The sequence below is a fragment of the Miscanthus floridulus genome, chromosome 2 (assembly GCF_019320115.1).
Source record: "Miscanthus floridulus cultivar M001 chromosome 2, ASM1932011v1, whole genome shotgun sequence".
Classification (NCBI taxonomy): Eukaryota; Viridiplantae; Streptophyta; class Magnoliopsida; order Poales; family Poaceae; genus Miscanthus; species Miscanthus floridulus.
In genome coordinates this window covers 5,851,880-5,908,084 of record NC_089581.1, presented here as the reverse complement: position 1 = coordinate 5,908,084, position 56,205 = coordinate 5,851,880, and the positions used below count along the sequence as shown (strand labels likewise).

The window sequence follows — 56,205 nt, the reverse complement described above, 5'->3', positions numbered from 1 at the left end:
TTGCATATGAAGCTTTCACTGTTATTTTAAGTATGCCTTTACTATTCTAAGTTCATGGTACTGTTCCTAGGTGTTAGGCCCTTAACTGAAGATGAGCATCTTTATCTTAGGTTATGCAAGTTAGGTAAGTTAATCTTGTTCTTTCAGTTAAGTTAGAAATATGCTTAAAGTGATTTGAATAGGGCTAGTCTTACTCGGTAAACGAGTGTCCAGTAATGCGTTCGTAAACACTTACTACGATCCATTCATCATGAGCATCATGTCATACCTTATGCATCCATGGTATTTATCTTTTGCATCGGCATGCAATAGGTGTACCGGAAGGAGTGACCCTGCTGGAATTCGAGGAACTGAACGAGCAGCAGCAGCCGACACCGGAGGTTCAAGAGGAGCAGCCTTCAGGAGAAGTGCCAGACGAGGTCGCCGTTGAGTGCCCTGACCACCGTCCTTGCAACTTTGTGAAAGGCAAGCCCCGGAGCATATTAAGCCTCCTATTTTTCCGAACTGCAGTTACAGTATTATTTATTACATATATTGTTGCATTAAGTTTAGGTGTTGGATGCAAACACTTGCTGCATTTGTTACCCATTCCTTGTCCAGATATTGTTACCCTGAATCCTATGTAGCTCAGGTTCGAGTAGTGCTTAGCCCTGCTTTAACGCGGTAGAAGTCGGGTGATTTCCTGTCACCTGCGAGATATAGGAAGATACATGTGGCACGGTTGGCTATATTTGCTATCGTGGAAAAGAACCAGTCTTAATTTGAAATGAAGACCGGACGGAGGCTTGCCGGTTTGCAGTGACTCCGTCTGTGTCGATTAAGGACTGGATCTTGGAGCCTTTCCTGTTCATGTTGAACGCATGCCTCTCTCTTAGTTGGCCGGGTCTGGAGACCGACCACGAAGCCGAGTAGCTCACCTCAGGCCGGGAGTCGATAAGTATAAAGTGCGCCTCGGAAGGGAGCCGTAGGCGTGAGTCCAAGGGCAGGTGATTTAAAAGTCCTGATCGTCCTGGCAGAAGGGTAATCCCTGAGAGTGCTGGCGCTGATCGAACCCGCGAATTTGGTTCCTGAGATGTTCCAAAGGTGACCCACGGCTACCCTTGCAAAGTATGCCAGGGTGAGAGTTAGGAATATCCCCTCAGCTGAGTTGTAATTCGATTCGAATCGCCGTCTCTTCCGGTTAGTGAGAACTTGACGGGCTTATCTCCAATGTAGATATACTAAATAACTTAATGGTTCAGAAATGATGATATGATGATGACAGCCTTATTATACCTGCTATGGTTAATATTGTTTGCTCCTAATAAGTGAGTGCTCTAGTACAGGTGCTAATCTAGTGGACAGGTAATTAATGATAAGCTTGATAATCAGTTTAAATTGGTTACTAAAGTCATAAGCTCTTTTATGCAATTGTGTCAAGCTAGCCCACCTGAAAAGCCTTGCATGATCCTTGGTGTCTTTTATTTCTGGTTTTAGACGGGTAAGTCTAGCTGAGTACCTTCTCGTACTCAGGGTTTATTTCCCACCTGTTGCAGATGACCAGTTCTTCTTTGGTTGCTGCAAGTACTGCCTTCTCCTTGCTGGGGATGAAGACTAGACCGTTGGGCACGGTCTCTACTAGTTCTCGTACCTGTTAATGCTTTTGTGGGACATGACTCTGATCTTGGCAATGTATTTGAAAACTATGATGTTTTGTACTAAACTATGTTGCTTCCGCACACTCAAACTTGGTTTGTAATATTTATTTGAACTCTGATGGATGTAATCCGAATGCTACTTATGAAATGTTGTAACGGATGATGTGTTGTGTTGAATCACTACGATCTTGGTTTGTATGTCGAGAGTTGGTTGAAATCCTTCGTGATTTCCGGACTACCGGGATTATGGGAGCTTAAGTACAGGAATTGATCGCTTCGGTGATTGTTTTTGTACTTACGTTCTTATGATTTGGTCGGTTCTGTTACAGCTGGTATCAGAGCAAGATTTGACACTAAACACGTCATTTGTGTATTTAAAACAAAAGTATTTGTAAAAATCCTAAATTAAATACTAAGTATTGCCAGTGGTCATATCCCTTATGCCCAAATAAGGACTCTTAGGTGGCTTATTAAAGTACTAACTTGGGGGTTCCTGCTTGTTTCTGTTTCGTCGTCCATACGGCGTGCTATTGTATGGATGCCATCCGCTTGGGTGGTAATGTATGGATCAAAATACCTCTACGCTTGGGTAAGTGTGAGTTGTGAGGGCATGACCGTCCAACCGTCGGTCTAGGGGAGAGTAGTTGTGGTTACTCGCATACTTACATGTTTGATCATGTATCTATGAGAGTACTTAATTGTGGGTATCTCTGACGGGTAGCTGTGATACTAGAGTATATGCATCAGGGGATGTATGTATGAGAGTATTTAATGTACTGCTTGCTTTTATACTTTTTGGGAAATTATTGGGCTGAAATGAAATCTTCTGCAGGTACACTAACAACGTATCGTTGTAGATCGACTAGCTATCGTATATGAGAGAACGTATGTATGCCACCGTATATTCGCTAGCCTTTAAATTTTTCTAGGATGGTGAGGACGTACGGATCGTGCATGCATCATGTTCAAGCATACATGGCATTTCTTGCATTACTCCCTCCTTTAAAATATGATTGTCCCGGCTAATTAAATTTTCGTATCCCATAAATGATGCTCCCCTTACGTTGTAACTTTTTGCTACAGATGGCGCGCACGAAACGCACTGCTCGCAAGTCCGCTGGAGGTAGGGCGCCTCGTCACCGTTTAGCTCCTCGTGAGCCCCGTCCTGAGCCTACTGAGGCGGAAAGGCTGAGGGCAGAGCTGGCTCAGGTGACTGCTGAAAGGACTGCAGTTCAGCAGCGTTTGGAGCAAGTCACGCAAGAAAGGGACCAAGAGACCCTTGAGGTTCAAAGGTTGACAGTTGCTCACCGCAACTGTGAGCGTATGTTGGTTCACATGCTGAACCAACGGAATGAAGCCTGGCACGAGGAGAATGTGTTGAGAGCGAGACAGGTTGTGCTAGAGCAGCAGTTGGCGGCTGCAGAAGAGTACAATGACAATCTCCATGAGGAGGTTCACCTACTGCACAACCAACTTCACCCTATCCTGCCACCTGATGATGAGAATGAGATGGGTTCTGGTGTCATCATGGCTGAAGGTGATGATGACATGGAAGTCAATGGACCTGAGGACGCTCCACCTGATGAGGAGGAAGATGAGGAGTTAGAGCCTCCTAGTGATGAAGATGGAGGAGAAATCTTCGACACCGACTCCGAGGACGATGCGTAGTTTAGCTTACTACTTAGCTAATGCGCTAGATCTAGTCTTTTGTTGATCCCATGCATGGACGAGTAGCAAGTTAATCGTGGGATGTAATATCGAACCCTATGTTACTTTTAATGTAAGTTGAAACCACTATGGCTTGGTTGTAACCTATCGAACGTATTATGCTCCACGTATGTGAGCTTTTGATGAATTTCACCTTTGCGGTCTATGGATCTCGTTGTTGGTTAAGTTCATCGAATTAATGTGTCAATTGATGCACTTGATGAGTTGTGTGATTGTGATGGATGATTGTGCCTCTGTTGATAGTACGAATTCATTTTCTCCATTGGAGTCAGTTTGGCATAATTATACATTTCATCTACAAAATTTCCACATCGTCAGTGCTCATTGGCTATGCATTTTGCAGATGGCTTACAATCTTCATCGCGGTCGTAACCTTGGAGATGAGGAGCAAACACCTCCTCCACCACCGCCTACACCAGCTGAGCTAATGCAGACTGTGGTGGAAAGTCAGCGCATGCTAGCTGAGGCTATGCGCCAGATGGCTAACCGTGAGGATCGGCATGTCCGCCAGGGACCCGAGCCGAATCAGTATAGCACTTTTAAGGACTTCATGGACACAAAGCCTCCTGTCTTTCGTGAGGCAGAAGAACCCTTACAAGCAGATGAATGGTTGAGCACGATAGAGCAAAGATTTGGATTGCTCCGTTTGACTGAAGGCATGAAGGCTACGTATGCAGGACATCAGCTCCAAGGCCCTGCAGGTATTTGGTGGACCCATCATAGGACCACCTTCCCTGCTAATGTTGAGATCGTTTGGAACCAGTTCCAGGCAGCCTTCAGGGGACACTTTATCCCTCCCGGTCTCATGGCCATCAAGCATACTGAGTTTATGAAGCTCACCCAAGGCAATAAGAGTCTCAATGAGTACCTCCAGGCATTCAACAACCTGGCAAGATATGCCCCTGAGTTTGTCGATACTGACGCCAAAAGAATAGCTAGCTTCAAGAGGGGACTTTCCCCAAAACTGATGAAGTCAATGGGCAACTGCAAGTGTGTCACCTTCAATGAATTTATCAGTGACACTCTGACCCAGGAGAACAATGACAAGATTTATGCTGCTTCCAAGAACCGGAAAAGGAACTTTGAGGCTGGTGCTTCCCAGTCCAAGGCTCCAATGGTATCTAAGGCCCCGTACCGTCCACCCAATGCTAATATCCGGTACCGCCCACCGCAGAAGAAGAACCAAGCTAAAACCGGTTTCCGCAAGGGGTATACCATTTCCTTGCCGAAGAATACATCTGGGCAAAGTAGCTCCAATGTTCCACCATCAAACAGGCCGTGCTGGAACTGTAACCAACCTGGTCATTGGGCAAACAGATGTCCCCATCCTCCCAAGAATGCTCAAGGAAACGTCCGTCAGGGGCGTGTTCACTATACTACAGTGGAGGAAATTCCTGCTGGTGAAGTGGTCACCGCTGGTAAGTTTCTTGTTAATGATCACCCTGCAGTTGTACTCTTTGATTCGGGTGCTTCGCACTCCTTTGTGAGTTCTACTTTTGCATCTGAACATAATATGAATGTGATTACAATTGTCAAGGGTGGGTATTGTATTAGTGCTGCTGGAAATAATATCCTGACTAACCAAGTAGTTAAAGATGTAAAGCTTGAGATTGGGGATCGAGAGTTCCGTACGGATCTTGTGGTTCTACCAGGGGTAGGAATTGATATAATCCTAGGAATGAAGTGGATGAGCGGGAATGGAGTGTTGATCGACACGTCAACCCGTGTAGTAATGTTGAGGGATCCTGTGGATAAGAAAGGTTTTCTCGTGCAGTTACCTCGTGATATCTCTATACACAATACAGCCAATGCTACCTTAGCCAAAGCCATTAAGGATCTACCGGTTGTCTGTGAGTTTCCAGATGTCTTTCCTGATGACTTGCCTGGATTACCTCCGGACCGTGATGTAGAATTCAAGATAGAACTCATTCCGGGTACGGCTCCTATTTCTCGAAGGCCCTATCGAATGCCGCCCAATGAGTTGGCTGAGCTGAAGAGTCAGTTGAATGAGCTATTGAAGAAAGGATTGATTCGGCCTAGTTCTTCTCCTTGGGGTTGTCCAGCTATATTTGTGAAGAAGAAGGACGAGTCTCTACGCATGTGCGTGGATTATCGTCCCCTAAACGCTGTTACTATCAAGAACAAGTACCCTCTTCCTCGTATCGATATTCTGTTTGATCAGCTCTCTAAAGCTAAGGTATTCTCCAAGATCGATTTGAGGTCTGGCTACCATCAAATCAAAATTCGTCCTGAAGATATACCTAAGACAGCTTTCTCTACTCGTTATGGCCTGTTCGAATACCTCGTCATGTCATTTGGGTTGACGAATGCTCCGGCACACTTTATGTACCTCATGAATTCTGTATTCATGCCGGAATTGGACAAATTTGTCGTCGTGTTCATTGATGATATCCTAGTATATTCTCAGAATGAAGAAGAGCATGCGGAACATCTCAGAATTGTTTTAACTCGGTTACGTGACAACCAGCTTTATGCTAAGTTCAGCAAGTGTGAATTCTGGTTGAACAAGATACCTTTTCTGGGTCATGTGTTATCTGGTGATGGAATTTCAGTTGACCCTACGAAGGTGCAAGAAGTCCTTGAGTGGAAGGCACCTACTACGGTCACAGAAGTCCGAAGCTTTCTGGGTCTGGCTGGCTATTATCGTCGCTTTATCCCGGATTTCTCAAAAATCGCCAAGCCCATGACTCGACTACTGCAAAAGGATGAGAAGTTTGTGTGGACTCTGAAGTGTGAAGAGGCTTTCCACACTTTGCGGACCCTACTAACCTCTGCTCCTGTATTGGCACAACCTGATATCGAGAAGCCTTTTGATGTCTACTGTGACGCATGTGGCACCGGTTTGGGGAGTGTTCTTATGCAGGAAGGCCGAGTAATTGCTTATGCTTCGCGCCAGCTTCGAAAACATGAAGTCAACTATCCTACCCATGACTTAGAACTAGCCGCAGTTGTTCATGCCCTGAAGATTTGGAGACATTACTTGCTGGGTAATGTGTGCAACATCTATACTGACCATAAAAGCCTCAAGTACATCTTTACTCAACCTGAGTTGAACATGCGTCAACGGCGATGGTTAGAATTGATCAAGGACTACAACCTTCAAGTGCACTACCATCCTGGTAAGGCAAATGTTGTTGCTGATGCCTTAAGCAGAAAGGCCCATTGCAATTCCTTAGTTAGTGAAGACTTTCATCTGTCACACCTCCTTCATCCTGTAGTACTCCACAATATCACTGTGGATTGCTCTCTTAGAAGTCGAATTATCGAACTCCAGAAGACGGATGTGGGTGTATTTCACATCAAGCGGAAGATGAAAGAGAAAGAGACCAAGCACTTTAGAGTCGATGACAAGGGGATTCTCTGGTTTAATGATAGGCTGGTGGTACCCAAAGATAAAGAACTTAGAAATCAAATTATGGAGGAAGCCCATTCTTCAAAATTGTCCATCCATCCTGGTAGCAGTAAAATGTATCAAGATCTCAAGCTGTGTTATTGGTGGACCAAGATGAAGAAAGAAATCGCAGCTTATGTGGCAAGGTGTGATAACTGTTGCAGAGTCAAGGCTATTCACATAAGGCCCGGACTATTGCAGCCACTATCTATTCCTGGCTGGAAGTGGGAAGAAATTAGTATGGATTTTATTGTTGGATTACCCACTACCAAAAAGGGTTGTGACTCCATCTGGGTTATCGTAGATCGTCTAACTAAATCTGCTCACTTTATTCCGGTCAAGTCTACCTATCATCCTCACAATTATGCTGAGATTTATTTTCAATAAGTAGTACGTCTCCATGGTGTACCCAAATCCATTGTTTCTGATAGAGGACCTCAGTTCACGGCTCGTTTTTGGGAGTGCTTACATCAGAATCTTGGCACTCATCTAATCCGCAGTTCTGCCTATCATCCGCAAACATCAGGACAGACTGAGCGTGTTAATCAAATTCTTGAAGACATGCTTAGAGCTTGTCTTATCTCTTGCAAAGGCTCTTGGGAAGACTGGTTACCTCTCGCTGAATTCTCTTATAACAACAGTTATCAAGAGAGTATCAAAATGGCTCCTTTTGAAGCTCTTTATGGCCGAAAGTGTAGAACTCCTTTGAACTGGGTGGAGCCCGGGGAAAGAAGATTCTATGGTATTGACTTTGTAAAAGAAGCCGAAGAGCAAGTCCGGACTATACAAAAGAATATGACTGCCGCTCAGGCTAGACAAAAGAGCTATGCTGATAAGAGAAGGAAACCTATTGAGTTTGAAGTAGGTGATCATGTTTATTTGAAGGTATCCCCTATGAAAGGAGTCAAGCGTTTTGGAATTAAAAGGAAGCTTGAGCCTCGGTATGTTGGACCTTACCGCATTATCGAGAAAAGTGGAAGAGTAGCATATAAGCTCGATCTACCCCGTGAGATGGGAGCTATATTCCCGGTATTCCATGTGTCCCAGCTAAAGAAGTGTCTCCGTATTCCTGAGGAAAGAATAGCAACCAGAAAAGTCAACTTGAAGTCTGATCTTTCTTATGAGGAAAAGCCCGTGCAAGTTCTGGATACACAAGAAAGAGTGACTCGTACACGAGTGGTTAAGTTATACAAGGTAGTTTGGAGTAATCATAGTGAACGGGATGCAACTTGGGAGCGGGAAGATTATTTAAAGGAAAATTATCCAACTTTCTATACTAAATGGTACGCTTTCCAAATCTCGGGACGAGATTTTTCTAAGGGGGGAAGGCTGTAACACCCTCGGTGTTTGGCTTCTACTAATTGCATTTCGTCTCATAAACATGTGCATCATCTATCTCATCATGTCATTTTCCCTGAAACATACATATGAAACATTGTATTGAAACATATGTATGAATTGCTTGTTTTTATTTTCTATATCACATGTGATCCTTAGAAGTGGTATAACAATTTTGTAAAGTGGTTGATTATGGTCTAATACGCCTTAACTATATTTAGTTTACTTGTTGGAACATTGTTCATGTAGACCAAAATGCCCAAAATGCCCTCAAGTGCAAGTTTGACTTAATTTGAACCATGGAGTGTCATCGTTTGACTGATTCAAAAGTCCAACTTAGAAGCTTTGCATGGCTGTGCACTCTTTACCAAAGTTGTAGCTAATTTATCAAGGAACAAAAGTTGTTTTATGACCAACTCTTGAAAATGGCTAGAACATGCTCAAACATGGCCCACAAGTCAGATGTACATGCTGATTTCATACTTAGCAAATTTTTCTAAGTCCCAAGCAGATTTCAGTTTCATGAGCTGATGTTTGGAGCACTGTATCTCACTGACCAAGCTGAACTAGCTCGAGCTCCAATTAGCAAACTTGTAGTACTCATGTAGGTCTTCAACTTTGTTAACTACGGCTTAACCTGGATCGCCACGGATTAGGAGTTGATGATCGTCAAACATGCTCTGTCAGTCGGGACAAGGGTCGACTGAATCACGGTTTTCAGAAAACCTTCAGTAACGTTGTGGCCGACCGACGCAGAGACTCGACGCCGCGTGTCCGCCACTCGTCGCCGGACTCCTGCTCGCGCTGGCCACGCGCCGTGCGCGTTCTGCCGTCGCAGCCGCGCCTTGAAGCCGCCCCGCGCCTGCCCGAACACACTCGCCGTCCCATTTCGCATTTCTCCTCCTTCCTCCGTGCGCACGGCGACCAGAGCACCGAGCACCGCCGAGCAAATTCCACCCAAACCCGAGCGCCATTGCTCGATTCCTCTGAACCACAGCTCCTTCGTGAGTCTCTCCACGTCCCCGACCCCACCGCCACTCCGTTTTTCGCCTCAGGTAGCTCTCACCGAGCGCGGCTCCACCGGGTCGCCATGACCGCCGCCGGCCGAGCTCGCTCGTGGCCGTGCCGCTCAAGCCCCTTATCGCTCCTTCTCTTTCTTGCGCTAGCTTCGGTTTAGGGCGCTGAAGCTCAGTGAGTGAGTCACTAGGGCCGTGACGTCGTAGCTTCGCCGGAGCCGGCCGTGCCGTGGCCGAGCGCCGCCGTGGCCTTCGCCACCACCGCTAGTGGCGTCAATAGCTGCGTCTAAGGGCTTCCTTAGGTCCGCTAGGTTGAGGCGAACCCGGAGGCACCATTGGTCTCGCCGGAGAAGTCACCGACGGCGAGATACGCCGTCGCCTTCCTCCGCTCCCCTGCTTGTCTCGCTGCCACGCGGGACCCGGCGGTCAGCCGCCGAGACTCAGGCGGGAGTCCAGCCTGGGCCGCTGGCGCGCGTCTTGGGCCGCGCCTGTGTGCTCGCGGGCCGCCGTTACGTGGGCTGGCCCAGCTGTGGCTGAGTGTTTTTCCGATTTTGTTTTATTTATTTATTTCACAGATTGATGTACATCTTGAAAAATATGTAGCTCCTAGTATATAGATCCAAATGCTATGGTTCTAATTTTGTTAAGTTCCTGGTCATGTCTAGTATTTAACAAAAATATTATATGAGCACATGTTTTAGAAAAATTTGATGAATTAAATAGGAGTTTGAAATGTGTTTTTAGAAGCATGCAAACTTGTTTGAATTTTATCTTGAGTTTCTGTGGTCCAAAAATTATGAAATTTTGTGGGTCCTCTATTTTGGTTTATTTGAAGCTCTGGTAAAAATTTCAGAGCTAGTGCATGTGTAGTTTTTAAGTTATAGAATTTCCTTTTATTAATAGGTGGATCTTGTGTGAATTTTTATAATTTTTCTATAGATCTAGTGAAGGTAAAATTTTATGGGTACTATTATTATGCTATAATGATGCTAGGAAAAATGTGAAATCTGTTGCTTGACACTTTTCATTAGAATTTCTTAATTATGCCATTTTAAGCTAGTATGCCTTATCATTTTTGTGTAGACTGTTATACTTACTCAATGGCTTTGAAATTTTTATGGTAGTCTATGTGAAGCATGAGATAGCTACTGTAATTTTTGTAGATTTTTATGAATAGTTTTAATATATATTGCTTAAATCACCTAATTAACTAAATAAATTGGAAAAGGATATTAAATAATTTATTTAGAAGTTAGCACTATACTTTCTGATGTTTCTTAGGTATGAAAAACAAGTTGGTAAACTTTGTTTGGTCAAATTGGGCTTTTGCATCATCATTAAATAATTAAGTTAGTAAACCTGTCAATTCTGGACAGATTCTAGATTTTCTGGAATTGGAGTTGGTCAACTTCAGAATCATGCTTTGATGTTTACAAATAAATTGTAGAGAATTTCATAAGCTTTCCAGAATGTCCTCTTGCAAGTCATTTGGAGTTATAGAACTCTGGTTATGATAGAATTAAGTTACTACTTGTTGCATATGAAGCTTTCACTGTTATTTTAAGTATGCCTTTACTATTCTAAGTTCATGGTACTGTTCCTAGGTGTTAGGCCCTTAACTGAAGATGAGCATCTTTATCTTAGGTTATGCAAGTTAGGTAAGTTAATCTTGTTCTTTCAGTTAAGTTAGAAATATGCTTAAAGTGATTTGAATAGGGCTAGTCTTACTCGGTAAACGAGTGTCCAGTAATGCGTTCGTAAACACTTACTACGATCCATTCATCATGAGCATCATGTCATACCTTATGCATCCATGGTATTTATCTTTTGCATCGGCATGCAATAGGTGTACCGGAAGGAGTGACCCTGCTGGAATTCGAGGAACTGAACGAGCAGCAGCAGCCGACACCGGAGGTTCAGGAGGAGCAGCCTTCAGGAGAAGTGCCAGACGAGGTCGCCGTTGAGTGCCCTGACCACCGTCCTTGCAACTTTGTGAAAGGCAAGCCCCGGAGCATATTAAGCCTCCTATTTTTCCGAACTGCAGTTACAGTATTATTTATTACATATATTGTTGCATTAAGTTTAGGTGTTGGATGCAAACACTTGCTGCATTTGTTACCCATTCCTTGTCCAGATATTGTTACCCTGAATCCTATGTAGCTCAGGTTCGAGTAGTGCTTAGCCCTGCTTTAACGCGGTAGAAGTCGGGTGATTTCCTGTCACCTGCGAGATATAGGAAGATACATGTGGCACGGTTGGCTATATTTGCTATCGTGGAAAAGAACCAGTCTTAATTTGAAATGAAGACCGGACGGAGGCTTGCCGGTTTGCAGTGACTCCGTCTGTGTCGATTAAGGACTGGATCTTGGAGCCTTTCCTGTTCATGTTGAACGCATGCCTCTCTCTTAGTTGGCCGGGTCTGGAGACCGACCACGAAGCCGAGTAGCTCACCTCAGGCCGGGAGTCGATAAGTATAAAGTGCGCCTCGGAAGGGAGCCGTAGGCGTGAGTCCAAGGGCAGGTGATTTAAAAGTCCTGATCGTCCTGGCAGAAGGGTAATCCCTGAGAGTGCTGGCGCTGATCGAACCCGCGAATTTGGTTCCTGAGATGTTCCAAAGGTGACCCACGGCTACCCTTGCAAAGTATGCCAGGGTGAGAGTTAGGAATATCCCCTCAGCTGAGTTGTAATTCGATTCGAATCGCCGTCTCTCCCGGTTAGTGAGAACTTGACGGGCTTATCTCCAATGTAGATATACTAAATAACTTAATGGTTCGGAAATGATGATATGATGATGACAGCCTTATTATACCTGCTATGGTTAATATTGTTTGCTCCTAATAAGTGAGTGCTCTAGTACAGGTGCTAATCTAGTGGACAGGTAATTAATGATAAGCTTGATAATCAGTTTAAATTGGTTACTAAAGTCATAAGCTCTTTTATGCAATTGTGTCAAGCTAGCCCACCTGAAAAGCCTTGCATGATCCTTGGTGTCTTTTATTTCTGGTTTTAGACGGGTAAGTCTAGCTGAGTACCTTCTCGTACTCAGGGTTTATTTCCCACCTGTTGCAGATGACCAGTTCTTCTTTGGTTGCTGCAAGTACTGCCTTCTCCCTGCTGGGGATGAAGACTAGACCGTTGGGCACGGTCTCTACTAGTTCTCGTACCTGTTAATGCTTTTGTGGGACATGACTCTGATCTTGGCAATGTATTTGAAAACTATGATGTTTTGTACTAAACTATGTTGCTTCCGCACACTCAAACTTGGTTTGTAATATTTATTTGAACTCTGATGGATGTAATCCGAATGCTACTTATGAAATGTTGTAACGGATGATGTGTTGTGTTGAATCACTACGATCTTGGTTTGTATGTCGAGAGTTGGTTGAAATCCTTCGTGATTTCCGGACTACCGGGATTATGGGAGCTTAAGTACAGGAATTGATCGCTTCGGTGATTGTTTTTGTACTTACGTTCTTATGATTTGGTCGGTTCTGTTACACAGAAGATCTGATTTTCTACACATAGAGGGGTATACAGATTCAGATTATGCGGGAGATGATAGAAAGTCCACATCAGGGTATATATTCACTCTCGCAGGAGGAGCTGTATCGTGGAAAAGCTCAAAGCAAACTGTTACTACATCATATACGATATATGTCGAGTTTGTAGCATGTTATGAGGCCACAGGGCAGGTGAATTGGCTAAAGAAGTTCATGCGCCGGGTTGAAAGTGATAGACGACATACATAAGCCACTCAAGTTATACTGCGATAATAATCCAGCAGTATGTTATGCTCACAATAAAAAGTTAAGTGGTGCTGCCAAACACATTGACATAAAATATTATGTTGTGAAAGACAAAGTCCGGGATCATAAAATTAGTCTTGAGCATATAAGTACGGAAAAGATACTCGCGGATCCGCTTACTAAAGGCTTACCACCCAATGTGTTCAGAGAACACTTAACCGACATGGGTTTAAGGGAAAGCCTATGATTCCTGGATAATAAGGGCCTAGTTGAGAATATGTTTCAAAACAGAGAGCTGCATTATAGTTGTTAAATCTAATGGCAACTGACTGTGACGATGAGACACGCTCTATGCACTGATCTGTGATGGAATGAGAAAAAGATAAAGTATGTTAAGTTTAAGTCATAAGGTGAGATCAGGGGGGGGGAATGTTATGTTGATCTCCACCAACTTGGCCCAATGGCCAATTGGGCTCTTGATCTGTGCCCTGATCGGGGGTGCCCAACCGTTCTATGGTTGGTTGACCCCCGTCGCACAGCGCCATAAAAATGGAGGTAGGGGCCGGGGCACAAGGCACGAGAATCACCTGCGCCACCACAACCCCACCTACATCCTAACCCTAAGCCAAGAGGGGCGCTAACACCGACAGGAAGCAGCGCCACCGGCCACCGCCACCTCTGCACCGCCTCTCTACGACCGCGCCTCCACCGCGTCACCGACACCGACGCGATGGCCAGCTCGTCTTCCTCGAAGGCGGCCGATGGTTTGCTACCCCGCATCTCTCTCTCTCTGTTTTCTCGCAATAGATCATGTTATAGGATTTACTCCATATCCTAAATGTCAGTTTGACCCGCTAGATCTATGGCTAGTGGATCTTGTTAATCTATCACGTTTAAGGCAACTCATGGATTCTAGCCCTGCCTCCCCCTGATCAATAGTTATTTTCGACCACCCTGAGGCGTAACTGTAAGGAGGCAAGGAGCACCTCCACGCCCAGTCACTCCAAATGTGAGCGGCTTAAAGCATTTTGAGGTTTATGGTATATGTGTATTTTTGTTGCATTCCTTTCTCTTTTCTTTGCATGTATCAAATTTGAGGTGCGTGGATCAGCAACATAAGATGTACTCTTGGGTTTCCCCTAATAAAGTTCAATTATGTATTGTGTATGAATTGTCGTTGGATCTCCCTACTACCCCATCCCTTACATATAGCGTCTAAATTTAAATTTCATTCCATACCATCTAGTCATATTGCGACACACTCCGGTCTCCATCCTCCACTGAATGTACGTCCCATTGAATTTTCGTTATTTTTTAGAGGTGTTCTATGTAGCAACGACAGTAACATGAATTATGAGTTGTGAAAACTGAGTGACATGACTTATGCAAAAGAAAGAAAAGAAAAAAGATTGCATGAGTGCCATATAGATAGGTAATATAAGAGGATAGTTGGTTAAAGATATTTGAATCCTAATTATAGGACGCACTACACCGAGGCGTTGAACGATGGAACCAGGCATGCCACCCTGCTGAACATGTACCGCGCCCCATAATCCCCGTGAGGCGCGCACTGATATTTCCTGCCGTGCCGGTCAAGCATGTTTCATCTGGCGCTCCAAGCGACGTGTAACACATGTCGTAGCAGCGCAGAGCGCACGTCGCAGCCAGCGTCCAGCCGTCCACTGCCACCGGTGAAGCACGACGCGATCTGGCCGGATTCACCCCCCCACCCCGGCACTTTTTCGGCAGATATTTCCCCGGCCGACAGTGCTCCGGAGAACGTGGCCCGTGTCGTCCCCCGCACGCCCGCGCGGCATGGCAGCCGTACGCTTGTTTACCCACTTGGACACGGACAAGGACAGGCGGACATCTGGTACGGTGCCTCCCTGGTGGAGTGGTGGACAAGAGACCTCGCGCGCCCGCTACCACGGCCACGCGCCGCGCGCCGGGCAATTCCGATCGCGATGCTCTCTCTGACCGTGCCGTGACGCTCAACTAACCTCCGTCGTTTAGCGACCTGCTTGCAGCCGCAAATTAAAGATGTCACTACGACTGCAACTACTAGCAGGTTCAGTGCACGGAATCACCCTGTCAGCTGTGCTTTTCTTTTGCACCTCATCTGACGGCTGACGCTTTTGACTTCCTGGCCGGGCGTACGGTACCGGGGTGTCTGGTGCGTTGGCTGATCCAGTGGATCACTACCTCGGTCTAGCCGACGAATAGCCGAGTACTCTGCCGTGGTAATAGCGTAATAGCATAATACCGGGAATGTACCAGTGAGGCAGATATACCGCCGGGGGCAACGACGGAGTAATCCTCCCGTCTTTGCCAAGTTGGCAGGCAGCAGGTTCAGTGCACCGGGGCGCCGTAGCACGTGTTGCTTTCGATCTCGGGGTCGGGGCTACTCCTACTAGTAGGTAGCTTAGCACGAGGTCCACGTCCCCAGGTCAAGAACGAACGACGTTCGTACGGTCTTCCCCAAACACGATTTCTCACGCGAGCACAGGGCCAAAGGTCCTCCCCGTTCCCTGGCGTACGTGTAGCCGTGGATGCACTCGTGCATTGTGTGGTACAGGTGCCCAATGCAACCCAGACGTCCCACAGGCCACAGCCAGAGCACACACAAAGGTGGGTGTAGGTGCGCGAGAGCCGCCCGTCAAACCGCCCAAGACGAGCACCACCGGCTGTCCGGCTCCGTACCCTACGTCTCCGGCCGTCTCCGCCGCGGATAGGAGACCGACACGATGCAGCGGCGGTCACAGTCCGCGAGCGCGCACACGGCACACGGGAACGCACGCCAGCACTGACACCCGACAGCGACGGCACCGCGCGTGGCTCGTACCCCCGCACCTCGTTCTCACCCAGCCACGTCGCGCGCGCCTGCCTGCGACTCAGTCCACCACGTGCCTCCCGCTGGCCTCGCCACGCGTCCCCCTGCGCGCGGCGCCTCGAGACGCCTGCCTGCCTGTCCACTTTTAGCCTGTTCGGCTGGAGGAAAACGATCATATAAATTTTTCAGTTTATATTATATTTTTCTCTCATATAAATCAATATTTTTTTATGAATCAACCACAAACAAACCAGCCAGCCTGAGCCAGCCGAACAGGCTGTTTCTTCCGTGCGGGCGCGGGCGCGGGCACGAGGCACGGCGGGCAGCGCCGCCGCCGCCGGGGTCACAGGGGCGGGACTCGTGTCGACGCGCGGCAGGCCCACGCACCACGTGCCCAGTAATATATTGGGCCTATCATTGCCGCGCCTGCCTCGGCCGGCATGTGTCGATCTGGCGCGGCGCGGGTGGCTTGGACTCCACGTACGCGGGGCGTGGCACAGGCACAGGGGATCAGCCGATCAGGGGATGGTGCCGCTACGCCTACGCATAGGTACACGAATCCTCTCGGTGAACGGACCACTTCTCGGCCGGTTCACACAGGGAAAAGTCTACTCCACCCCTTAACTATGGAAGGTGGTCTACATAACCCCCTCAACTATGAAACCGTCTATTTTACTCCCTGAACTTTTCAAAACCGTCTATTCTCCCCTTGGGCGGTTTTCAGCGGCGGGTTGCTACAGTAACAGCGGGTTGCTACAGTACCGGTGTTTTGAATTTTCTTTTCTTTTTTATTTATTTTCGGTGACTTTTTGAAAAATCATAGTAAATTATAGAAAAATCATAAAATGAAAAAACTAATTTTATTGGACTCCATATGAGTAGATCTACACAATGAATATATAATACGGTATGCTTTAGTACAAATTTTTTTTTGTAGCCTTAGATTAATTGAAAAATCTAATTTTGTCTGTAATTAATTGGAATAATTCATAGCTGCAGCTTCTATGGTCCAATTGTGGTGAAATTTTTATGGTACGCTAATTATTGTATGCTTGAACTATAGTAAAAATTTCGTACTCATTGGACTATGTATAACTTAGTTATAGATAAATTCTAATTAATTACAGACAAAATTGGATTTTCCAATTAATCTAAAGCTACAAAAAAAATTTGTACTAAAACATACCGTATTATATATTCACTGTGTAGATCTACTCATGTGGAGTCCAGTAAAATTAGATTTTTCTATGATTTACTATGATTTTTCAAAAATTCACCGAAAATAAACAAAAAAAGAAAGTTCAAAACACCGGTACTGTAGCAAACACGCTGTTACTGTAGCAAACCCGCCGCTGAAAAACCTCCCATGGGGTAAATTAGACGGTTTTGGAAAGTTCAGGGGGTAAAACAGACGGTTTCATAGTTGAGGGGTTATGTAGACCACCTCCCATAGTTGAGGGGGTGGAGTAGACTTTTTCCGTTCACACAGGCTGTGGCTCGTGAAGAATGAATAAAATAAAATGAAATGAAATTAATTCGAACCGATAAGTATCACTCCCGTTCGTTGACAACGCACGCATGTATCTATCACCTCACACCCTCTTTTCTGTCTCCCGACACGTACTAGAGACATGTGTAATTCATTTTCTCATCACAAACTAGTACGCCATGCACCCGGCCCCCAAAAGGACGAAATTCTCAGCCATGAATGAAACGGTGCCTCCTGCACTGCACCCGCGCCGCCGCTGCACGGCCACACAAGAACCACGCCGCCCGAGAGCAACCGCGGCGTGCAAAAGGGCATCGGTCCCAATTCAGCTGAGGTCGGCCGTGACGCCACCCGCGCGGTCCCGTCCTATCCCCGGGGCCACGAGCCTCCCCCACCTTCCGCGACCTCACCGCTAGCTCCCCCCGCCACACGTGCCCTTTCCCCCTCCCGAACCCACCTCCGCTTTCCCGCAGCCACCGACTCGCATTGACCCCTATCCCCCTCGGCCCCTCCCCCGGTCGAAGCTTCCAGACCGCCCGCGCTAGCGCCCGCCTCTATATATCCCGCCCCTGCCCGCGGTTCTCAGCTTCAACAACACCGCGGAACCCATCCACAGGACGCACAGAGCCGAGCCACCCACCATCGACAGCGCCCAGCCGCCGCCGGAGCGAGCTTTTTTTACACAGCGGGCCGGAGAAAACAGGCAGCCAAAGCCACCGCTTTTCCCGACCGATCGATCGGTGTGGCCGCCGCCTGTCGGGTTCATTCATCGCCAGCACAGCAAGCAAGCAACCAGACCAAGCCAGCCATGGGACTGCCGGTGAGGAGGGAGAGGGACGCGGAGGCGGAGCTGAACCTGCCGCCGGGGTTCCGGTTCCACCCCACCGACGACGAGCTGGTGGAGCACTACCTGTGCCGGAAGGCGGTGGGGCAGCGCCTCCCGGTGCCCATCATCGCGGAGGTGGACCTCTACAAGTTCGACCCCTGGGACCTGCCGGAGCGCGCGCTCTTCGGGGTCAGGGAGTGGTACTTCTTCACGCCCAGGGACCGCAAGTACCCCAACGGGTCCCGCCCCAACCGCGCCGCCGGCAACGGCTACTGGAAGGCCACCGGCGCCGACAAGCCCGTCTCGCCGCGGGGCCGCACGCTCGGGATCAAGAAGGCGCTCGTGTTCTACGCCGGGAAGGCGCCGCGTGGGGTCAAGACGGACTGGATCATGCACGAGTACAGGCTCGCGGACGCCGGCCGCGCCGCCGCCGCCAAGAAGGGATCGCTCAGGGTAAGCCGATTTTTCACGGAATTGAAGATGATCCCTTTGATTTGATTTGAGCTGAACGAATTTAGCTTATACTAATTCTATCTTCGATCGATTTGCTTGTGCAGCTGGATGACTGGGTGCTGTGCCGCCTGTACAACAAGAAGAACGAGTGGGAGAAGATGCAGCTGGGGAAGGAGTCCGCCGCCGGCGTCGGCACCGCCAAGGAGGAGGCGATGGACATGACCACCTTCCACTCGCACTCCCACTCGCAGTCGCACTCCCACTCGCACTCGTGGGGCGAGACGCGCACGCCGGAGTCGGAGATCGTGGACAACGACCCGTTCCCGGAGCTGGACTCGTTCCCGGCGTTCCAGGACCCGGCGGCGGCGATGATGATGGTACCCAAGAAGGAGCAGGTGGACGAAGGCAGCGCCGCCGCCGCCGCCACCAAGAGCAGCGACCTGTTCGTGGACCTCAGCTACGACGACATCCAGGGCATGTACAGCGGCCTCGACATGCTGCCGCCACCCGGGGAGGACTTCTACTCCTCGCTCTTCGCGTCGCCCAGGGTCAAGGGGAACCAGCCCGCCGGAGCCGCCGGGTTGGGACCATTCTGAGCTGAGGCGAGGATGGAGCCATGGATGAGGAGAAGACGGCGTTGCAAGGTTGCGAACTCTGTAAATACAGCATAGGAGTCGAACCTGAACCTGAACCTGAACCTGGTCGGGGTTACAGGGTTAAGGGTGTCGGTGTAGCGTACATGGAGCCGGCCGGCCCAGTGTTGGCGCGGCTCATTCTTTAGTTTCACTTTCAACGCAGACGGTAGATATATATGTGTAGCTGTTCGCTTTCACTTCCTCTTCAACAGAACCGACGAAATTTTGCTCTTCTTGTTTACAAGTACTACCGTGTCAGTGTCCCCTGCCATGTGTTGTGTTGGCATGCCGCATGCTTGCAGAGACTGCGGTGAGTTGCAGCAGCTTCTTAATAGCATCATTACAGAACAAGGAACCATTTAGAATTTGCCACTTAAAACATTGTTCTGCGCCATTTTGCGTGTGACTCACTGGAACGGCAGTGTTTGAGGTGATTTCTGGAACGGCAGTGTTTGAGGTGATTTCAGCAAACGGGTGATGGGTTCTGCCGTGCGTGCAACGTGGTGGTCTCTCAATGCAACAGGCATAGACACGTGTGCTACCTATGGATATTGGATAGAACTTCCTTTGGAAAAGGGAGTTACGCAAAACACGGCTAAATTCAAATTAGGGGAGAATTGTTGAACATCAGATTTCGAAACGAAGTTCCGCAACAAACGGCTAAATTCAAATGGGGGAAGACTTGTGAACATCAGATTTCGATCAATCTTTATTTCCACCAAGCAGAAGCACAATGCGAGCAGCGCATCCTAGACTAACATACAATACCAACCTGTGTAATTAGACAACGAAATTTACATCTTGAAACTAGCCATTGCGCCATTTGCACATGGTGAAAATGGAAAGTGAACACAGCTCATTTCTTATTGATATCGTATAGTTCCAGTAAGCCAAAAGAAATCAGGAAAAATGAGACTAGCGGACTCCCCCGAACTCAAATGAACATAAGCTTTCACGGCGATCAGACCTGTAGTCGGGGAAGAAAGAATATTGTGATTCAGCCATACAACAACAACACAGACCGTAACGAGCATCATCAGATCTTGAAGGCAGCAAACAGATCCCCCTGGACGTAGTCGTTGTCGACGAGGCTGACCAGGTAGTAGCTCTTCTGAACCTGAAAGCCAGCAGCCAAGAAATCTGTTTGAAAATACAGTTTGGAAAGATGAACAACGTGTAGATTGGTTTCACTTGTGTATTTTGTGAACACAGGTTGTCTTACAAAAATCAATGCTGTAAACACAGGTGCAATCCGAGACTAAAAGTTCTAATTTCAGGCTAAAATTTCTTATGTTCTTGCAGAAATGCAGTAGAGCAGATATTTCTGAACCAGAAAATGGCACTTTACTGTAGGAATAAATCTCCTAAAAATGTTACAGATGGAGCTAATTTGACTGCATTATTATACGGAACAAAACATCATGTTCAAGCCTAAAGATTTGGAGTGAACAAGTACCTTCTCTAGTAGCTCCCTAGATGAGTCGCCCTCAGGGAACAGGCAAGCCCACCCCCGTGTCCAGATTTCAAATGCTTCGTCCTTCCAAACCATAAAACTTGCTGGATCAACAACTGTAGGCTGGATAATCTCCTTGCCAGGGAAAACACCCCATGTGACAGCATTCACGGCGTTCGTTGCAATATTGGAGAATGATTCTCCATCCTTGTTCACAGCAATGTAAGTGAGAGAAGGGAATGCTTTGATCTTCTCAATTAGTTGGTCCAACTTCTCTTTTGCGCAGAAGAATTCAAGGTAGGCCTTCTGATAAACGTAGCCTCCAGGACCACCCCAACCTGCAGAACAGGACATAAATAAACAGGTAAGAAAGGCTCACATTCTAGTTCGAGCAAGTATTTGACATGAACGACCTAGACATTTCCAGATGATCTTGAAAGCCAAGAATTTCTATATGCAGCAGAGATTCTCCGACAATGTGGCACTATGCTGATAATTACAATGGATGTGAACCCAATCCCCGGTTTGCGGATACCCGTAAGTGTTGGCTCAGCACTACAATTCCTACTTAAGATTTCAAGACGGACTAAAACATGAAGTATTGGCATTCAAGGATCCCTGTAATAAATTGGAAGATGCTTAAAATACTGCTCAGTGTTGAGTAACCTAGAAGCTTAAGCTGATAGGGAAAGTGGGCAATTCACTTATATTTCAACACCCAGGACCACCTATTATAAAACAAAATACAATTAACTTACCAACAGTAGGCGAGTCAGATTTCTCTCCATTTACAGCAGGTTGGCTGTTAATGGTAAGGAAACCCTTCTGGTTAATCTTCACCAACTGGTCATCGATAATCTTTGTCTCTGGTTGAAGACCGTCCAATTCTGACCATGAGCTGCTTGTGAGTTTCCCTTGACAGAAGTTTGCAAAGCGCTGGGATAGAATTAAGAAGGGTTAGCAAAGAAGACTTTTAAAGATGACAACTTCTATGCCATGCAGACCAATAATGTATCACGTAGTTTAACAGTTACCTCACTAATGTCCTCCACAGATTTAAGTGGAACAGCCCATTCCTCTTGGAGCTTTTTACCACGTCCACGTGGTCTTGTGAACTGTTTAAAATGAATAGATGATTACATACAACTAGGATTTTATGACAAAGTCATCACAGAAGCCAAGTTGAGTAATTTTGAATAGATATTTGTTGATCAAGTCTACATAAAGGGGTAGCAGTGGCAGTGTGAAAAAATCCTATAGTGAAACACCCTTTTGGGGTCCATGATAATATTTTCATTACAGAATAAATATCTCTGAATCATATTAAATGTTCATTCTAACTTGACCCTTTTTTCCTGGAAGATGTTGTATCACCCTGAGAATGATACAAAAATATTGCATACTGCATAGGTGACATTAAAACATTGCAGTAAACACACAAAAAAAAAGTAGACCAGAACACAGAGATACTGAAATTACCTGGTGGTCAGTAAGTGCTCCATATGATGGGTTTCGAGAATCACCCCACCGTCCATGGGGATACTGATCCCAGCCTGATGTCCTTTTAAGATAGCTCTTTGGTCTGTTGGCCCTGCACAATCATTAACTAGACTGGGTTAGAATATCACAAAGACATCAAGCATCTTAACATAAAAGAACTCCAATATACTACCAGAATATAGGTCGAACATCCTCTTTAACACGGAAAACATTAGTTGCCGGCCTCCAAGGTAATGGCCTTGAAACCTTGGACTCCTCAATTAATCCAAGATTCTGGTGGGGACAAAGTAGTTGTTAGTAAGAGGTCGGAACAAAAAATGAGGTTCAGACATGGAAATTACCATCAAAATTCCTAGAGCAGACTTGTCCATGTTTAGTGTGTAAAGGTGCAAAGTCTTAATGCCACTAGCCAGAATTTTCTTGCACATCTCAGTTCCAAGGTGGATTCCATATTGTTTAACAGCCTCCTCATTGTCTTTAATAGGATCCAGTGCAGCAGTGATCTCAGAAGGTATCTGTTAGACATTCAAAGTGATTATTACAGTGAGAACTCAAAACATTTGAAAAAAAATGCAAAAGTATTTGTCCATTAACATAATGGCATGAAAGTTCAAATTATGAGAAGATGGTGTAGCTATGCACCATTCAAATTCAGGTATTGAGATAAAAAAAAATCAGCCAAGTGAAATGCTAATATATGCATAACAGCATAAGTCCATGCCAAATTGATAATAGAATGGTCCGCAAACAATTACTAATGATGGAACTACCAGCAACAGATCTTACCTTAGTTTTGCAGAACCCAGTCATGCGCAGGAAACCTTTGTAGTTATTTATTGGCATTATGCCAGGAACAATGGGACAAGTAATACCAATTTGGCGGCAGTCATTCACAAACTTGAGTAAGATGTCGGTGTCATAGAAAAGTTGTGTGACAATAAGGTCAGCACCAGCATCAACCTACAGAGAAAATGTATAACAGAGTGAGAAGCAAACAAAAATATTATGCTTGACAAAACATATAAGGCGCCATGATTTACAACATCATACGTTCGTTTTCAACATATTGTTTGGTTCATGGGCGTACCCAGTGCAGAGAGCTCCCGCTCTGTGCGGGGTCTGGGGAAGGGTGTCAGTGGCAAGCCTTACCCTCGCCTGTGCAATGCGAGGAGACCGCGACTCGATTGTTTGGTTCATGAACCAACAAAAATATATTCTGCTATCATTTTGAATTGAGAAAAGTAAACAAAATCAAGAAAGTAAAGAGAACCTTTCTCTTCAAATACGCAAGATCATTGCTATATGCTTCCAATGTAGCACCTCCCTCGCCTTGTATCGCATCAGGGTGTGCCTCTGACATTTGGAAAAGGTATTTCAGATAAAGCATCCAATTTACAGGGTAGGGACTTGAAACCATCCCCTCTAAAGATATGTAATGGCTAGCTGACCTGGATAACCAGCTACAGTTATGCCAAAATAATCACCATACTTGGCTCTAATATGCTGCACCTGCAAGTAAAAGACATAAAACAGTTTGAATGTGAGGTGGTTTCTTTGAGGAATCAGATAGGTTGATCTAGTTTCCAAAATATAACAGCCATTGCAGCAGCAATAAACTAGTCATCACGCCCATGTCATGCCAATGTACTCAACGATTTATGTTGCCTTTAATGCAATCTTACCAAATCAAGAGCACAAGCAAATCCGCCTTCAACTTGCACAAATTTGTCTTGCCCATGTGGAGGATCCCCTCTGAGGGCCAAAACATTTTGAATCCCATTGGATTTGATGGTTTCCAAGGCATGGTCAATCTTCTCTACTGGCATGTTTGTACATGTCAGGTGCATCATAGTTTCCACACACACCTACAAAACAGAACCAATATAAAATATTATAAGCATTCAATGCATGCGGTGCAAGGGATACATCAAAGATGCAGAGGAATTATAAGAAATAAATTAGTTCGATAATACTGAATCAGTTCAGAACAGGATAGCATTAAATCTGGATGATCAAATCCAACCAAGATTATACATCTCAGTCTAATATTCAGGCCAGAGCAGCAGCCGAAACTGGTTTTGTGATGATTCAGCACTATGCATGTAGTTGGCACAACTGTAGCTGAGGAAACACTGACTCTAAAAACCCAACATTCGAACCCAGGGGCGGAGCTACAGGGTGGTCCCTGTGGGCCGCTGACCAACCTGCGCTCAGCCCAACCGAAGCCCATGGATAGAGTCCGCAATGGAGAATTCACCGTGTACGTCGCTCGGCCTTCTGGATTCTGCCTTCTGGATTCGCGACGCCTCCGTGCGGCCGTGCAGTGCTACCGTGAAGGCGGGCGACGCTGCTATGGCGAGCGCGGCGCGGGTGCGGCCATCGAGGACGGCGCGGCGACTCCACGAGGACCACGATGGCAAACGCTAAGCAGTGAGCAGCAATCAGCAACCCAGCAGCCATCAGGTACGTACATCAAAAACCTAAGATGAAGACTCAATTGCTTTTTGCTAAGCCAAAGCCCTACTCTGTACTCATGTTTCTCCTTTTTTTTCAGCTTCTTTCAGCCAGGATCGAGGATCCACGTTTCAAGCTTTCAGCAATTGGCAAGCCACTTAGCCACGAACGGCAAAAGTGCACAGGGTATATAAAACTGATTTAATTTTAATTATATGTTTTTTGCAGTATTGGATTATTGGTTTGGTAAATTGAAATGTTATATCATTGTCTTGAAGATTTGTTAAAAACGAAGAGGAGAAATATGCACCAAAGAAGAAGAGATCATCAACACTTTCATGGCTATTAGAAGGCGTAGGCCTAACAAGAAGTATTGACATATCGTTCTTCAACTATTATGGGTATGTAATATTTCAATTCTATGTTATGAAAGCTATATTCATCTATTTTATGAACTCTATATGCCCATTTTTTCATTAACTGAATTTTGTAATTCATATACTTGTGTACCGACATGTTAGCGGTTAAAAAAAATAGACAATGGACCACCATAGCTACAAATCCTGGCTACTCCACTGTTTGAACCAATGCCCACCATCAGTAGCAACACGTACATGCAATCTATTCCAATCAGTGACATCTGAACTCATCCTCTGATAATCTATTAGAAAACTAAGCAAATGAGCTTCAACTTCAATCCACCAAGACCTTGCTCACTGATGTATCACCCACCACCCACATTCCACTATTGGAAATCACAAGTCAGAGCACATGGACTCTATACACCACATGCCAGAACCCAGAAGTATCAAAATGGCTTGTTTCCAGAAAACTGCTCTGTGCATTAGGCATAAACTTCCTCTAAACAATGATCAGCACTCACGGTACACATGACAGAATCACAGAACTGAATAAATAACATGAAATGTGTTAATCCGAAGTGCTCAAAAGCCATCACTTCACACCCACACTGTCATCCTAACATAACCGTATCATGCAACCCATCACTTTTAAACTGAATAAACTAAGAATAATCTAAATTATGTAAAAACGATTAGAATGAACAACAATAACAATTGATAAAATAAAGTTAATCTAATCGCCACCAGGTGTCCAGCGTGGAGCACGAATTTTGAATTTAGCCCAAACCCACACTAATTCGGACTCAATAAAAGGCAACCACCGCCCCCAAACATTGGCATTGATCAAACGCATTCCCCTCTCGCGCGGAACCAATCCCGGAAATCTAATTACCCAAAAACGTTACCGACACAACAAAACGAATGCGTAAAACCACGTCCACCGACGCATTACCCCGCGCCAAGGGAGATCGAACCGAAGCCAACGCTAAGGCCATCACTTCCCGGTGCCAAAACAGATCAGATCAGATCGCGCGCGCGGTAGAGCGAGCGCGAGCGAGGTAGCCGCACCACACGTACCATGTTCTGCATGCGGTTGGCGATTTCGAGGGTAAGGTCGGCGGTGGATCCCCCGGCGCCCCAGGTGATGTCGCAGAAGGAGGGGCCGTGCGCCACCATGCGGTCCATCCGCTCGAACAGGTTCTCGACCCCCTCCTCCGTCTTGGGAGGGAAGTACTCGAACGAGAACGCCGTCCGGCCATTCCCCGCGGCCTCCTGAATCTTCTCGATCACCTTCATCTCGAAAACCTCACCACGAGCTTGGCGCGCGCGCGCTCTAATGGCGAGCCGAGGCGAGGAGCGGTGGGAGCGAGCTGTGCGCAGGTAGGAGAAGTGGGTGCGGGTGGGTTTATACGGAGATCTGACCTCACCAACCCCGCGTTGTTTGATGGGCCCCGGTCTACGGTGGTTTCTCTCAATGACAGGTGGGGTCCGGACGCAGATTCACGTGGTGGGTGTACGAGAGGGGGGATCCAGGAGGATGTGGTAGGACGGGTGCAGGTATCGTTGTCCTGCACCAACCCAAAAGACTGGGTAGCGGAATGGCAAACTCGTGGAGTTGGAAAACCAGGACGTGCTTCGTGGTTGCCTCGCTGACGGGTGGGACCGGACAAATAATTTAGCATTTTTTGTTCTCCTTTGCACTCTTTTCCTGTGCGATATCTACTTATCTAGTGTTTGGAGTGGAAGATGGCCAGTTTGTACCCATAACAACTACTCTTGATTCCTGTGAGATTCAACGGAGTGCACTTCTTCTGCTTATCTCATGACTGCGATTTCGAACTAGTTACAGCTAATACTCTTCGTACCGACCGCTGCTAGTTGAATTTCCTACGCGGAACTGTGGATTCATATACAATCCGGTAAACTCATTTACCAATTTGATAAAAGATCACAAAATTTGCAGTATAAGTTTGAAATTTAAAGATTAAGTTAGAAGCTTCCACATATTACAATATAAATAGATTAACACCATGCTTATAATTTAAAATGAGGCATGAAAGAGAATAAAAAACTTATAATGTTATTTGTCTAACTTCTTAAGCCGTCACTTTCTAAGAGAGATCAAATATGATTATCTCAATTATTAAAAAAATTAGAAATAATGTCTTCGCTTCTCTTCATGGGTGAACAATTCTAAAAAAAAGCAATACAAATCACATCGATCGGAATGGTAGAATCATAGTTCATAGAATCACATGATGTAGTTTGCTACGATTATAAAACATGTATACATGGGTCCGTTCGCTTCGCTAAAAAAACAAGCCGAAACACTGTTTCGGCTGATTTGTTATGAGAGAAAAACACTGTTCCGACTGAAAAAACAAGCTAAAAAATACGGATTATAAGATAAACGAACAGGGCCATGATATGAATATCTGATACTGATATTTGGTGATATACACAAATAATGATAAGTAATCTCACTGGTCTCCATGATATACACAATTTTATGCTAGGTAATTAATTAGGTAAATTTCTTAGAAAAGTAATAAAATCAAATCAAGAAAATGCAAAGCTGTACTTGTTAGATTTGCAAGCATATGCTTGCCGGAGTACCAGCAGTGGAATTATTTTAGCTTCTTGGTCTAGCTATCAATTAAGTAGTACTCCCTCCATACTAAAAAATAAAGTTGTTTTGGACAGTGACACGGTCTCTAAAGTATAACTTTGACTTCTTATTTTTATAAAAAATATTTATCGAAAAGTGAAAGTATTTTTCAAGACAAATCTATTCGTATGGTTTTCACATTTCCAAACTCAACAACTTAAAAATTATTTATGATTTATATTCTCAATGTTTAACTCAAACCTTATCAAAAACGATTTCATTTTTTAGGTATGGAGGGAGTACTATCTTCTACCCACGTCCCAATCGGACCTAATTAACACCCATCAGCAACATATCAGGTATAAAGTAACTAATCTGTGCAAACTTCAAAACTACGAAAAAGACCGCTAGATGTTGCCGCTGCCGGCATGGCCAAATCTGAGGCTCGCGAAGAACAGCCATGCCAGCGCAGCCCGGGCGATTGCAACGTTGACATTGCAACCACTTGGTCCGTGGAAACGCTGTTAGCCTACAAAACGAAGCCCATGTTGGCCCGGTCAACAAGCCCATTACAACCGGCCCAACATGGAGCAACCCAATCCGCAGCGCGAGCATGCCAAACGTTATCCGGTTCAAAGCCGAGCGGCCTCACCCCTCGCCAGCCTCTCTAGCCAATCCCACTCGCCCAGCTCGCCGGCTCTCCTCCTCCCTCCGCCATGGCGGCCTTCCCCTCCGCCTCCCCGTCGCCGGCGATCTCCGCCTCAGCCTGGCGCATGGCGTCCCTCCGTGCAGCCCTCCCCGCGCTCCGCCCCTCCCCCGCGGGCAGGCTTCGGTCGTCGTTCTCGCCCGCGGCGGCGGCCACGGCGGCCTCGGTCGGCTGCCTCGGGTCCTTCTCCGGCCTCGCGCCCGTCTCGAATCTCCTCTCCCTCGGTGCTGGTAAAGTAATCGTACCAAATGCCTGGCTTATTCTACCTACTGAGATTGTAGTGTTCTGCCTGTTCGTAGCCGATGGATGCGGTAACATGAATGGGACAGAGTTTGTAGCGAGTTAGGGAACAGTTATAAATTTCTATAGGAGTGTCAATTGTTAGTGCATAAATGCATAATACACCACAAAATGTGGATTCCGTGTCATGATATGAAATCTAATATTTTAACAAAGCTCCAAGAGAAACAAAGTTAGCAACTTTGTACATAAATTATGTTATTTTTGTTGATGACTTTCTTTATTTGCGGTTGGCGCACAGCTCCAGCTTAATTGACCGTTCAGCATGACAATATGTACATATTATACCTACTAGTTTTGCACACCTGTTATGGTCGTATCAACTTGGTCTGGCTTGTTACGATGTCAGCATATGTCGGTAGATCAGCCTTCTCACTCAAATTTCATGAGCAAGTTGCAGCCCTGACAAAACTAGGATTGTGTTTGAACATTCTTTTGAAATTTCCTATAAACTCATTCTCTGGTTTTGTCAAACTTATTGTAGAGAACTCAAGCTTTGAGCATCGGTTGTTTGGTATTGATGCTCGTGGAAGGATAGTTGCGATGCGACATGGGAGACGTGTTCCTAAACTTAACAGACCTCCGGATCAGAGGAAAGCACTGCTGCGTGGGCTTACCACACAGCTGCTGAAGCATGGAAGGATAAAGACTACAAAGCCAAGGGCAAAGGCAATGAGGAAGTATGTTGAGAAGATGGTCACGTTGGCAAAGGATGGATCTCTTCACAAGAGGAGGCAGGCTCTGGCATTTATTTATGAGAAGCATATCGTCCATGCCTTGTTTGCTGAGGTTGCAGACAGGTACGGGGACAGAGAGGGTGGTTACACAAGGATCATCCCGACATTTCCGAGGCGGGGAGATAATGCACCTATGGCGTACATTGAGCTTGTCTAGGTAATTGAATATCTTGCTATGTGATGCCTGGAATCTGAACTTCCAAGGTCACTAAAATGCATTTATTATTCCATATGTTGACCTATACTGTTTGAATAAAAAGAGAAACTAGTATTCTTATCATTAAGAGCTTAGAGCTGCAATAAGTTTATGGATGATCATTGTCTAGGATCTTGGTGTGGTGTGTGATGACTTCTATAAATAATGTCTCTACAACTAGTTAGGTAAGACATAGATGTTGCAGTGGGAGTGTGGGATAGTAGGAATAGTACTATTAGAAAGAAAAAAATTTAGGCAAATTTTGCTGGAGGACACCGCAAAAAAGTGTAATTGGCCGGCACACACCGCAACGGCGAGTCTTTGCCCAGTACCAAGTCAGCTGCATGACAGGCTGTTATGTACTCAGGAATTTTATTCTGCTTCCTGTTCCTTGGTGGTCGATAAGTTTCTTACAGCTTATGTTATTTTTATCTGTAGGATCTTCCATCAGTTGCTGTGGTTTCATGGGCACCGTGCAGGCTGAGTGGTCATATCTGCGAATTGCCCTTTGGATGTATGTTCTTTCTTATTATAAGTTCTTCTGTAACAAAGTGTGGATCACGCGTGAAATTTGGAACTTCATCATCCTGTAATTGACAAAGCGCTATGCTATAATCTGGAAAAAAAGTTTCTGGCATCGCATATAAAAAAGTTCAGAATATCGAATGCCCGCAGTCCAATTTAGTTGTTCCTGCAGTTATACCTAGTTCAGTATTTTGAACTGGTCAAACTTCGTCCTGTGATTGACAAAGCGCTATGCTATAATCTGGAAAAAAAAAGTTTCTGGCATTGCATATAAAAAAGCTCAGAATATCGAATGCCCTTTGTCCAATTTAGTTGTTCTTGCAGTTATACCTAATGCAATACAATAGAAAACTAATAATAGAAATATAAGTCAGATACAAACATCAGACGTCAGGATGGCCGAGTGGTCTAAGGCGCCAGACTCAAGTTCTGGTCCTCTAACGAGGGCGTGGGTTCAAATCCCACTTCTGACATTTTTTTTATTTTTTTCTCTTTTCGTCTTTTTTATTTGCATATTTAATTTTCCCTACTAACTAGCTTCATAAAATACTTTGTACTACGTTTAGCAAAAAAAAAAAACATATTCTTTCTTTATTTGCATATTCCATTTTTTCCTACTACCTAGCTTTAGCAAATACTTTGTCATGCATGGAGTATCTTTTTTAAAAAATTTCCTTGCTCCATTTTTCCCTACTAAACCTAGCTTTAGCAAAAACTTTACATTCTTCTTTTTGTGAAGAAGAGAGAGAGCTTCATTAGTTACTCAGAGTTTGAAATACAATCTCGAATAACTATTCGCTCAACATAGGTCGGCACACTAAAACGCCAAACCGCTGAGTGTCTGGATCGTTTCGCCAATTGTGCAAGCTCATGGGCGGCACCATACACTCTCTCTGCGTATGGACCATAATCCACACGACGGAAGTCTGCTACCAGCCTCAGTTGCCTCTTCTAAAATGAAACACAAGCGTGATCTATGTCCATGGTAGTTTGAGAAGTGGCCAACCAAGGTGCTACAACTAGATTCTAGGATATTATTCCTTTTTATTTGCATATCCCATTTTCCCTACTTAACCTAGCTTTAGCAAAATACTTTTGTAAAGCATGGAGTCCTCTTTTAAGCCAATCGAAGTTGAATAACCCCTTTGGGTCATCTGTGGTTTCTCGCCGTCCTTAGCTGCTGCACTGGCGCGCTGGACACGTGTACCGACCTTAACGCGCTGGAGGCGAGGACTGTGCCGCGCTCGGCGCTTCTGCTCGAGCACCATGCGGCACTGCTGCTCGAGTGGTCGGTGGGGCAGCAACGGCCGGCGTGCCGGGCACGGATGCCGTCGATGGGATCGATGGTGAGGGAGGCAACGGGACATGTCCGACGGAATGCCCGGAGCTCTCCGTCCTCGTGCGTGTTTGAAAGGACGGTGGACGGACGCGTTGTTCGGTCAAGCAGGCCCGTGCGCGCGCGGAGAGCCGGAGACGGCCGGGCAGGCAGACGCGCCGGCCGCGCCGCGCACACTCGGTTGTCGTTTAGGTTTTTTCTGTTTGTTTAGCTTGTCGGGCTCTGGCAGCATCGCCATGCACGCATATGCTGCGGCCACGAGTGAGTGCCAGCGTCACAACAAGGGGAGGGAAACGCCGATCCACCGCCGCGTCGATGGATCGGCCCGCAGCAGCCTGCGCGCTGCCGCCTGCCGGTGGGGTGTCGGGGAGGCAGAGCGGCCAGAATTGGATGCTCTGCAGCCGCATCTGCGGGAAGAGGCCGGCCGGGGGTAGGATAGGACACAGAGCCCGTCCGCCCGCCCGCAGCGAGGGCGCCGTACCGCGGTAGATATCTTTGTCATCTCGTATCTGGCGCCTAGCTCGCTGCGACTGCGACCGGCCGATGGATCGGGTACGTACGTACTCCGTACTCATTGGATGCACCCGGGGCAATGACGCCGCCATGTGCGCCCGCGGCAGGCGGACAGGTGCGGTAGGTGGTGCCGTCTCTGCTCTGCACGCCCTCGCACGAGCGCGTGGGCGAGGGATCCAGCACCGGCACCGGCAGCTGGACTGCGAGCGCGCGCGAGGCAGCCACAGCCACTGGGCGCGGGGCAACGTGCGCTGCCTCCCCGTCCCCGGCCCGGGGCGGTGTGGCAATGACGCACGCCCGTCTCCAACCGGGCGTCGGAATCCTATGCGGGATACTACTGGGTACGCGACGCGTCGCGAATCTCCGTGCGCTGCTGGGAGTGGGACTGGAACACCACCCTGCATGCGCCGACCGACCACCCATGTATGTGCGCAGTACGCGCGGCCGTTCCTCGTGCCTTGCATCGTCGACGGGATCGGTCATCATAAGCCCCCCACTGATGGCCCACCGGATCATCGTGTCCCGAAAAGGGCGATTACCAGGACAAACGCCGCAGCTAAGTAACGTGGTTAGTGGTACGGCCGGACGTGACAGTTGCGTGTGTATCAGCATTTGTTTATTGATCTTTGCCCGGCGCCATGCTTTGCTTGCTGCTCGCAAGTGTGTACCGTTGTCCGTGTCTGTGTTATTTGTGACGGAATTTATAGCTTGTTTTGAGTACTGTGGTCACCTCTAGGTGACTTGTGGCTCACACACTTATATGACGATCATGTCATCTGGTCTAAGATATATCTTGAAACCGGACTATGTATCGTGGCTGCACACGCGCTATTCGAACACATGGTTTCATATTGAACTTTTATTACTGTGATGGATTTGGATTGAAAACGTGGTTCCGTGTTGGATTTTGATTGAAAACGTGAGGATGTCAAGTGTCAGAAGCAGACGCGAGAGAGAGGGGGTGTGTGGCGGGAATGTGGGAAATAAAAAAAAATTATTTTTTACTGTTATTTGATATAAGATATCTCTCATCCTGAAAGAAGGTATTCTACAAATTTTAGGATAGATCATGGTGTCAAACAAATGATATTGTAACCCTTTCTTAATTGTTGAGAGATCTTATATTTATCATATTTTAAGTCGGGAGATAGATAATAATAGTAGGTACATATGCAATTGATGTTTTATATGAGTTAATTCACTTGAAATACCTTATAGTTTAAAATAAATTTTGAATGTTTCGCTGTCATCATATTTCTGAAAGGAGGGAGTACGTAGATTTTGAAGATCAGCCCTGTGTGTCCGTCCCGTCCCTGACTCCCTGCGCTGCTGCCTAGCATTACTAGGCTTGCTTCCTCCTGCGTAGAGTCAACGGCTCAACGCCGTGCATGTTTCAAAACGGAGCCTTTGGTAACATTTCTGTGCGTATGTTATTCAACTGTAGCTCGCAGTCGCAGTGTCTTACTGCTGGTATTTTACTGCCCAAGGTATAAACGCCACTGCAGGCCGGTTTGCTAGTACACTCTCTCTCTCTCTCTCTGATCGTCCTGAATCATGGCATAAAACCGGAGCATGCATGCAGCTGCAGGGCGCATGTGAAGGCCGATGAGTAAAAGCAGCGGCTGAAAAGGGCCAACACAAAAGTTGATGCCCGGATCACAGCATCCAGCTTACCTGGTTCTTGTCAGTTGTCAGTCAGGCCTTGGGGTTTGGGTCTTTGGGAGGGAGGAAAAGAAAAGAGAGCCAAATCTCAAATCAGGGTGCTTACATCATTAACTTTTACTGACTTACTACCAGACACTCCACAGCTTCACCTGTTTGTTCACCCAATTCAGCGCATATACTGAAAAAGATCACTTCACTTGTCATGACACAAAAGGCAACAGTGGCACCACCAGTCACCAGAGTACATTCACTTCAGCTCAGAGAGACACACAGAGAGGGTTTGATAACCAGATCACAACAACTTATCACGGAATTCGGCTGCCGATGCTACTATTTTCATTACATATAAGTATACTCGCCAGTTTTTCTTTGCTATTTTTATATGTTATTATTCCTGTGGGCAGAAGACTTGTATTGCCTCTGTCAGTTGGCTAGTGTGGTCCACCGTTTTGTACCAAATGGCTAGCAAGAGTCGACGAACGAACATTTTCTCCTGTTTGGAAGAAACGAAGAAAGGAAGCATTCGTGGCCACTTTTCTGCATTGCTAGCTAATTCGAGTAATCCGTAGTTACTAGTGGCTTAGAGAGGGATGTGCTGGGTACATTTATTTATCCACCCTGATCGAGAAAAGATTTTCCATATTGTGATTCTTTTGGAAGGCTACGTTCTTAGGGAGATTGTTGATTATAGGCTCTGTTCGCTTCGCTGAAAAGTCATGACCGAAAGTACTGTTCGTTGATTTGTTGTGAGAGAAAAACATGTTCCTTCGCTGAAACAGTACGGCTCATAAGACAAACGAACAGGGCCTATGTTAGTGACTTTAGTAAGGAACCCATTATTGTGATTCTTTTGCAAAAGATTTGCTGGTTTATATAGATAAATTTTATCTCCTGGTTAAGTAGTTAAGAGTTTATTTGATGTATTTATGTAATGATGAATATGGAATCCGTATTTTTTTCCTTAAAAAACTCAAGTAAGTGGTCAACTAGATTCTATATGCTGTCTAATACATGTATAGGATGCATGGGAGCACAATTTATTTTTATTTATTTTCTGAGCAGCAAGCAATAGATGGGTACATTTTTTTCGCTATCAATGGGCCTGGAAAGCTCTGCATCGTATCCACCACACAATGGCTCACTCTAGCTCTACAAGCTACTCCTCCCCAGACCCCAGTGCCGCCGATAGGATCCCTTGCTGCTGTGTACCGATAGCGACAACCATGCTCACCAGCAACCCACACATTTTGCCGAGGAAAATGGTGATACCCCATCTCTGTGTGAGCCTCTACTTTGGCTTATAAGCTGTATTATTTTAGTCAACGAACAATATTTTTCTGTCACAGCAAATCAGTCAACAATACTTTCAGTCAAGCGAACGGGGCAACGTTTCCTCGTGGCTTTGCTTTGCTCGCTTGCTGGACGGAGCAAATACTAACTACCGGTCAACAATCCGGGTACAGTCTAAGTTATAAGGGCCCATGCCACTAAATAAATGCTTGACAGCCAAAATTGAGTTATTAACAGAAAATTCCCACGCATGTACTGGATGCAAACTGAAAGCCAGGGAAAGGGGATTTTGGAGCTTTGCTCTAATGACAAAAAGGACAGCCCAGGAACAGTGCCGTTAGAGCTTGATGGCTTGGGTCCAAGATTTCCAGCTGTTGTATCACACTTAGACACACAAGCATGCATGTTTTGAGAAAACAAAACAGGGAATTTCAGTGTAACTGGGGGCATTACAAAATGCTACAAGAGATTTCATTAAAAAATGCTACAAGAGATCCACAATTATCTTGCAATAGTAAATCTTTGGGAATTCTTGCCCTCAAAAAATCTGAAATACTCGCGTTGTATACACAAACAAATATGGTTATGAGTTATGAATTTAAGATAGCCATGTTTATATGCGTAACAAACAATTTCCGTGACGCTGCAAACACAAAAAGATGCTATTTTTCTTACACGACAAAAGTCTATACGCCATGATGACTAATTCACATATAGATATAACTACATATCACGCAAACTTAAATAGCGACATGTTTTATTCATCGAATATGGTGTCACCGCATTAGAAAACAAGGTTTCTACCTAAGCACACACAAAAAAAAACTTCCTGTATACCAGCAGTACATGTAAAGTCGACTTAAGAGTTATGTCATATTTCACGTGAGAGGTTAACTTCAAGTTTTACCTTAAAACACCGGTTATTTTCAGAAACAATTTAGCGAGCCAGAAATATATTACGCGGCGGTGATGGTACCACGCATACCTTCAAGAAAAATAAAAAAAAATTTATTTTTGACAAACAGGAAAACCAGGGTGCAGCAAACTTGTAGACACAGACTTGTTGACGTGACTCAAGAAAACAGGAAGAGGCGTTTTCTCATGTTTTCCCATTTATTGTTGTATTTTGTTTTGATCCAAATTTCCATCGGTGTCGTGTTGCAACCTTGAAGAGAGAGAAAGGGTTTCCAGAGCGGCAGCGGCTGCCTGCCAACCCCTCTCCCTCTCTCTCTCCTCCCCCTACGCTGGCTGCTCTGCAGGCTGCACCCTAAAGCAGCGAGCCTTTTTACCTCTCTTCCTACCACCCCACACCGCGCACACCATCTCCTCGCCTCGCCTTCACTTCCTGGGCTACGTATCCATCCATCTCAATCACCTCACCTCATCCTCGATTGCAACCCTCACTCGCCAGAGCCGCCGCCATGTCGGGGCTCTACAGCCAGGGGTTCTCCCCTGCGCGAAACCTCTCCCCTCAGATTAGAAGCAATCCGGATGTTGATAGGTAGAGCGGCGCATGGATTTCTTCCCTGTATTGTTCAGCGATTGCTGATGCCAAGATTGCTTCTTTGCCCCCCTTTTCTTGTTCGGTTTAATCGATTGATGATACTGTGATAGCTTTGACACTGATGATTCATTGGTTTGTTTGGTTTCTTGTGCAGTCAGTACTTGGCCGAGCTGCTCGCCGAACACCAGAAGCTGGGGCCTTTCATGCAGGTGCTGCCCATATGCAACAAGCTGCTGAGCCAAGGTGAGATCCTTTGATCTCTGCCTTGCTGTTTCCTGCGGCCCCCGAATGCCCGATGAGAGTTTTCTTTGGTTACGAGTGAGCTTTTCATCTGCAATCATGAATTGGGGACTGATGTCCCCAATGCTTGGATGAGTACTCAGTTTGGATGGCATTGGATTCTACCTCTATGCTTATGATCTTTGGTCCTCACGATTCTATGCTTATGATCTTTGGTCCTCACGATTCCTTATGTTTCGTTGGTTTAGATTTGTATTGCGAAGCTTAATCCATTGGTTAGAATAGATGATCGGACTTCTGGGAGATAATACCACCTTGCCGATCGATCTGACTGTTATAATCTATAATGTTGATGGTTGAGGTCAACTTCTTGGTCGAAACAACTGTGGCTTATGGCCCATTGATATTTCGTATGCTTCAAAGGATTAGAGACTGTAGTTGATCTTAACAGAAGCACACAAAAGCAATGACAAAGCTCCTGTATTGTGCAAGTGTTAGATGTTTTGGTGGTGATCATCATACGTTTTCCAGTGCGCATTACCAGCAAGAGGGTGAATACATCACACAGCATACACATAACTACTTTGATTATTGGAAACAAAATTTCTGACCTATTATGAACAGTTTTTTTGTGAACGAAATTATGCTTCCTATAATACAGTTTTTTCCTGTTGCTGATACTGGAAATGCTGGAGCCTTTGTTTTTGCATTGAAATGCCCTTTCTTGATTGGGCAATTGTGATCTGTCAACTGACTCTACTCTTTGTGTTCAATGCATATTACCAGACCAGTCTTTTAGGGGGTTCCCTTTATTTTAACATTGTAGATTGAATAATGCATTGACTGATCAAGTGTCCATTGATTGACTTCGGTGTTATTTAGGGCCTCTTTGGCACGGCTTATGCCGGCTTCGGCTTCATCTATTTTGCGCAAATCGAGGCACTGTAGCGTGAAGCCGTTTTGTAAGCCGGGGTTAAAATGAACTAGAAGCTGGAAAAAGCCAGTTTTTCTGGCTTTACCGGCTTTGGCTTCACCGGTGAAGCCGTTTTGGATGAGCCGTGCCAAAGGGGGCTTTAGTTGGGCCATCCTGTAAAAATAATTTTCCGTATAGCTAAGTGGCCATCTGTATATTGCAGGCATAATAAGGTGATTTATATCAATGTGCGTCTTGGTATTTGCTGATAATTTTTCTCTTGTTGATTCTCGTGGTGTAGTGGGAGTGTCATCTTCTGACCTCTGTTAGCCTAGTTCTAATGAACGACTTATCTATTTCTTATTATATAAATGAAATGATCTTCTGAGTTCTGACCTTTGTTGTACACCCAGAGATTATGTTCTGAGTTCTGACCTTTGTTGTACACTCAGAGATTATGCGGGTATCAAGCATTGTCCACAACCATGGATTTGGCGATTTCGACAGGCATCGGTTTAGAAGTCCTAGTCCGATGTCTTCTCCAAACCCTAGAGCTAATCTCCCTGGCAATGGGTTCAGTCCTTGGAGTGGACTACAAGAGGTAACACTTCATAATATATTTGCAATCAAGTGGGTGACTCTTCTGTACTTCATACACAAATGGATGTGCTTTTTCCTCTGGGAGTCCTGGCCCTTATCATTGATAAAGATGAACCACATATCTTCTTGTAACTAGCAATGATATTTCAGAGTCATAATGAATTAATATGAAAAGTGCATGCAAGATGTACTGGCATTCATGTTCACATGCGTTAAGATGTGTGTGTTTTTGTCACAAATACTGATAAAGTATATGCTTTTGCCTTTATATGAACAATTCAAAAGAGATTAGGTTTTCCTCAAGGAACAAGCATGGACTGGCAAGGAGCACCACCAAGTCCTAGCTCCCATGTCGTAAAGAAGATTCTTCGTCTGGAGGTTCCAGTTGATTCTTATCCGAATGTATGCCCTCCAACTTGTGCAATTTCTCTTGAAGTTCACACAAAGGAACCATTGAGCTGTTTTAAGCTTTTTGTTGATATATTCTTCTCTTCTGTCCCAGTTCAATTTTGTGGGGCGCATTTTAGGACCTAGAGGTAATTCTCTAAAGCGCGTAGAAGCATCCACTGGGTGTCGTGTTTTCATTAGAGGAAAGGGTTCCATCAAAGACCCAGGGAAGGTAAGAGAAGTTTCTATTCTCTCTCTCTCTCTCTCTGTCTCTCTGTCTCTCTGTCTCTGTCTCTCTCTCTCTCTCTCTCTCTCTCTCTCTCTCTCTCTCTCTCTCACTAAAAGTTTCTGTTCTTTTCTACATCCACCAAATTAAAGTCCTTTTGGTTATTTAACTCTCAGGCAAATATGTTGTTTGGGAGCCTTTGGATCCCAATTTGTTTTCTTGAGCTTGTAATGCTGTGATCGAAATTTCAACAGTATCTCTCCTACAAATGTTCATGGTTTCTGTGCAATATAATCGATTACTTTTACAACATTGTGCAATGTACTTCTAGCCTGGCTTACCTATCCATTCCCTTGCCACTAGCATAAATTGTTGTTGTTCTATCTCTATTTGATCTTGCTGATCAGACAGATGTTTTATTGTTCTGTTTTTGCCTATTCCTTTCCTGTTTCTGCTTCATTGCAATAAGCTTTACCTACATGGCTTCATGATTTTTCAAGGAGGACAAACTACGAGGAAAACCAGGCTATGAGCACCTGAGTGATCCGCTGCATATCTTGATAGAGGCCGAGTTCCCTGCCAGTATCATCGATGCAAGGTTGAGACATGCACAGGAGATTATAGAAGAATTGCTTAAACCAGTGGTGAGTGATTTCTGATTTGTATGAAGCCTATTACTCTGTGTGCACATCATATATCTATATCTGCTAGATTATTATATGACACCCCTTGCTGCTGCCCACTGGAACATGTTTGTACCTCAACCTGGGAGAGATCCTTTTGACTTGCCACATCATTCGTGCCTAGATGAGGGGAAAAAAGCCTTTGACTTACCGATTACTCCTCACTTCTCACATAACTTTTTTTCTTGAACTCTGCCTACCTTTTATTGATCTGATTCTTTTACTTGTTCTATTCTGAATTTGAACCTTGTATATATATTTTTACATGTGTATAATCGCTTCTCAGTGATTGGAAAATTCTATATATTTACGTGCACATATGACTTACGAGGTCATATTGGTATCTGCTGCAGGATGAGTCTCAAGATTTCTACAAAAGGCAACAGCTCAGGGAGCTGGCAATGCTAAACTCAACCCTGAGAGAGGACAGCCCTCATCCTGGGAGTGTCTCTCCATTCAGTAATGGTGGTATGAAACGTGCGAAAACAGGCCAGTAGAGGAACAGCTATGCTCTCCTACCCGGCCCTGTCCAGGTGTCTTATGCTGTCGTCATGGGAAACGCCATGCCTTCGGGCAATGTTTGCCATGGGCATGTGTGAAGGAAGCAATGTGCCTTCACTAGCGGAGTCTGGTATCAGCTAGTTTTCACCTCTGGACAGGGGAAACTGCTGGGAAGATGAGATAGTCGCGGATCGTTGATTGGATCCAGCGTTGGTTGTTGTATGGTCTAGAACATTCGTTCTATTTGTTATTGACGGTTAACCCTAGTATGTGGTGGTGGTATGCTGGTGAACTGCAAACTGCATGATAAACTAGAGAGGCCTGAGTATGTGAGCTTTAGGTGCTTTATTGACCTTGTATTATAACCTTTAACATTATGGAGTTGCAAAATAAAAAAAAATAAGGACCATCAGCTTTGTATACCTTATGGTATCTTGTTTGCTCACAGGGACCGTGAACCTAAATTCCTGAAATGCCACAATCTGCGATTTACTATGCCTAGTACTCCCTCCAAAATTCCTGAAAATGCCAGTCTGCGATTTACTATGCCTAGTACTCCCTCCGTTCTAATTTATAAGACGTTTTGATTTTTTTAGATACATAGTGTTTGCTATGTACTTAGATATATACCATGTCTAGATACATAGTAAAATGTTAAAAAACAATGTATCTAGAAAAAAATCAAAACATCTTATAATTTGGAACGGATGTAGTAGTTTACATGATATCATCCTCTGTTCTTCACTGTAAGATCCACATAATTGTAAGGTCCACATTATTCGATCAATTTCAGCCTTTCAGCACCTTTTGAGCCGATTCATTCAGGGATGTTTGGCTCCAGTCGATTATATTTGTGTAACATGGCCTGCGAGATGTTGTTGGCTTCCTGGGGCACAGGAAGGCAGTGGCGCTCTGACGGCGATAACGATGGCTGGTATGCAACGGCATTGGTGTTGCACAGCACAAGGCATGGTCCGAACAACTGTAGGCTCTGAAGACCTTGGGTCATGGACTCATGGCAACAGTTTCTTCTTTGCTAGGGTCAGGCCTGGCAGCCCATTATGCAAACTGTATTGTGTTCAGCTGGCCAGAAACTTGTCTGCTGAGGTTTCTGTTCTGTTCGGTGCTTGAATCAGGTGAAAACGAAACTCAGCGAATCACACTCCATGGACAGGGCAAAGTTGTGCAGAATCAATGACAGTAAAGTAAAATAAAATCTATCACGAACAAGAGCTGTATGACACAAGGTGCACATACAGAAGAATGTAAGATATAGGCGCTCTCAAGATCAATTAACCATCATTTTCAAGTGTCAAACTACTGAACTGTAAATAATATGAGATCATATAATATCATAAGAATGTCAGCTATAGGTGCTCTCAAGATCAATTGACAATCATTTCCTGAAGCGCAAATACCAACGAGATAAAAAACTTCAAGAGATGTTTATAGAAAAAAGATATTTAATAGACCTCGTGCAGGTATTTAATAGACCTCGTGCAGGTCAAAGTAACAAGCACTGAACAACCGTCCCTGTATATATATAGAAACAGACGATACAGACGTGCACGTGCTTATGTTAAAGAATGCTCCACAAAACATGCTTATCTCAGCAACCAATTAGGGCCGTGTTTAGTCGGCCTCAATCGGCGCCGTCGGGAAGCCTGTAGCAGCACTGTAGTTACAGTAGCATTTTGTTTTTATTTGGTGACAATTGTCCAATCGTTGACTAATTAGGCTTAAAACATTCGTCTCGCAAAGTACAACTAAACTGTGTAATTAGTTTTTTATTTCGTCAACATTTAGTACTCCATACATGTACCACAAGTTTGATATGACGGAGATTTTTATTTTTGCATCGTGTCAAAATTGAGAATTTAGGATGAACTAAACATGGCCATAGTTCAACCCCGCAGGCCATAGCCAACAAAAACAACAGTATTCTGTATTCCGAACGCGCCAAACAAAGAAAACATTTACTTCACCATGGCACCAAGAAGCAGAGTAGTTCTAGAAGGGCACATGCTAATTATGCTGAATGACCAGATCTTATGCTCTAATTTAAATAATCATAACATAAGATGCAATTTGCTTAGAAATCTTCATATAGCACAGAAAGTACCAAATAGAACTTAGGCAGATTATTCATCCAACAATCAGAAGTGATCTGTAACAGACACCTGCCAAATCTGTAACACAGACATATCTACCAAACAAAAAGAGACTAAGAGTTTACAAACACCTGCAAAACAAAAAGAGACTAGCCCGTGTTTAATTGGGGAACCAAATTCCGAAATTGGGCCAGTTTTTGGAGTTTGGAACTAAACGGGGGGTGAAAAGCGGCCCGCGTACGTTTTCCGGCATGAGGCCCAACGCCAGCCGCAAAACCGCGTGACACACAGCGTCGGCAGGCAGCACCCCTCCTTTCGCGCATTCGTCAACCCTAGCCCCGCTCTCCCCCGCACGCATCTCCCCTCGGCGGCCCCACCGCTCGCCGCCGAAGCTAGCGCACGCGCCCGCCTAGATCCACCACCCCGGCCGGTAGATCTACGCGTGGCGTGCTCGGATCTAGTTGCTGCACGGCCACGACTTCCTAGATGGACGGCTTCCCCGATGACGGCTTCAACGCAGGCGGCAACGCGAACTTCGACGGTGGCTCCGGCAGCAACGACGGCACGCAGAACTTCCTGGCGGGGGCGAACCCGCTTTTGGGTTCGTCGGTGTACGAGGGCTTCACCGACCCGCCGCCACCGTACACGGGGTCCAGCGGCGTCAACCCTCCCCGCTGGGGCCTAGATTCCCTAGACCTCAACGACGGCGGGGGATGGGCTGGCATGGACGGCTACGACGCCGACCTTCGGTCCGACCCTGGTGGTAGCCAGATGGGGCCGCCTCCCGTCCGTGTTCCTCGGCGGTGGAACCTCACCTACGAGCAGCCTCCCAGCGCCCGCTTTGGAGGAGGCGGTGACGGCACGGGAGGCCGCGCCACATCAGAAGCTGTCGGAGGCGACCGCGTGCCGCGCGTCCATTGTGGTCGCGCCTCTGCCTTAGCCGTCGAGGGTGGAGGAAGGGGCCGGCGTCGCCGCCGTCGCGGGGCTGTCCCACAGGTGGACGACGACATCGTGAACCCCATGCATGCTACCCCCGTGGGTCACATCCCGGTAGTTTTCCTCACCCATCGTCTATCTTGCATTGCTCATGTATACTATTGTGTTCGAACCATTTGCTGTTCGCCCCATCGTTGCCTGTTTGTTGGTGTGAAATCATGTCTTATGAAATCGTTTAGTCTAGGAACGACAGGGGAAACTGGTCAGAGCCCAATATAAGCAAGTTTTGTCAAATCTGGTGCCACCAAATTGACAGTGGCAACTATGTCCGCGGCTGCATGAACAAGTCGGGGTGGAGAGATCTGATTGCAAGGTATTATGCAGCAACAACCTTGGTTCATGACAAGGACCAGTTCAAAAGTAAGTTACACCAGCTCAAGCATTTATGGCATTTTATAAACGACCTCCGGAAAGGCACTGGCTTAGGCAGGAGAGACGATGGCTCCATCCTTGCTACTGATGCTTGGTGGGACTCTCGTACGGTGGTATGTAAGCAATCTTATGTTGAATCATGTACTGTCAAAATGTTAATATTCAATGATTCACCTATACCGGTTTTTCAGGGACACCCGGAGTGGAAGAAGCTCAAGGACAGGTGGCCTCCGTACTTGGACAATTTGGACCAGATGTTCGTCGGCAACGCTGTTGATGGCTCAACCTCATTCTGTCCTGCACAAAGCAATACAGTTGACGTTGAAAGTTCGGATGACGACTCCAATGATGAGCACGACGACCAACTTACGTCGCTTAGTGTCGGCACTAAGAGGGCAAGCAGCACCAGCACAACTGCCTCCAGCCCGAGCAAGACGTCCAAGAGCCCCGCTGTCAGGACCATGGATGGTCACATGAAGGAACACAATGAGATTTCAAGGCAGAGGCTTGAGAGGATGACAGCCATGTGGCAAGAGAGGAACCAAAAAATTGAGGACAGTAGCAAGGCGCTGGAGAGGAAGGTGGAACTAGTGCTACAATTGGCAAGACAGTGTGGTGCAACAGAAGAGACCCCAGCTGAGTGGATGGCTGTGCTCAAGATCATGCAGAGTGAGCCTGTTATGAACTTCTTCATAAGCTCCTCGCCCCAAGGAAGGATGCTGACGATTAAGCAATACATCAGGGTCCTCCCCTAGACCTTATTTTCTTAAGCTTTCTACGTAGTTACTAAGTTATGTCATTAGAACTATGTGAGGTGTGGTGGGTGTCATTTGTCATTGACCTAAGTATGTCATGTCGAACACTTGAACTGGTTATTTGTAGTATGACTGGATATCGCTATGATCTGTTGATGTATGTAGTGCATGAGTTTGAGTAACTGGCATGAGTCAGTTCGAATAGGGATGCATGCTAATGTTGCCTAGTTGATGTTGAAAACTGATTGGAACTGTTTTTCATTTTGATAGGGGGATGTGAAAGCATCTAGGCCCCTAGTTGGATTTCGGTGATTAATGTCAATACAAGATTACTTTGACTAACATGTGTTTTGCAGAGGCAATTAAGTTAGGTCATGGTAATGGAGATCGATTGGGCAATCGAGGTTGTCATGCCCCTACGATGGAAATCGTTTCGGTTTTCAAAGGATGGACGACAAGGTTAAGGATAACTAGTTCTAAGTGTCAATTGAAGCTGGAGAGACACTTAGAGTAATTTAGGACTTTGTTTTTCCTTTGGCCGTACTATTAAGGGGTGTATGGACGGGTAGCTTGACCTAGTTGAGTCTAGTGAGTTAGGTGTGGTGCACACTTGTTAAAACTAGCTCTAGGTAGCTCCTATGAATGCCTAAGATCCTTTGGAGCAAACTTCATTCACAAATGATCGAGTGTTGGAAGTGAATGGAGGGTCAAATACTGACCGAACGCTGGCTCCGGTGCGATCGGACGCTAGCCGTAGGGTCCGGTCAGTTCATTTGACCGAGGAGAACAAGTCTGGTGTGACCGGACGCTGGAAGGTCAATGTGACCGGACGCTGAGGGCCAGCGTCCGGTCGACTCCAGTAAGGGTCTAGACTTGAGAAAGTGTGACCGGACGCGTCTAGTCAATACTGACCGGACCCTGAGTATCCAGCGTCTGGTCGAGTACAATAAGCATCCAAGAGCGACCGAACGCGTCCGGTCATTACTGACCGGACCCTGACAGCGTCCGATCATCACTTGAAAACTGTTGCGTGGGTTGAACTGACCGGAGCGTCCGGTCAAAACGATTGGAGCGTCCGATCATCCCGCAGAAGCTCATAACGGTTCGTTTTTCAGGCTGCCTTATAAATAGAAGCTCCACTCATGTGTGGAGCAACTTTTGCTTATTCCAACAGCTGAGAAACACATTTGTGAGTGCCAAGAAGAGCAAGGTCCTAGTGAGGTGTTTGTGATTTGAGAATCCAAGAGAGTAGCCTCACTAGCAAATCGAGAGTAGCAAAGTGTGCATCCATCTTCTTATTAGGCTTCGCGTGGTCAAGTGAGAGTTCGTGCTTGTTACTCTTGGTGATCGCCATCACCTAGATGGCTTGGTGGTGATTGGGAGCTTGGTGATCACCCGGCGGAGCTTGTGGGTGACCCAACTCAAGTTGTGAGCGGCTTTGGGTGATTCGTCACGATGGAGTGTCGAAGAATCAACCCGTAGAGAGCACTTGATCCTTGCGCGGATCAAGGGGGAGCTACACCCTTGCACGGGTGCTCCAACGAGGACTAGTGGAGAGTGGCGACTCTCCGATACCTCGGCAAAACATCGCCGCATTCCTCTCTCCATTTACTTTGAGCATTTACTTTAAGTATTTACTTTGAGCAATTCAATACTTGTCTTTACATTCATAGAATTGCTATGCTAGAGTAAGTTTGGAATATAGGTTGCAAGTCTTTTGTGCGTTAATTTGATAGAAACACTTTTCTAGGCACAAGGGGTTAATTGGGCTATCCGTAGGATTTGATTATTGCAAGAGAATTTAGAATTAGCCCAATTCACCCCCCCCCCCTCTTGGGTATCTTGATCCTTTCAATTGGTATCAGAGCCTCGTGCTCATGTTTTTAAGCTTAATCGCTTAGAGCAAGATGTCTCACGGGGATGGACCTCCTCCTATCTTTGAGGGAGATGATTTTTCATATTGGAAAATTCGCATGGAGGCATACCTAGAAGCTCTAGATGTTGGAATTCTTAGAGCCGCCTCTCAAGGGTTCCCAACACCCAAGAATACCGCACAACTTCAAGGCGATGAAGTGAACTATGAAAAATGGAATGCAAAGGCTCGCAACACCATCTTTAGAGGCCTTTGCAAAGATGTGTTCAATCGTGTAAGGAACCACAAAGATGCCCATGCACTATGGTCGGACGTTTGTGCGCTCCATGAGGGAACCAAGAGTGAGCATGAGGAACGCTATCATCTTGTAATTAAAAAGCTAAATTCTTTTGAGATGTTTCCCAAAGAAAGTGCTAATGAGATGTATTCACGTTTGAATGTTCTTGTAGAGGAAGTCAATGGGCTTGGACTTACTCAAATGTCACCATCCAATGTTGTGAGAAAGATTTTGAGTGTCCTCCCCATTGACAAATATAGCCATATTGTGACCGTGCTACACCAAGGTGATCTTTCCACCGCTACACCGACACAAATCTTAGGAAAGATCAATGCTCATGAGATATACATGCACATCACCCCACAAGATGGCTCATCCTCTACAAAGAAGAAAGAGAAGGACTTAGCATTCAAAGCTAGCCAAGATAAGGGTAAAGCAAGACTTGAGTATGAGAGCTCAAGTGATGAAGATGATGAAGAAAGCCTTGCTCTCATGGTGAAGAAGACCGCCAAGATGCTAAAGAAGCTAAACAAGAGTGGCATCAAGTTTGATGGCAAGAAGAAGAAGTTCTTCACTAGCTCAAGAAGAAAGCCAATCTCCGAGATGGATTGCTACAATTGTGGCAAACTTGGCCATCTAGCTCATAAATGTACAAAGCCCAAGAAAGACAAATTCAAGAACAAGGGCAAGAAAGATGATTCAAGCAATGAAGATGAAGATGAAGATGAGAAGAAAAAGAACAAGCCATACAAGAAGAGAGATGGCAAAAAGAGGGACTTCTACAAGAAGAAGAAGAGTGGCAAGGCCTACATTGTCGGTGATTGGCTCACGGACATTAATTCATCAAGTGGATCATCCGATGATGATAGTGATAATGAGAAGGTGGCCGCCATTGCTATTGATCTTGCATCCTCACCGCCACCATCGCCATCATCCTCTACACACCTATGCCTTATGGCCAAGGGTGAACGCAAGGTAACTAAGAGTGATGATAGTAGTGATGATGAGCAAGCTAGTGATGATGATAGCGATAGCGATGATGATTCATCTACATATGATGATCTTGTCAAAATATTAAGAAAATACACTAAGATCATTAGAAAAAGTAGAGCTACAAATGAAAAACTTGATGCTAAAAATGATTCACTCTTAGCTAAGTGTGATACATTGGAAAAAGCTAATGATGAGCTCAAAGAAACAAATGATTCTATATCATCCAAACTCAAGGAGCTCAAATTTTCTAAGAAAGAGCTTAAAGATAAACATGATAAACTTGAGTGGGTGCATAATGAGCTTATCACTAGTCACAACAAGCTAAAAGATGAATACACTACTCTTAAGATTAATCATGATACTCTTGTTATTGCACAAGAATTCTTACCAAATGAGCCACATGATGCTACTAACTATGTTGTTAAGATTGATATAGCTACCTTATGTGATGATTTAATTGGTGAGAGCATTGAGCATGGATCTAATAGCAAAGGCAAGCAAGTGGTTGAGTGCAATGACTATGATGAGTATGTCAAGCTCAAGAGTGACAATGAGAAGCTCATAAAAGATCTTGAAGAGATGAAAAGTCACAACACCATTGTGCTAGAAACTCTTGATCATGATAAAGAGTTGATCCTTGAGAATGAGAAGCTCAAAGAAGAAAACAAGAAACTCAAGGAAGAAAAGAACAATGATATTCTCAAGGAAGAGAACAAGAAGCTCAAGATGGAGAAAGAGCATCTCAAGGTGGGATTGAGCAAGTTTGCTAGAGGCAAGTATCTCCAAAGTGAGCTACTCATGAATACCGTCATGAAGATGGATAGAAGTGGCATTGGATATATGGCAAGTGTAGAGAAGAAGAAGGCTCAAGCTCAACACCAACAATCAAAGCCAAAGCCAAAGCCAAAGAGATGTTTTGAGTGTGGACAAGAAGGCCACTTTGCTCATGAGTGTCAAACTCCACCACCACAACCCTTGTCTAAGCATGCTAGACCTTTTGCTTTCAATACTTACTACATGCTTAGAAAAGATTCTAGTGGAAAGATGAAAGTCATGTTCTTAGGACCCCCAACAAGAGTAGGCCTAAGAAGATTTGGGTGGCTAAGTCACTTGTTGAGAAGGTGAAGGGCCCTCAATAAGTTTGAATTCCTAAAGTTTGAATCTCATGTGTGTAGGTGAACTACAAGACCGATGGAAGTCATTGGGTTATTGATAGTGGTTGCACTCAACATATGACCGGTGATCCTCGTATGTTCACCTCACTAGATGAAGAGGTAGATGGACAAGAGAAAATAATATTTGGAGATAATTCAAAGGGCAAGGTTAAAGGATTAGGCAAAGTGGCAATATCAAATGATCATTCCATCTCCAATGTGCTCTATGTTGCTTCATTGAGCTTCAACTTGCTATCCGTTGGGCAATTGTGTGATCTTGGTTTTCAATGCTTATTCACCGAGAAGGAGGTTGTTGTATCCAAGGTAGATGACAATCAAGTGATATTCAATGGATTTAGATACAACAACTTATATTTAGTTGACTTCACCTCCAAAGATGCAAACTTGAAGACTTGCCTATTCACCAAAACCACACTTGGGTGGCTATGGCATAGAAGACTTGCTCATATTGGGATGAGCTCACTCAAGAAGCTTATGAAAAATGATTTGGTGAGAGGGTTGAAGGATGTGAAGTTTGAGAAGGACAATCTTTGTAGTGCATGTCAAGCCGGCAAGCAAGTTGCAAACACTCATCCAACCAAAGCTTTCATGTCAACCACAAGAGTGCTAGAACTCCTACACATGAATTTATTTGGACCAACAATATACAAGAGTTTGGGAGGTAATCTCTATTATTTTCTGATTGTGGATGACTATTCAAGGTATACATGGGTGTTCTTCCTTCATGACAAATCCAAAGTTGCATCTTGTTTCAAGAAGTTTGCCAAGAGAGCTCAAAATGAATTTGAAGTGAAGCTCAAGAAGATAAGAAGTGACAATGGCAAAGAGTTTGACAACACAAACATAGAAGCTTACTGTGATGAAGTTGGAATCAAACATGAAGTCTCCGTAACCTATACTCCTCAACAAAATGGTGTAGTTGAGAGGATGAACCAGACTTTGATCACTCTTGCAAGGACAATGCTAGATGAGTACAACACCCCCGAAGCTCTATGGGCGGAAGCAATCAACACCGCATGTTATGCATCCAACCACCTATTTCTTCAAAAGTTCCTTGTCAAGACACCGTATGAGTTGCTCAATGGGAAGAAGCCGGACGTCTCATTCTTTAGGGTGTTTGGTTGCAAGTGCTATATCTACAAGAAGCGGCAACACCTAGGGAAGTTTTAAAGACATTGTGATATAGGTTTTCTTGTTGGTTACTCATTGAAGTCCAAAGCATATAGAGTATTTAATCATGCCACCGGCTTGGTTGAAGAAACATATGATGTGAAATTTGATGAATCTAACGGCTCCCAAGGAGCACATGAGAATCTTGATGATGTAGGTGATGAACCATTGAGGGAGGCTATGAAGAATATTCCGGTGGGAGACATCAAGCCAAAAGATGATGAAGATGATGTACAAGTCATTAACCAACCTTCTTCATCAAATGTACCACAAGATGGTGAAAAAGATGGGAGAGTGGAAAATGAAGATACTCATATCTCCCATGAGCAAATGGTGGTACAAGCACAAGATGTTGATGCTCCACAACCTCCTCCTCAAGTGGTCAATAGAAGAAATACACCTCTCCTACAAGATCATCCTCAAGATCTCATCATAGGGAGTCCATCAAAGGGTGTAATGACTCGATCTCAAAAACTTACTTCATTTATTGCTCATCACTCTTTTGTCTCTTGCTATGAGCCTACCAAGGTAGAAGAAGCTCTTAAAGATCCAGATTGGATCAATGCCATGCATGAAGAGTTGAACAACTTCACTCGCAATGAAGTTTGGACTCTTAAAGAGTGACCAAAAGGTGCAAGAGTCATTGGAACGAAGTGGGTGTTCCGCAACAAGCAAGATGATCAAGGTGTTGTTGTGAGGAACAAGACAAGACTAGTTGCAAAGGGGTTCTCTCAAGTTGAAGGCTTGGATTTTGGAGAGATCTTTGCACCGGTTGCAAGATTAGAAGCCATTCGTATCCTACTTGCATATGCATCACATCATGAAATGAAACTATATTAAATGGATGTGAAAAGTGCATTCTTAAATGGCTTTATTAATGAACTAGTCTATGTTGATCAACCTCCCGGGTTTGAAGACCCTAGATATCCTAATCATGTTTATAGGTTGTCCAAGGCACTATATGGGCTTAAGCAAGCCCTAAGAGCTTGGTATGAGTGCCTTCGGGACTTCCTTATTGAGAAGGGCTTCACCATTGGGAAGGTCGACACTACACTATTCACCAAGAAGCTTGATGGGCATATCTTCATTTGTCAAGTATATGTTGATGATATCATCTTTGGATCATCAAATAAAGACTCATACAAAGAATTTGGTGAATTGATGTCGAAGGAGTTTGAGATGTCAATGATTGGTGAGCTTACATTCTTTCTTGGTTTTTAAGTCAAGCAAATGAAAGAAGACATCTTCATCTCTCAAGAGAAATACACAAAAGATCTTCTCAAGAGATTCAAGATGGATGAATGTAAGCTAATCAAGACACCAATGCCTACCAATGGACATCTCGGCCTAGATGAGGGAGGTAACCCGGTTGATCAAACTCTCTACCGTTCTATGATTGGTAGCTTGTTATATTTAACCACATCTAGGCCCGACATCATATTTAGTGTGTGTATGTGTGCTAGATTTCAAGCTAGTCCTAAGGAAACACATTTAATTGCCGTAAAAAGAATCCTTATGTATCTTAAGCACACACCAAGCATTAGCCTTTGGTATCCCAAAGGAGCTTTATTTGAATTAATTGGCTATTCCGATTCGGATTACGCCGGATGCAAAGTTGATAGAAAGAGCACATCCGGAGGGTGCTATTTGCTTGATAGATCACTTGTGTCTTGGTCCTCTAAGAAACAAAATAGTGTGGCTTTGTCCACCACCAAAGCGGAATACATTGCCATGGGTGCTTGTTGTGCACAAATATTATACATGAAACAAACTTTGCTAGACTATGGAGTAGTTCTAGAGAAAGTACCTCTTTTGTGCGATAATGAAAGTGCGGTAAAACTTGCAAATAATCCGGTTCAACACTCTCGCACCAAGCATATAGATATCCGCCATCACTTTCTAAGAGGTCATGTGGCTAAAAATGATATATCACTAGAAGGTGTAAGATCCGAAGATCAATTAGCGGATATCTTCACTAAACCGCTAGATGAGGCTACATTTTGTAGATTGCGGAATGAGCTCAATGTACTTGATTTTAGTAATTTCACTAAAAATTGAGCTTGTGTTGTCCCTTGCATTCATTGTAATATACAACATGCTTAATTTGTGGCAATGCATATAGGGCTTGTCTAACATGGTTAAGATAACCGCCAAAAAGCGTGTGAAGAAGCTTAACCTTGGATCAAACTTGACAAGCAACTAGATTTACTTACAAGTATTGCATATGCATGAATGTTGTTTTGTCGTTTTGTTCCATTTGCCCTCTTGTTGCCTATTTTCTTAAAAAGAATTATAGCCTAAGGCAAAATATTTTTGAAAATATGAGGGTTTGAGAGAGGTCACTCACATCAGTCCCAATTGGTGTTTATTTGGATCTTATTCAAGTTGGGACTTGATTGGGAACAGGCAGCGAGAAGGAAGTTTGAAGATCTGCTGGAAAAAGTGCACCGGACGCTGCTGTCCAGCATCCGGTCAGTTTACAGGAGGTGAACTACCGGTGAAGGAGTGATCGGACGCTGTGTCTGTGCGTCTGGTCAGGAAGGGTTTAGCGTCCGGTCGATCGATGGAAGAACAAGCAGTACTGACCGGACCCTGCCTGCGTCCGGTCATGGACCACCGGACGCGTCCGGTCCTGATTCCAGAGAAACTGGACCTCTCTGGAATCGATCGGACGCTGGGTGGTAGCGTCCGGTCGCTACCACCAGAGCGTCCGGTCAGTGGATCTCACGCGGCTTCAGGACTCTTTTCTCCATTTCCTAATCCGTCGCGTGTGGGGAACTATTTAACCGCGTAGTACCCTTGTTCGCCCCTCACCTCGCCTTTGCCCTAGCCCGAGCCGCCGCCAAGTTGCCACCGCTGCTCACCTGCGCCAACGCCGCCGTGCTCTAGCCTTGCCATGCCATTGCAAGCTCCGCCCAAGCCTTCCCGCGCGCCACCGCGCCAGCACAGCCCGCGCCGCAGCAGCTCGCGCACCACCACGCTTGCTCGGCCCTCTCGCCACCGCGTCACCTAAGCCGAGCCCGCTGCAATCTTCCTGCTAGTCATCTCACGTCGTGTGACCTAGCCCTACCACCTCCTTGATTGGTAAGGCAAGACTTTTTCAATCTTGATCTGTTCAATTGTGACCTAGATCAAATTACAATGCACTGATTCCCCATTGCATTCAGGGCTTTTGACCTAACCCTAGCCGGTTCCGATGTTCCCCGCGCGACATCTTATCTTTTCTCGGATCGCTGATCGTCAGGTAGAAAGCCATTCGATTCAAGTTCGCATCTACATTGCTTTCTCTATTAGGGTTTCGCATCTATTAGACATATTGTATTTATTTGTATATCCATCTATTCTATCGTGCAGCGTGTTGGTGCCTTTGTGGTTCTTGTGGCAGTTGGCAGTCAACTCGGAGCCAAGCTCACGAGTAAGGATCGAGGCCAAGCCTCGAGAGGTTTAGTTTGTCTGTTGATCTTCATCAGCGTCAGTTCATCATCTTGTCAGTTCAGATGGCTCGCACCAAGAATGTTGGTGGTGGCCCAGGTGATGATGATCGAAGGCCCCCGCCTCGCCAGCCAGCCGGATCGAAGGGCAAGTCAACCAAGCAGGTGACATCCAAGAAGCGCAAGTACCCCGACGCAGAGACAGCGAGAGCAGCAGCTGTTGCAGAGGTCGCAGAGCATGCCGAGAGAGGCGGTGCCTGTAGCGGAGTTGTCATTGCAGATCAGCCGGTTTCACCAGCAGTCAGAGCTGCGATTGAGGAGGTTGAGCGTCGTCACGGTAGTCTAGCTGGGACTGCCACATTTGTAGGATGACGGGTTGCCATTGAGGAGGGTCCGTCAGCAGCGCAGGAGCTAGTTCAGCAGACTCAGGAGAGCGAGCAGGCACAGCAGACCCAGTAGACCGAGGAGACCGAGTCGGCACCTCAGCTACGCCGCTCGAGTCGTACCAGTGCTGCAGTTCCACTATGGCCAGCTACACAGCGCAGGGGGTCACGCCCTCCGCCCAGACCACAGGGTCTGCCTCCAGTGGTACACCTCGACTTGAGGGCCGCTACAGCCAGGCAAGTTCAGCAGCTACGTTTTGTTGAGTTTGAGGTTTGGTTTCCTCCGAGGAGGGATGAGAGAGCAGCTGAGGGTTTCTACACGCCATTGCAGGAAGATTTCTACAATGCTTATCTCAACAGTGGGGCCATGTTCAGATCTCAGAGAGTCTGTCGGATAGAGTCTATTGTGGCAGCAGCCGGAGAGCACATTCGGCCTTATTTATCATATCTGCCAGGGTTGACAGATTTGATTGGATGGACGAGAATATATGTACCATCTTGGGTTTGTCAGTTTTATGCTTCACTCTTCATCGATCCACATCACAGATTTATTCACGTTGCCTTCAGAGGCAAAGACTACAGAGTGACGAGTGGCAGGGCTAGAGAGATACTATGGCTACAGGATCAGCCTGTCAAGCTGCATGAGGTATGCTATGGACAGCAGGAGCCTCCCAGGTGTCCTCATGGAGGGCAGGTGCCCCCTATAGATTTAGTGCGCCATTGCTTCAAGGAGCCCTTTGGTGAGGGGTTGAGCAGGAACCCCAGTGACTTGACTCCTACAGCGAGAGTGCTAGAGGCCATCATCAGAAGGACACTGCTTCCTAGGTTGGGATACAGGGAGGGCCTGACTCGCTTACAGCTCTGGCTTCTCAATGCCCTGATGCAGCAGACAGTATTTGATATCTGGGACCTCCTTCTTTCAGAGATGGAGGATACTATAGCTGAGGGATTCAAGGGTCGTAGGTAGCTTTCCTATGCTCACTAGATCACGTTCCTCATCCACAGAGTAGTGCTTGATAAGCCCCCTGGTATGATGGATGAGTATACAGGTGCCACCATAGAGTTCCCAGCTTATAACCTGTCACAGAGGATCAGACACACCACTCCTCAGGCACCTAGATAGCCTAGCCATCGTCCTGATGTGCCATAGTCCGCAGCTCAGCAGGATGAGATCATTAGAGGGATTGCAGCCACTGAGGAGGAGGAGCTAGAGGCACAGCAGGAGGTGAGCGAGTATAGTGACAGCTCTGACGATGACTACCGGCCTATTCCTTAGATGCCTCCACGCAGACACGATGCAGAGACTGGTAGCTCCAATTCTGCTCCACCTGCTCCGCAGACAGACCCCGCTCTCATTGCTATTCTTGAGCGGATGCAGCAGACACAGGATAGATAGGCACAGGAGACAGCTGCTTCTTTTGCCCAGTTTTAGGCTCGTCAGGATGAGTTCCAGAGGCAGCAGCAGCTCATGCAGCAGCAGCAGATGCATCAGCAGCAGATACTCTTGCAGCAGCAGCTTATGGGTTTCATGCAGCATGTAGTGACAGCTATTGGGGCCCCACCGCCACAGCCTTCGCCCCAGCTTGCACAGCCTCCTATCACTTCGACGACTCTAGCAGTACAACCCAGTGGGCTCCAGAGTCAGGGACAGCCTCCAGCTCAGTTTGCTTCACCTCTTGTACAGGTGTCCCAGTGGTTAGCCTCACCCATGGTAGCCCCACAGTTCACTCCACTTCAGACGGGCTTCACACTAGAGCAGTCTTCCTCGCTATTCGTGCCTGACACGTCAGTCTCCAGGAGTCTTGGAGCATCCTTCAGCGAGTTGACCGGCATGCCTACTCCGCCTCATATGCATACCGCCGGTCCATCTACAGCAGCCCCAGTCGTAGTGACTACTCAGAGGCTCCCCTCGTCTATCGCCTTGTTAGATCCTACGATAGACATACTAGCAGCTTCATAGGCAGCACCAGCCCTAGCTCCGACCCAGACCGCTTCAGCGACACTTCCTGCCACAGAGGGTCAGTCACTTCAGAGCTCAGGGTTAGATGATGATGGTGCCCAGTTCCAGCTTGCCCCACGTTCTTCAGCGCCCGGCTCGTCCACTGTAGCCCTGCCGACCGACCCCTAGGTTTTGGTGTTTGACGCCAAAGGGGGAGAGGGTTCGAGTATGTAGACTCAGGGGGAGCGTCATTTAGGGGGAGCTAGTTATATAGTATTAGCTTATTATATACATTTGGAGTTTTATTTGTGTGATACACTATTACTTTTGCATTCGTGTGTTTACTTTCACGCATATTATTCTATCTATGTGATAGTGCTATCTATGTGATTGTGATATATGACATGTATGCTTTCTACTATGCATGATTTAAATGTCATATCAATTGTGTCATGCTCATTTGCCTTTGCTTCCGCATTTATACTCCGATGCAAATGAGCTGTGTTAAGTCGTGCTCATGCTTAATTCACATCCTTTGAGTATTGAGTTGGCTTGGGTCATAGAAGCTTACCTAACTCTTTTGTTCTTATTGACAAAAGCTTATATGAACCAAGCCCATCAAAAACCTCACTCTATAACATACTCGAGGAGGTATTGTCATCAATCACCAAAAAGGGGGAGATTGAAAGCATCTAGGCCCCTAGTTGGATTTTGGTGATTAATGTCAATACAAGATTACTTTGACTAACGTGTGTTTTGCAGAGGCAATTAAGTTAGGTCATGGTAATGGAGATCGATTGGGCAATCGAGGTTGTCATGTCCCTATGATGGAAATCGTTTCGGTTTTCAAAGGATGGATGACAAGGTTAAGGATAACTAGTTCTAAGTGTCAATTGAAGCTGGAGAGACACTTAGAGTAAT

The 56,205-nt window shown here is 45.7% G+C and overlaps 4 protein-coding genes, 1 long non-coding RNA gene and 1 other non-coding gene across 6 annotated transcripts; 5 read left to right on the top strand and 1 right to left on the bottom strand.

The window, feature by feature from the left end:
* The first annotated feature begins 17,778 nt into the window (after nt 1–17,778).
* Nucleotides 17,779–19,354, top strand: LOC136515844 (NAC domain-containing protein 2-like). Its single transcript, XM_066509326.1, has 2 exons — nt 17,779–18,475; nt 18,580–19,354. The coding sequence occupies exons 1-2, from the start codon at nt 18,005–18,007 to the stop codon at nt 19,069–19,071; spliced, it is 963 nt and encodes a 320-aa protein (XP_066365423.1). The 5' UTR covers nt 17,779–18,004; the 3' UTR covers nt 19,072–19,354.
* Nucleotides 19,355–19,755: 401 nt separating this feature from the next.
* LOC136515835 (methylenetetrahydrofolate reductase (NADH) 1) lies at nt 19,756–26,267 on the bottom strand. The gene is made up of 12 exons (XM_066509322.1): nt 25,957–26,267; nt 23,746–23,928; nt 23,512–23,572; nt 23,334–23,416; nt 22,850–23,023; nt 22,405–22,578; nt 22,236–22,336; nt 22,043–22,154; nt 21,598–21,678; nt 21,322–21,499; nt 20,567–20,901; nt 19,756–20,227 (listed from the first exon to the last, which is right to left on the bottom strand). The coding sequence occupies exons 1-12, from the start codon at nt 26,173–26,175 to the stop codon at nt 20,147–20,149; spliced, it is 1,782 nt and encodes a 593-aa protein (XP_066365419.1). The 5' UTR covers nt 26,176–26,267; the 3' UTR covers nt 19,756–20,146.
* On the top strand, nt 23,937–27,878 carry LOC136515863 (uncharacterized). Its single transcript, XR_010773959.1, has 4 exons — nt 23,937–24,526; nt 24,618–24,703; nt 24,796–24,918; nt 27,776–27,878. It is a non-coding gene; the product is annotated as an uncharacterized lncRNA (long non-coding RNA).
* A 54-nt stretch (nt 27,879–27,932) lies between these two features.
* On the top strand, nt 27,933–30,019 carry LOC136515853 (large ribosomal subunit protein bL17c-like). The gene is made up of 3 exons (XM_066509329.1): nt 27,933–28,423; nt 28,978–29,387; nt 29,865–30,019. Exons 1-2 carry the CDS (start codon nt 28,204–28,206, stop codon nt 29,385–29,387), a joined length of 630 nt encoding a protein of 209 aa, XP_066365426.1. The 5' UTR covers nt 27,933–28,203; the 3' UTR covers nt 29,865–30,019.
* A 321-nt stretch (nt 30,020–30,340) lies between these two features.
* On the top strand, nt 30,341–30,424 carry TRNAL-CAA (transfer RNA leucine (anticodon CAA)). The gene has a single exon. It is a non-coding gene; the product is annotated as a tRNA-Leu (tRNA).
* A 5,512-nt stretch (nt 30,425–35,936) lies between these two features.
* Nucleotides 35,937–40,231, top strand: LOC136537749 (KH domain-containing protein SPIN1). Its single transcript, XM_066529708.1, has 7 exons — nt 35,937–36,256; nt 36,414–36,502; nt 37,865–38,013; nt 38,298–38,414; nt 38,515–38,631; nt 39,126–39,269; nt 39,662–40,231. Exons 1-7 carry the CDS (start codon nt 36,177–36,179, stop codon nt 39,803–39,805), a joined length of 840 nt encoding a protein of 279 aa, XP_066385805.1. The 5' UTR covers nt 35,937–36,176; the 3' UTR covers nt 39,806–40,231.
* The last annotated feature ends 15,974 nt before the right edge of the window (nt 40,232–56,205 follow it).

What these genes read in the sequence shown, in the direction of transcription:
- LOC136515844 (XM_066509326.1), top strand. Translation starts at nt 18,005, where the DNA reads ATGGGACTGCCGGTGAGGAGGGAGAGGGACGCGGAGGCGGAGCTGAAC. An exon ending in CCAAGAAGGGATCGCTCAGG is followed by an intron (nt 18,476 to 18,579) that starts GTAAGCCGATTT and finishes TTGCTTGTGCAG; the next exon opens with CTGGATGACTGGGTGCTGTG.
- LOC136515835 (XM_066509322.1), bottom strand. Translation starts at nt 26,175, where the DNA reads ATGAAGGTGATCGAGAAGATTCAGGAGGCCGCGGGGAATGGCCGGACG. An exon ending in TTGCGTATTTGAAGAGAAAG is followed by an intron (nt 23,024 to 23,333) that starts GTTCTCTTTACT and finishes TTTTCTCTGTAG; the next exon opens with GTTGATGCTGGTGCTGACCT. An exon ending in CTGTGGAGGACATTAGTGAG is followed by an intron (nt 21,500 to 21,597) that starts GTAACTGTTAAA and finishes ATTCTATCCCAG; the next exon opens with CGCTTTGCAAACTTCTGTCA.
- LOC136515853 (XM_066509329.1), top strand. Translation starts at nt 28,204, where the DNA reads ATGGCGGCCTTCCCCTCCGCCTCCCCGTCGCCGGCGATCTCCGCCTCA. An exon ending in TCTCCTCTCCCTCGGTGCTG is followed by an intron (nt 28,424 to 28,977) that starts GTAAAGTAATCG and finishes AACTTATTGTAG; the next exon opens with AGAACTCAAGCTTTGAGCAT.
- LOC136537749 (XM_066529708.1), top strand. Translation starts at nt 36,177, where the DNA reads ATGTCGGGGCTCTACAGCCAGGGGTTCTCCCCTGCGCGAAACCTCTCC. An exon ending in AGCAATCCGGATGTTGATAG is followed by an intron (nt 36,257 to 36,413) that starts GTAGAGCGGCGC and finishes TTTCTTGTGCAG; the next exon opens with TCAGTACTTGGCCGAGCTGC. An exon ending in AAGAATTGCTTAAACCAGTG is followed by an intron (nt 39,270 to 39,661) that starts GTGAGTGATTTC and finishes TATCTGCTGCAG; the next exon opens with GATGAGTCTCAAGATTTCTA.